This window comes from Musca vetustissima, unplaced genomic scaffold (assembly GCF_032173495.1).
Source record: "Musca vetustissima isolate MV318-11 ecotype Yass unplaced genomic scaffold, APGP_CSIRO_Mvet_v1 utg6539, whole genome shotgun sequence".
NCBI lineage: Eukaryota > Metazoa > Arthropoda > Insecta > Diptera > Muscidae > Musca > Musca vetustissima.
Window position 1 is genome coordinate 46,601 of NW_026880603.1, and position 72,089 is coordinate 118,689.

At 31.8% G+C, this 72,089-nt stretch overlaps 4 protein-coding genes and 2 non-coding genes across 6 annotated transcripts; 4 read left to right on the forward strand and 2 right to left on the reverse strand.

Annotated features, from left to right (window-relative positions):
* Window positions 1-19,993: 19,993 nt before the first annotated feature.
* LOC133326302 (sialin) lies at window positions 19,994-29,036 on the forward strand. The gene is made up of 7 exons (XM_061534975.1): window positions 19,994-20,054; window positions 25,107-25,249; window positions 26,122-26,358; window positions 26,424-26,729; window positions 27,738-28,017; window positions 28,084-28,325; window positions 28,878-29,036. The coding sequence occupies exons 1-7, from the start codon at window positions 20,027-20,029 to the stop codon at window positions 29,034-29,036; spliced, it is 1,395 nt and encodes a 464-aa protein (XP_061390959.1). The 5' UTR covers window positions 19,994-20,026.
* Window positions 29,037-32,595: 3,559 nt separating this feature from the next.
* Window positions 32,596-32,667, forward strand: Trnaa-ugc (transfer RNA alanine (anticodon UGC)). The gene has a single exon. It is a non-coding gene; the product is annotated as a tRNA-Ala (tRNA).
* A 228-nt stretch (window positions 32,668-32,895) lies between these two features.
* Trnam-cau (transfer RNA methionine (anticodon CAU)) lies at window positions 32,896-32,967 on the forward strand. Its single transcript has one exon. It is a non-coding gene; the product is annotated as a tRNA-Met (tRNA).
* A 2,810-nt stretch (window positions 32,968-35,777) lies between these two features.
* Window positions 35,778-45,383, forward strand: LOC133326305 (2-hydroxyacyl-CoA lyase 1). The gene is made up of 6 exons (XM_061534978.1): window positions 35,778-35,945; window positions 38,666-38,767; window positions 38,842-38,935; window positions 41,634-42,265; window positions 42,331-42,938; window positions 45,149-45,383. Exons 1-6 carry the CDS (start codon window positions 35,895-35,897, stop codon window positions 45,366-45,368), a joined length of 1,707 nt encoding a protein of 568 aa, XP_061390962.1. The 5' UTR covers window positions 35,778-35,894; the 3' UTR covers window positions 45,369-45,383.
* Window positions 45,384-45,973: 590 nt separating this feature from the next.
* Window positions 45,974-51,852, reverse strand: LOC133326303 (EF-hand domain-containing family member C2). Its single transcript, XM_061534976.1, has 6 exons — window positions 51,795-51,852; window positions 51,183-51,730; window positions 50,854-51,124; window positions 48,387-48,620; window positions 47,815-48,330; window positions 45,974-46,630 (listed from the first exon to the last, which is right to left on the reverse strand). Exons 1-6 carry the CDS (start codon window positions 51,843-51,845, stop codon window positions 45,977-45,979), a joined length of 2,274 nt encoding a protein of 757 aa, XP_061390960.1. The 5' UTR covers window positions 51,846-51,852; the 3' UTR covers window positions 45,974-45,976.
* Window positions 51,853-54,208: 2,356 nt separating this feature from the next.
* LOC133326306 (alpha-amylase 1-like) lies at window positions 54,209-57,442 on the reverse strand. Its single transcript, XM_061534979.1, has 3 exons — window positions 57,245-57,442; window positions 56,694-57,164; window positions 54,209-55,052 (listed from the first exon to the last, which is right to left on the reverse strand). The coding sequence occupies exons 1-3, from the start codon at window positions 57,434-57,436 to the stop codon at window positions 54,213-54,215; spliced, it is 1,503 nt and encodes a 500-aa protein (XP_061390963.1). The 5' UTR covers window positions 57,437-57,442; the 3' UTR covers window positions 54,209-54,212.
* Window positions 57,443-72,089: the final 14,647 nt, after the last annotated feature.

Genomic DNA, 72,089 nt, shown 5'->3' on the forward strand with positions numbered 1-72,089 from the left:
AATTTCTTATAAATCCTCCTGCAATTTAAATATTTCCATTTCCCTCACATTGACCACAAAATTTTAAGCAATTTATTAAAAAGATAATTTTTAAGAATTCCCAATAGTTATTCATATCCATTTCTCAGTTATTATCATTATCAGCTGTATTTTTTACTTTTTTGTTTAAAGTTGTTAATATCGCCGCACGTCATTTGATGTTTTACCATTACTGATGTGCTTACAGTAATAAAGCAAGGCTATATTTATTAGCAATCGTGGCCGAAACAAATTGATATTGAATGTATTTTCTCATTAGCGTCATCTAACGGTAATTACCTTAATACGAAATAGAAATAAAACTAATGTCATATTCATGATCACTCAGATACTTAGACGTAAGTGAAGATAAATACATTGTAAATACAACACAGATGTTATCTAAGGGCAATTGCAACAACATTTTTGACAGCTCATTTTATTAACAGCTGATCCGATGCGTGTATAGTAAATTAGGTCATCCTGGAGGATCAGCTGATTTTCAAGATTGCTGTCAAAAATTATAATAATTATGAATATCTTACAAATTTTTTATATCAAATTTGAGAAGCCATACCGATCTTTTTCGCTTTCTGGTTTTCTAGATTTTTAATATTTTTGACAAATTGTGTCCCAGGGTTGTCTGTCGCTGGTATTTTAATGTATACTTTTAAATCAAATGATACAAATCGATCCACTTCACAAATGCTTATCACTTTTATCCACCACCAAAATCTGTTAGTTATATTATGCTGTGTAAACAATCAGTTATAACACACTGTTATCAACTACCACATAATTAGTTTAACAAATTCGAAGAACAATATCCCATCATCTGAAAACTTAAGCAGAAAATATAGCCTTATCAAATAGTTACCGAATAATAAACACTTCTAATCCTAAAGTGCTTTCGAGCGTTTAAATTGCGATATAATAAACGGACAATTTAATAATTTGTCAAAACAATCACGCATCAATTGTGACATTTTATTAAGTAATCAAATTAAATGACAGTAGTAAACACAATTATTTTGTGAATTGTCATGCTGGCGTTTTATTGGTGATTTCAAAGATAGACAAATATGCAAGGCGAAATGGTTGGAAAGGGGTGACGTTGGAAGGGTAGTTTTTTAGAGGAAAAATAGTAAAAATTAAAAATAAATGGTTTATAGCTTGCACTTGTCAAAAAGGAGCTGGACAGATGTCAGATTTTGACAGATGACACATTGTTAAAAAATTATTTATTTTGAAAATATAAAAATTTATAATTGTGAATTAATTACTATAGTATAAACACATACGTTTTATTGATCATTTAAATACTAAAATGCAACTCTGTTTTAAACATTTGACATTAACGGTTAACTATGTAAATATTTTGTAAATAGTACTAAAAACTACATCTCTGAATCTACTACATTATTACACAACCAATACTAGACGAGGATCTTGCTTCTCATAAGCAGTACCTAAGCTCAATTTAATTTCAATAAAATCAGCTACACTTCGAGTCCTGGACCATCCGGCTCTAATTCCTTTAGCGAACACTGAAAGCTTAAGATCATTACCCACGCTTGCCCAAGTTGATGGACTAGATCATAAGCTGGAAGTAGTTCCTAAACAAGGAGTAGCCAACATTATTGTAAATCTTTTTGTTTCGAGTTTCTTCACTGGCTCCCAACGTGGGGCAAGCCTCATTGAAACACAAGGAGCATTCTTCAGTTGTAAATATATATTATTCGTGTGTACAAAAATAGGTAAAACTTTTCAAATTTTAGAGGAAGGAAATCGGAAACAATCTCGATTAGTTCAAGATTTCCGGTTAAATATTTAATTTAGAAAACACTGAAATTTTTTTGATTACGAGTTGCATTTTTCTATCTTTTTAAAAATTGTCCCATGTAAACGTGAGGTTAAAATAAAAAATAAATTTAAATCGCATAATAGCGCATTTAAATACACACTTTATATGAAGTGGATTTACGGAATCCTGAAAATAAATCAAAACCGCGTTTATCTACTAAATCCACTCGATTTCAAATGTCAATTCCATAGCGTATACGTCAAATATAATCCATTGGTTTTGTAATTGACGTTTGAAATCGAGTGAATTTAATAGTCTAAACGAGTTCTAAAGTTAAAATAGAGTTACATTTTTGTATTGTTCTAAAATTGCCTCGTGTAAACCTGTGGTTAAAATAATCAAGAATCTACTACTTTTTACTACGATAACGAATTTTCCTTTATGATATCGAGAAAATAGTAACATCGAGTAGATTCTTGCAGTACGGGAACAGACCAATTATTGATTATCGAGTAATGCCGCATTCAAATACATACTTTATATCAATATATAATAATAATGTGAGGTATCAAAACAAAAGCCTTTGTTTTTGTCTCGACCATCTGTCAAATTTTTCCTTATAATATTTTACATGGTTGGCGCCATTGCACATCGAATTTAAGTATAAATTACCCACTAAATGTACTACCCATGATGCAATAATAAGGTGATGTATCAAAACAAAAACCTTTGTTTTTCTCTCGATTATCTGTCAAATTTTTCCATATAATATTTCAAATGGTTGGCAACACTGCACATCGAATTGAAGTAGAAATTACGCACTTTGACAGTTAATCTAGACATCAGCTGAGCTAAATGGACTACCTCTTTATTGTGCCGTGGTTATGACCTTTTGTCAAATTTTTCCTTATAATATTTGACGTGGTTGGTGATGTATCACAGCATAAACCTTTGTTTTTGTCTGGACTATCTGTCAAAATTTTCCTTATAATATTTCACATGGTTGGCAACACAGCACATCGAATTCAAGTAGAAATTGCCCACTTTAACAGTTATGGAAATACCTATTTATTGTACCATTCCTTATATGATGTGGATTTACGAAACATTGAAAATAAATTAATAGTGCGTTTACATTGTACTGGATTTCGTTAACCCAGTGGGTTTAAATTGTCAGTTCCATTGCACATATGTCAAATAAATCCTCATCAAGTAGGTTAACCGGGTAAAAAGTTCGAATTTAAATGCCATTTAAGATTGCTTACCTCTGCTTTGCGACCATTTCAAATGACAGTCAGCTGTTATTTGTTTACATGCATACACTATTATTTACAAATAAAAAAATATTTTTACCAACAATTTTAAATTGAAAAAAGTAAAATTTCAACTCAATTTGTATATTTTCCAGTTGAGAGCAAAAGAAAATATATTTAATTTAGTTTGTTTATTTTCTGTTTGTTTTCATCTCAAGGCATGTGTAAACGGTTAGTGTGTATTTCTGGAGTTTATTAATTGAGACGATTTAAAATCGTACATGTAAATGTACTATTGCTTGAAGTAATTTGAAATTGAATTTCGTATTAAGTGTCATCTCCAAATCTAATTTTAATAGATATTGTCGGATCGATCTACTCTATTATGTAGACAATTCTGTGCGATCATACTCCTTAACAATCAACTACTTAACCACAGAAGAAGAGGAATTAGTTATGAAATTAACCAAGTAATTTTTACAGATACTTTTAACAAAAAAAACTAGCAGATAACCACAAAGTATAAAAATACTCTCAATTATGTCTGCATCTGGCTATTGCAATTGTTGTTGTTGCTGCTATAATGCAACTGATTTTAAAATTTTCGTGTATGTTTTTCGTTTCTACCATCATCGATCTTGACCAATTGATTATAACCGAACATGTTGTAATTTCCTTACATGCAGTTTTTTTTATTACTGCTGGGGTTTTTGCACAAGTTCATACAACAACAATAAGTTGTTGTTGTTGTTATTTTGTGTTTTTTCGAAGACCAGTTGACAACAAATTGAATTTACAAAGCCGGCCCCTAAAAACAACGAACGAAACTGTTTTTGAGTTTTCAGTTTAGAGGCCATTTGGGGGCTGGCACGTAGCCAGCATAAACTTAGATTTGGTAAAATCAGCTAAAAGTGTTACAAATTTGTTGTAATAGTTTTTGTACTGGTAGTAGTAGTTGTTGTTGTCGTATTGTGATCGTAGTAACTCTTCAAAATCACGTGACTAGAATGAATTAATTTAAATGTTAATGATGATGTTGTACAACAGTGGGATGAAATTAAGGAATTACTCAGCATATCTTTGTTGTGGAAAGAGGGGAATTGAACGTATAATGGTTGGGATTCAAACCCTCATACGATTTTAAACCCTCACCAGCCATGTAATATTCATGACTTTTGTGTAGTAATGTGCGACCTAAGGCTTTAAGTCTATATTGTATTAGAGCAGGTCAGTTAGAGCTAATGCTCATTTTTTAGACGCTCAGTATACCACAATTATTCTTTACACGTTCCGTTTATTCAGGCAGGTCAGGAACCATGTGCAGTTGTAGTAAATTTAATTTTCTGGATGACATGTTTGAATTGTATTCGACATTGCACTTATATTCGGGGATTACAAGTCTGGATTATCTTGAATGTATTACAAATATGCCATTTAGTCAAGGGATAATCTAAAGGAGGCATTTTAATGAAAAAAGATTTGATGCAAATTTCGCAAAAATGGCATAATTATACAAGGTAGTTTCATGCGCACATATGTTTCCATTTTTTTTATAAATTTGCTTTTGACAACATTCAGCTTCCAAAATTTAAATGAAAATAACTTTCTTTTAAATCTCATTTTATTTGATACAGTAGATATCGGATATAAGCACATCTCATATAAGAAAAAATCGCATATAAGAAAGACCGATCCTTTTTTACATTGTAGTCCATTTAGCGCAGCTGATGTCTCGATTAACTGTCAAAGTGGGTAATTTTTACTTGAATTCGATGTGCAATGTTGCCAACCATTTGAAATATTATAAAGAAAAATTTGACAGGTCATCGAGACAAAAACAAAGTTATTTGTTTTGATACATCACCTTATTATTGCATCATGGTGCTGTTTATGAAATCAACTGTCAAAAGAGTTGTTTACACAGCATATTATAAATATATGGATTTAGTAGTACAATGCATAGTTTAAACGCGCCTTGACAAAGGTAGTGTTGCACAGGATAAACGAATAGTGTCAAAACTATATTAAATCCAGACTTGCAATAGTAAGGTAATGGATCAAAACAAAAACATCTGTTTTTTACTCGACCTTGCGTCAAATTGTATCTTGCATACTTCTCATAGTTGGAAACATGGCACAATGAATAGGTAGTCCATTTAGAGCAGCTGATGTCTCGATTAACTGTCAACGTGCGTCATTTTTACTTGAATTCAATGTGTTATGTTGCCAACCATTTGAAATATTATAAAGAAAATTTTGACAGATGGTCGAGATACATCACCTTATTATTGCACCATGGTTGGAAATATTGCACGTCGAATTCAAGTAAAAACTATGGAGTTTGACAATTAATAGGGTAGTCAGCTGAGCTAAATGGAGTACTTATTTATTGTAGGCTGATATTTGTTTACGTCCATCAGGTGAGAAATAAATAAAAACATGTGCGGTTATTAAATAAAGAAACTTTTAGAAACTTTTGGAGATCTTATTGCATGATAAGCTATTATAATTTGTCTATCATTTTAAAGACAATTCCAATGACAATTCCATTGCATATATGTCATATATATCCTCATAAAGTAGGTTAACCCGTTAAAAAATTCTAATGTAAAGCCGTTTTAGTTTAAGCTTTCTAAAGTGGGGTACAAAATCCAAACTGTTTATGATTAGTATTAAAATAATATAGATTTCTCAGTCAGCTGTTATGTGTCAATTTGTCAATCAATATTTTCATAATTCAATAAGGTATTGTTCTCATATGTGATCTTAAATTATAGTAATTCACATACATAATAAATTTAAACAAATTTTCAATATTTCAGCTTTTGTCAAATTTTTACTAAGTAACTATTTTTAAATTTGGCGTATTTTGAAGCGTAAAGCATTTTTTTGGGTTCCATTGCAGGGTTGTATTTGAAATGATCTTTTTTGTCGGGTCCAGTTCAGGGTTGTATTTGAAATTATCTTTTTATAAGTACCAATGTCTAAGTAGTTAAATATAAACCAAATTACATTTTTCTGACCCACTGTTCCCCACACTAAAAACCTAGTACCTTATAAAAACTACGAAACTTACAAATTGCAACATAGCAACTATCAGCAATGGTTTGCGTTCGCATTGACCGTTATATTTGAAAAAAAAAATAGTTTTGAACTTAACGTTTTAACTTAATTTTAATGTTATTTACAGCAAACTACAACAACAATCTAATCTAATATGAAATGTCAACATGTCATTTCATCACCATAGTTGTTTTAAAATTTCCTAAAAGGAAATATTAAAATTCTTAGATGTTGTGTTTTTATTTTTCCAATGGCAATTTGTCGTTCCGCTAGACTGATTAAATGTGACATCGAACAAGGTAGCAAATTAATGACAAATTTAGTTAAAAACTAAAAAAGGAAAATAAGTTCAGTGATTCCATACAACAAAAATTAATTAGTAAAATATACTCTACTGGTTTTGTTTGACAAGCGTTAAAATTCTGTCAAAAAATGTATTTGTGAAAGTATTTGTTATTGAAATTTTAAATTCCGCTTATTTGAGTTTGTTTATTTACATATATAATTTTTTGGCTTAAAGTCTATTGACTTAAGTTTTAATGTGATTTTCGCACCTATCTCACAATTATCTTAAACAAAAAACGACATACGCATGTATTTAATTTATATGTAAATATAAATTTCCAAATATTTAACAGGAAATGTGTATACATAAATTATAAATATTTTGCACATTTGCGAAGGTATTATTATAGCAGGTTTATACGTTTCTGAATGAAGTTATAAAATTTGAGAAATTTGGGGATAAATTCACCATTTGAATGATGATATAAATGTCAATCAGCTGTCATTAATTATACATTATACGATCAGCTGATGTTTGTTTACATATTTAAAAAATAGACAACCATGTAAAGGGTTTCTATTAATTGAAAACAACTTTCTACGTGTTTTGAAGTGCGTTTCTTTGAAATTGGATTTGAAATTGTGACAGGTTTTAAGTATAAAAATAAAAAAATTAATATACATTCTACAGTCAGCTGATGTTTGTTTACATGTTTAAAAATAGACAACCTTCCACAAACTTGGTTGTTTTGTGAATAGAACCACATATTTTAATTACTTCTGTTTAACTATTTATAATAATAGGCTTTTCACATTTTCAAAGCATGCGTTTATATTACTGGATTTACAATTTCGAGAGTATTAACATATACAAATAATATAAAATATTTTATTTACATATACTTAAAATAATATATATGACAATCAGCTGATGTTATTTAAATACTCAAAAACATATAATAGTATGTTTACATTGTATCGGATTTCATGTCAAATAGATCCTCATATGGTAGGTTAACCCGGTTTCTAAATAGTAGACTTTTCACATTTAGTTTAGACTGATCTTCGATCTGTATCATTGATCGATAACAGGGAAACAAAATTCCGCATTAATACTGACCGCTGAAGGCACTATTAACTAGTGAGACATTGCCGGGCTAAAATTGTCGCTGGAATTGTCCCCAAATTGAGGAAATTTATCAGCTATTTTAATGATTTTTCCGTCTAATGGAGAGCCATTCCCATTTAAACTATGAAAGTATTGATTGAAAAATTGCGGCAGAATTTTTTTATTTTAAAGTTATCCTCGGAATGTTATCGAGTGTACTCCAAAGGTTATTTGGCCGCTATATCGCTATGAACATTAGAAGGTTTTACAGGCTAAATTCAATTTTCTCCAGAAACTTGATTAAATCATGAGTTTTATCAAAGCCATATTTGTTTATGAAATCCACCGTGGATACTGCATTTTGGATACTCGGATGTACACTTCTCTCCTGTGTATAATTTTGGCAATGAAATAATACATGGTCAACATTTTCATCCAAATGACAGGTTTCACATAATGTTGATGGGGCCGCATTCATTCTCTCCAGTGTAGCTTTACAGAAAGCATGATTTGTCAGGATTCTATTGATTTGTTTGATTTCGCTTGGATTGGCTGTGGATTTATGGAACCATGGCCGCTTTACAGTGTCAGGAAAGATCGCAAAGTAGTGAGAGGAACTGGACATGTGAAATCTGGGCAACTGCATCGGAAATAGTCAGCTTCATTTCTAATTGTACTCCAAGTTCTTCGGCTCTTTTTGCCGCTTGGTCTGTTATTTCATAGTGCAGTTCAACCTCATCATTCAGCTCATTAGACAACCGTAATAAATTATCAAAAAATTACCTTTTACATTATTTTTTATTACTAGAAGTCCGCTTATCTGTTAGTATTGCAATTTTCGAAATATTATTATTAATGGCATATTCTAACGCTTTTGTTATAGCTATCAACTCATCCCACATGGAACTTTTGTTTTTGTCTCGATCTTCTGTCAAACTTTTCCTTATAATATTTCGCATGGTTGGCAACACTGCACATCGAATTCAAGTAGAAATTACCCACTTTGACAGTTAATCGAGACATCAGCTGCGCTAAATGGACTACCTATTCATAGTGCCATGGTTTTGCCATAACTAATTCTACCTTTAGTTCTCCGATTTTTTAAATCTTGTCGATTTAGATGAATAGTCTAAATGCTCCATTGTATAGTTTGGAGTCCTGTTATTCTTTTTTTATTCTGAATACCTTTTCTCTAATCATTTAACAGAAATTGGTCCTTCGATCTTGTTTGAAAAAATTTCGCAAATATAAGTATTCAAGCTAACCATTAAAAAATTATTTTATCTACATAAATAATCAATTAATTTTTATTTTTATTGCCTGTCATCGCATATTTTTTCTAGAAACTCAAATTGATATATTTTGAAATTTCTTAGAAAAAGAGACACACAAAACAAAAACAATATCAAATATCAGTACCATCCTCCATTATAGTGACAAACAGTTAACAACAACCAAAAAAACGAGCCCCCTAGACAAGACAGCTCCAAACCTTCCCCCCAGCAACAAAGCATAACTTCAAAATAATAAATAACAGATGTTTTTTCTTCTGTTAGCAAACACCTGATTTGCCAAGCGATTCTCGAGCAGAAATTGTTTTAAGTTGTTGTTATTGTTTATAACCTCAAGCTAAAAACCGGCAGTTGGCAATAACATCAAATAAAAACCCCCTTCTCATATTGCCAACGTTTAAAGATGTTGCGGTTAAAATGTGTTTATTTATTATTATTATTTTTTTATTGAGTGTTTCTTTTTCTTGTTTGGTTTTTTTTTTTTTGACAATCATCATGCATTTCTTGACAACAATAAACGAGGTGTTTAAATAAAACGATTTGTAGAAATTTCCATTGATATGCCAAATGAGAAAGACATCATGACAGGAGGTAGCACACAAAAAAATTTTGGTTTCAGGCATTTTAGTTTTTTTTTTTAATTTTTTGCATAAATAAATATGCAGAAGTGGCTCGCGATCAATTAATAATTAATGTTATTGCCATTCAATATTTTTCCATGCCAAAAAAAAACTCATTAAAGAAGTGTGGGCTAACAACATGTTACGAATATACAGAGAATTATTAAAAATGCAAAAAAACAACGTCACGCGTTTTTGGGTTACTTTTTTTATTGGAAATTTTGAAAAAAAATATGTTGTATATAAATAGAAAGAATTTGTTTTGCCGAAGGCGTTTTAATGAGATGTAAATAGAGAGTTTTTATTTTACTAGAAATTTCTCGACAGTAATTTATTGTTACGTTAGTTTTTTTTGTACGGGGGAATTACATAATACTTAAGAAAGTGGTTGCTTTGACAGAAATTATCTCAGACGCCTTCTGTACTTCAAAACTTGTAGGCAAAAATGACACATCATTACAAAAGAATATATTTATTATAGCAACTATTGTTGGTAACAAGACATGGCGTAATTATGAAAGGTAGTCTCATTTGAGAAATTAATAATGTCAACTGTGAACTTCAAAATATTAATACATATACATGATTTAGCAATTTTTGACACTGAGCACATGATATGCGTACATTTTCATTTAAATTTTGAAAGCTGAATATTGTCAAAAGTAAAATTATGAAAAATTGGAAACATATGACTGCATGAGACTACCATGTTTAATAATGCCATGGTAACAAGAATTACTACAAAACATTAAGATGTGTACACACTATCGGTCTTTAATGACAGTTTGATCCAAATTTGGCTTGTTTGATAGTGTAGCCTTTCATATCCTTTATTCAACAGACATCTTTGCAAATATTCATAGTTGTTGCATACTCAGAATTCGATTAAGGAAAAAAGTTGCATATTTCAACTAATAGTGTGTACTCTCCTTTAATCTCGTTGGCAGTCATGGTCAGTTCCCATTATGGCACAATAGGTAGTCATCAGCTGCGCAAAATGGCAGCTGATGTCTCGATTAACTGTCAAAGTGAGTAGTTTCTACTTGAATTCGATGTGCAATGTTGCCAACAATGTGAAATATTATAAGGAAAAATTTTACAGATGTTCGAGACAAAAAAAGGTCTTTGTTGTAATATATAACCTTATTATTGTATCATGGTTCCCATACTCAAAAAGTGGTAACCCTTTTCATAATTTATAAAGAAAAAATCGATAACAATTTCGATAAGTAGAAAATTTTGTGGTTTCTGGAACAGAGCAAAGATATTTAAATTACGCAATTACATATTTATAGAAAATTTATCAAAATTTTTCTATAGAAATAATAATCGATAACGATATTTTCTCTACAAAATCTTATCGACACGAAAATTTACTATAGAACATGTTATCGATAATAAGGTTTTCTGTAGAGTAACTTTTTTATAGCAAAATGCAAAGTTAAGAAACTTTTCGACAACACCATTGCAAATGAAAAAAATCGATAACCACAATTTTGTTGAAAATTATGATTTCTTATAAAAATAAATGCTCCTATCGATAATAAGATTTATTTAAAAAATTCTAAACGATATTGAAATCTCCAGTTCAGAAGTTGATATTAACTTTATAAAATATGTTCGATAAGAAGCATAATGTTTTTTTTTACAAATCCTAGTCGATAAAGAGTGTTTATATAGATGTTTTCATCGATATCCAGACTTTTGATAACAATTATAACGACAACCAAAAGTTCTTTAAAAATATTTGTCGACTGCAAGATTTTCTATACAAATGTTCAATATTTTCTTCACAAATTGTTTTCGATAACAAGTTTTTATTTAGAAATACTTGTCAATCTCCATGTTTTATATAGAAATATTTATCGATAATAGAAATTTTAATGATAATCTGCGTCGATAACACAACAATCCTTAGAAATTATTTTTCGATAAAAATGATTTAAAAAAAAAATTCTTTTTTCGACATGTTTCTATAACAAGTATTGTCGATAACAAACTATATTTTTTATCGATAAAAACATTTTCTATAGAAAAATTTAGCGGTAATAATATTTTCTATAAAAAAATTAAATATCTCAAAAATTTGATAACTATAACATGATATTCTATACCAAATTTACCGATAGATGGATTTCCAGCGATATTCCATATCGATAAAAACATTTTCAGTAATTTAGAACATTATCGATTGTAATATGTTATATATAATTCGTAGTTATCGTGATTTATTGAAAATATTGTCGATTAATCAATTTACTTTATGAAAATATTGTTTTCGACAAGAGTTTTTTTTCTATAACAAGATTTTCTATACATATTCTTGTCCATAACAAGATGTTCTAAGGGAATTCTTGTAGATAATAAGTTTTGCTAGTGAAATTCTTACCGATAATATGATTTTCTCTAAAAATCTCTATTGATTAAATTATTTTTCTCAATATATCTTATCGATAACAAGAACTTTTAAATATTTTGGTTTTTTTTACAAATTGTTTCCGATAACTCAATTTTCTATATACTCAATTATCAACAAAACAAGTTTCTATAAAAAAAAACGTTGTCGATAACAAAATTTTCTATATAATTCGTTGTCAATAACATGATTTCCCCTAATCATGTATGTATATCGATACCAATATGTCCTGTAAAAGATCGAAAGGATAATAAGATTTTCTATAGAGAATACTGTCGTTATATATATAATTGATTCAATAAAAATAAATAAATATAAAATTATTCATGTGATCTCTAATAAACGTCATAAAATACGTTTACATTGCAGCTGACATATCAACTTTATATAATTTTAAAACTAGATTTTGTACGTCGATTTAGAACAAAAATTGTCACAGAAATTATGAGCACAGTGAAACGTGTATGTATACGTAAACAAATAACAGCTGACTGTTATATCTTAATACAAGTCTAAACATCGAGGATTTACTTCCTCGATTTAAAGCGGATTTACATATAACATCTAATCATGATTAAAGGCTGAATCAGGGTTTATTTTCTTAATCAGGCAGAATTTACCATGATTTATCATACAAATTTAAATCATCGTGCGGCAGGGTTTATTTTAAGTCATGATCGAAATCATGATACGACTGAGATGCAACGCGGTTTTTTACGAAGAAATACAACTCTCCCACAATGTACCAAAATTTGCAACTGTTTTCACATGTTGTTTGTTTTTAAATTTAACGATTGCCAAATACAAAAATTTTTGTATATTTAGGCATTTTTTTACTTTCGAAACGACCAAAGTATTGCAAAACTGTTTTAATCTTCTTTTCATTTTGAAATTGCAAACAAAAATTTTTGGCGCAAATTAATAATTTTGTATGTATACTAACAAACATCAGCTGATCGGCATTTAGATCATGATTAAAGGTATGTGTAAACAATTGGGGTGTATTTCTGGATTTCGTTAATCGAGTCGATTTAAAATGAACTTTTAGAAAGATTTTTTTATAAAAAAAACTATTTCTTAAATATAATAAAAACTAATTTTATATCCATTCTTACAACTATCAGTCACAAATTGCCTTTTATAAAGAAAATCGAATTGACATTGAAATACCATTGCAGCTAATCATTTTTATGCAGACTTTGTATACAAAATAAAAAATTCTCATAAGAATTATTTTATAAAAGCTGGCTTTAGTGGTTTTTGTTGTTTGTTGAAAAATTACAATTGCTGTTGGCTAAAAATAATTCTCACTTTATTTATTGTTATTATGTTTTCCCCTACTTGTGATGATGATGAGCTGTCACGTCACGATTTTTTTGTTGGTTTTTTTATAAGAAGTTCTTAAACATGAAGTGTTTCGATTTCAATTTTCGTAGCCATAACCACCATGATTAAATGGGAATTATGTAAATGCGTTAAGTGTTATATATCTCTATATGGGTGTAAATGTGATACAAATAAAATAAATAATTATTATTCCGATAACATAGCGTATAGGAACTTCCGATAATTGATTTGTGAGGGTTATGTCTGTTTGTTGGATATAGAATATATAAATATGATGGGGGATTACTTTTTGTGATTCGAAATACTTCCCTTTTAATAGAGAGGGAATTATTATTTTAATGTCATTTATTTTAAAATGAGTAATTTGCCTTGTCACTCATTCGATAAATGTGTTTTATTTATTTGTTTTAATACGCTTAATTGTCATTTAAATAATTAACTGTTTCAAATACATATGATTAATTTAGAGGAACAATTTAATGATATTATTTAAATAATTAAATAATATATAATTAATACAAAAAATATAATGCTATTACTAATTCCGGTAACTAATATTAAACAGGTGTTAGAAGAAATTCCTGTGGCAAATGTAGATTAATTCAGAAGAAGTCATTTGCAAATATAAGCAATTATCGAATTGTATATTTGGTTTTAAATTCCGAAATGTAGTTAATTTCTAAAAATTTCTTAGTATTTACAAGTTGAACCGAATATTGACAGGTTTATCTACAATTCATACAGTTATTTTGTTCTGGTTTTAATAAAACGCAATTGAAATCACTGAAGCATAACATTAAACCAAATAACTTATTTCATATTTTGCATAAATTAAATTTTTTAAATAACATTTCATGTTTGTCTGATTATTATTATAATTATGAGAATATCTTTTTTTAACGAAACAATAATAGTTATAATTAGAATATTATTAATTAATAAAAAATAATATTCGATGGGGAGATTATAAAGAATCTCTTTATAATATATTCTTGTCGATAAGAGAAAATAATTTCAATAATAATATTTTTGAAAGGATTTTTTTTGCGATAGGAAAATCGTGTTTAGGATAAACCATGGCACAGTGAATAGGTAGTCCATTTAGCGCAGCTGATGTCTTGATTAACTGTCAAAGTGGGTAATTTCTACTTGAATTCGATGTGCAGTGTTGCCAACCATTTGAAATATTATATGGAAAAATTTGACAGATAATCGAAACAAAAACAAAGGTTTTTGTTTTGATACATCACCTTATTATTGCATCATAATTTATTTGGTCATTTTTGTGAACACGTAGGAACTAGTTCTACTTCTGGTCAATATTTTTATAATTCTATTAGGAATTTTGATGCTAACCAAATCTTCAAAATAATCTCTTATACAAGATTTTTCTAATAACTGTTTTAAATAAAAATATTTTATTGCTAGGTTTTGCGATAGAAAAAGCTTGTTCAGACTATTCCTTCTAAACCGACTTGATTTGTAAATCAAGGAACAAATTACTAGCTGTTTAGACTAGCTAGACAAAAAAGTTGACAGTCAGCTGATATTTGTTTACGTATACACACACATTTCATTATTTTCATAATTTATGTGGCCATGTTTGCGATCAGATTGAAATTATTTCTACTTCTGGTCAATATTTTTATACTGTAATAGGAATTTGGTTAGGAATGCTAACCAAAACTTCAAAATAATCTCTTATACAAGATTTCTGTAAAAACTGTTGTTAATAAAAATATTTTACTACTAATTTTTTTCGATCGAAAAAATCTTGTTTAGACTATTCCTTCTAAAACAATTCGATTTGTAAATCCTAGCTGTATAGGCTAGCTAGACTATAAAGTTGACAGTCAGCTGATATTAGTTTGCATATGCATACACATGACATTGTTTTCATAATTTATGTGGTCATTTTTGTGAACACATGGTAATTAGTTCTACTTCTGGTCAATTGTTTTATAATACGAATGGGAATTTTAATGCTAACCTAAACTTCAAAATTATCTCCTATACAAGAGATCTGTCAAAACTGTTGTTAATAAAAATATTTGACTGCTAAGTTTTGCGATAGAAAAAGCTTGTAGTCTAGCTATTCCTTCTAAAACAATTTGATTTGTAAATCGAGGAACTAAATCCTGTCAACTTTGTAGACTAGCAAGACTACAAAGTTGACAGTCAGCTGATGTTTGTTTACATATACATGCACATGTCATTGTTTACATAATTTATGCGACCATTTCTACTTCTGGTCAATATTTTTATAATTCTAATAAGAATTTTAATGCTAATAAAACTTCAAAATAATCTCCTATACAAGATTTTTGTTAAAACTGTTGTTAATTAAAATATTTTATCACTAATTTTTGCGATTGAAAAAGCTTGTTAAGACTATGGCTTCTAAAACGACTTGATTTGTAATTCGGGGAACTAAATGCTAGCTGTTTAGACTAGCTAAACCATAAATTTGACAGTCAGCTGATATTTGTTTACATATACATACACATTTGTTCGTTATACGATATTTACCTTTTGCATAGAAAATATTATTTAAAACAGTTCGATAACTTATCGTCTAACCTTAAGTATGGTCCAAAAATTTTAACTAAATTTAAAAATGTGCAGAATAATGCACCCTCATTGGCCTCTCTAAAAATCCTTCATCTAAATACCTTCACCTTCAATATTCGACATCGAATTTATTAATTCATATGAACCATAAGAAAATGATTTATTAGCCCCCATTTTTATTATTTTATAATTTGCCATTGATTATGTTGGGAAAAACACAAGAACACAAGCCTGAAGATATCACTGCGAAATTAATTGCATGTACTTATGTTTTATGGGCTAATTAAAAAATGATTATTTTTTTGTTTATAACTCAGCCATCTTGATAATCTTTAACACGATCTTTTGAAATAGGACTGATTAAAAATTTTTGTTCATGCGGTAATCATGAGGGTGATTTCAATGGTTTATCGGTGGGGGTAAATAAAAATCTCTAATCTTTAATGCTAAATAATAACAATAATTATAGATTTTCTTTACGTAAATATTGTTATAAAACATATGTTTGTGCCAGTTCAAAAAAAAAAGTTGGAACACTCGATTACAGTAAATTCTAATAAACAATCATTTATCAACCATAAATATTAATATTAATTAATCTAGTGCAATTAAAAAAAATACTAGACTAAATGTTTTGCAAATCAGGGTTGTATTTCTTAGCATCTACTCAAAAATGTCTTGTGTGAAGTCAATGTTACAACCATGGCATATAAATAAGGTCACCCAGGGAGACCAGTTGATAATCGATACCTCTCAAGTTTGCTGTCAAAATGCATTATTGTGAATTGACTTCCATTATGAAAACATAAACAAAGTCGAAATTTATGACATTCGACTTGAGAAAAAACATGTGATTTCCGATTTCGATTGCCATCTTCGTGACCTTATTAATAAATCTTGGTTACAACCATGGCATTATTATACAAGGTAGTCTCATGCAGTCATATGTTTCCAATTTTTCAAAAAATTGCCTTTGATAGTATTCAGCTTTCAAAATTTAAATGAAAAATGGCAAAAATTGCTAAATCAATAATATTTATAAATATTTTGAAGTTCCCTGCCTCTAAAACTTATAAATAAAGGATGTAACAAACATAGTTAAATCTTGAGAGCAATGTTCAGCTTTAGAAAATATATTTTGTTTAATTTATATATTTTGTATACATCACATTAATCCTGTTCACAAATCCAGTGGATTATATTTTACATATACGCTATGGAATCGACATTAAAGATCGAGTGGAGTTTTATAATGGCATAATTATGGAAGGTAGTCTCATTTGAGGAATTGATAATGGCGACCCTTTTTAATATGCAAATCATATATCAATTTCAAATAAAATAAAAACATCCATAAATTTTATGTAGTCCATTGACGCATTTTCGATAAATTTTTCAAAAATTGTACTTTGTTCTTAAGATGTAACTATGGGTGTTATAACTTATAATTTTAGGTTTTGGAGGTTGGGATTTTTAATTCAATTTTAATAAATATAAGTAGTTTCTCAAATTTTTGCCACTGAACATATGTTCATAAATATCTAAGATCATAAAAATCTTAAAAGCTGAATGTTGTCAAAAGCAAATTTATGAAAACATTGGAAACATGTGTCTGCATGAGCCTACCTTGTATAATTATGCCTGAATGTTTACATCAAAGCCTATTAATAAGGTCATCCAGGGAGACCAGCTGGATATCAGCTGTCTCTAAGTTTGCTGTCAAATTCCATTATTGTGAATTGACTTCCATTATGAAAAAGTAAACAAAGTTCAAATTTTTTGACATTCGACTTGAGATTCTGATTCCCGCTTGCTATGTGGCCTTATTAATAGATACTGGTTTACATATATAAAAAACCATGACACAATAAATTGGTACTCCATTTAGCGCAGCTGACTATCCGATTAACTGCCAAAGTTCATAGCTTGTACTTGAATTCGATGTGCAATGTTGCCAACCATGAGAAATATTAATATATAACATTTGACAGATGGTTGAATTGAAAACAGATGTTTTTGTTTTGTTATTAAGATTTCTGATTTAATTTTTAGATACAACATGGAGCACGTTTAGACTACTAAATCCACTCAATCTCAAATGTCAATTCCATATTATATTTGACGTATACGATATGTAATTAACATTTGAGATTGAGTGGATTTCGTAAATCTAAACTCACTTTTAATGTGTTTATTAATTAATTATGTTAACCATTCTCCATGTGAATCAAAAAATGGGCTTTTAGACTATTCTTTCTAAATTGAGATAAAAAATGATTTACAGCTGACAGTCAGCTGTTATTTGTTTATGTATACATACACATTTCAAATTATTGGTCTGTTCCCGTACTGCAAGAATCTACTAGATTTTACTATTTTCTTCGATATCATAAAGGAAAATTTGTTATCGTAGTTAAAAGTAACAGATTCTAGCAGTACGGGAACAGACCAAATAGTAACATTTATTATTATTAAATTAAACACATTTTAAAGTTTCCAGCTGTTTCCACATTTTTTTCGGAACTATGTTAAATTTTATCGTATTGTGAAGCATAATCTGATGCATTGTTTTGGTATAAAATCGAGAAATTGAGTGGAATTAAATTTATATGGAAAATTATCACAATAAAAGCTATTGTCTAAACATACCATAAGTGCAGTTATAATAGTTTGATGACTAAGCCACCATATATAATAATATTTTGTTGTGGTTATACAATTATTGAGACAAGTTGACACTTTGGATTTTCAAATTAAATCCATTTCAGCTGTTAACAATTCTAAGAAAAGTGAAATTAACTTGCAGTGGGAAAATATGGGATTGATAAGGGATTTTGGTTTTATTTGCGGGTGCAATTGCATTTAGGTTATAAACAATATCAGAAATGAACTATAAAAGTCATAACTGTGTTTTGAAAATTATTTATAAAATCAAATCAATATTAAATTCCAGGAATAATGCGATAACATTTTTAGAGTCAAGTTTGTTTTATCAAAAAATATTACTATCGGTAGAATTGACTACTGAAAAAATAAATATCACATGGATATAATTTAGGAAATATTATCGAAAACAGTATTAACAGATTTTATAAAAGCGCATTTAGACTTTCCCTTCTAAATCTAATTCGAGGAACTAAATATTAGCTGTATAGACTATTGGTCATTATGCAATAATAACCTGATGTATCAAAACAAAAACCTTTATTTTTGTCTCGACTCTCTGTCAAATTTGTCCTTATAATATTTCACATGGTTGGCAACCTTGCACATCGTATTCAAATAAAATTACCCACTTTGACAATCGATCGTGACATCAGCTGCGCTAAATGGACTACGTATTTATTGTGCCATACTATTGGTATTCAAATGATATTAAGTTGCCAATCAGCTGATATTTGTTTACGCTGGTGCAAAAAACAGTGTTGTATTTGAATATTTCGAGCAAATTGAGATAATGAGTCAATTTAATTTTGTATGGTAAATTCAGGTGAATGTAGATCGAATTAGCTAAAAATCGGGATAATATGCATTATCATGATATAAAATATAATCTAAACGCCCTATAAGTAGATGTGCCAACAACAGTTTACAACAAAACTGTTGTGGAGATTGATTACTTTAAAAGTATTAAAGCAATGAAGCTATTTTAAACAGTAGCTTAATTTAGAACTTATTTTTTATTGTTTTTGCAAAATAGTCAGGCTTAATCCCAGTTTGTTGTTTTTATAAAAAAAAACAACTATTTATTAGTGGGGAATGTATGGTATTGTCCGCCGAGGGGTAAAAAAAACTAAGGGAACTGATGAGGATCAGTGGCGAGTTCCGAAACTATAGTCTTCCCTGCCTTACCCCTCGGCAGACAATGCCATACATTCCCCACTAATAAATAGTTGTTTTTTTTATAAAAACAACAAACTGGGATTAAGCCTGACTATTTTGCAAAAACAAAATACAAATGGTATCCCAAATAACCCGCCAAACACTACTTATTTTTTATTAATATAATAATTTTTACTAATTTACATCCATTTTTTTCTTTTCATTACAGTTTTTTCCCGTGAAGATCACTAAAGAGGAGAATAAACAATAAGCAACGTGACTATGCCTAAACAAATCTGAAAATAACCAACCTCAATACCTCAAAGCAACGATCGCTCTTCCCTTGCGCATATATACCTCAGTATTTAGTTTTAAATAAAATTTTTGCAACATTAAAAAACACACACAAATATTTTAAGATAACAAAATGGTGCACACAAATTTACCATCATGGCGTAAGTATTTTCGAAACATATTTGTCAAAATAATTTTCAAGTGTTGAATTTTTAAACAAAAATATTTAAATATTCTAAACATGAACATTCAACATTTATTTTTCATCAGTAAAAAAGAGCGTCTTTGATAAATTTTTGTATGTATGCCAAACTAGTGACACGTTGAGATTATAATTTTACAAAATAGTTGGTTGGGAATATTTTCGAGGGAGATTTTTTTTTGTTACGCTATTTGAAATTTAAATATTTTATGCTAATGATAAATTTGGGAGTCGGGATATTTAAAAAATGTGTTAGCGATTGTTGATGAGCAGATATTTATAATAATATTTTTTATACAAATTACCAGGAAGATCTTGTTATCGATCTTCCCAATAACAAGATTTATTATAAATAATATAACGATTACAAATATTTGTTAAAGATAAGGTTATCGATAACGAGAGTTTTTATAAAAAATAAAGTCGATAACAAGTAGTGTATACAGAAAATGTTTTTATAACAATATTTGTTGTGAAAAATTTTGTGGATAAACATTTTTTTCTATATAGAAAATGTTTTCATAGAGAAAATATTGTTATCGACAACATTTTCTATAGAAAATATTATTATCGACAGTATTTTATATAGAAAATATTGTTTCTACAGTATTTTATAGAGAAAATATTAACATCATTTTTTATCATATTTTTATCGACAAGATTTGCCATAGAAAATATTGTTATCGGCGTTGTTTTCTATAGCAAATATTCTTCTCAACAGTAATTTCAACATGAAATATTGTTGTCGACAGTATTTTCAAAAGAAAATATTGTTATCGACACTATTCTCTATAGAAAATATTGTTATCGACAGTATTTGCTATAGAAAATATTGTTAACGACACTATTTTCTATAGAAAATGTTGTTATCGACAGTATTTTCTCTAAAAAATATGGCTATCGAAAATATTTACCCTAAAAAATTTTGATATTGACATTATTTGCTCAAACCAGTTATCGACAGTACTTTTTATAGAAAATATTGTTATCGACAGTATTTTCTATAGAAAATATTGTTATCGATGGCATTTTCTATAGAAAATATTGTTATTGACAGTTTTTTATATTAAAAATGTTGTTATCGACAGTATTTTCTAAAGAAAATACTGTTATCGACACTATTTTCAACAGAAACCTATTGTTATCTACAACAAATAGAATTTGCTATAGTATATATAGTTATCGATAGTATTTTTATAGAAAATAATATTATCGGTAGTATTTTCGATAGAAAACATTATTATCGATAGTATTTTCTATAGAAAATATTGTTATCGATAGTATTTTCTATAGAAAATATTGTTATCGATAGTATTTTCTATAGAAAATATTGTTATCGATAGCATTCTCTATAGAAAATATTGTTATCGATAGCATTTTCTATAGAAAATATTGTTATCGACAGTATTTTCAGTAGAGAATATTGTTATTGACATTAATTTCTAGGCAAAATATTGTAATCGACACTATTTTCTAGAAAAAAAACATTTTTATCGAAAAAAATTGAATAGATTTGCTATAGAGATTATTGTTATCGACTGGATGTATTGCAGGAAATCTTTTAAAAATGAGGAAACGCATATTGAAACACCTCAACAAACTACAATTCAAACCAAAACGTCACCATTAGCTTCCTACTAACCCAGTTACTTCAAATTTACGTCACATTAAATTCACCATAAAAATGCTTAGTTTCTAAGCTGTCATTCGGGTGTAAAATAAGCCATTATCTTCTCATAAATAACAAAAAGAAAGAAAAACACAAACTCACTACTAACAAATTGCCCAATGATTTATTTAACACAAATATTAGTTTATTAACATTTTTATTGGAAAAACAACACAAAACGTGTTGACATGACTCGTGTGCCTACCCTCACAAAGAATCCAGACCTTTCATAAATAAATAAAATGCGGTAATAACAACATTGTCATTTAAATATAAAAAAACAACTACAATTTTTTGTTTTTGTTTAAAATTAGTTATGGTCTAACGCAAAACACAAATAAACCCGTCCGACAATTTAAACAAAATGCATTTTTCCAAAAAGCATGAAATTGTTATTTTTATTGCAAATAGAATAATAAAAAAACTAAACAAAAAAGTGTAGAATTTTTTATTAGTAGAATTAACAAAAAGAAATAAATAAAAACAAAAACAAATTTGTTTTATATTGCGTGTGACAAAGCTTATTAAATATTGTAGTTGTAGCGAAAATTACTATATTATTTTCATTCGATTCAAATCTGCATGCTAATAATTATATATATTGAGAGGAAACTTTTTTAAAAGTACAATATCAAGATCAGAATACTCCCTATTAAACATGTGATTCTATTGTTTTGAAAAATAAAATTATATTTTGTCATTGTAAACCTCATTAAATATTGTCAACTTAAATAAAATGTGCGGTTTAATTGTAATAATAATAACAATATATTTATCAACATGATTCTTATGCTTAAATACCTTTGTTTAGAATATTCGATATAAAAAATCATTACATAGGTAAATTTTTTAGAGAATAATACTCAAAAATTATCGAAAATATTTCAGAGAGCAAATGAAAATGATGTCGAAATGCAAATAATGTCGCAATGCTATCGATAACAACATTCTAAGTGGGCATTAGTGTCGTGAATATCTGTTTCTATATTAAAAGCTGTCGATAACAATATTTTGTACAAGAAAGTTGGCGATAATAACATTTTTTATATTAAATATTGTCGATAACTATTTTTTCTATAAAAAATACTATCGGTAACAATATCTTCAACAGAAAATACTATCGATAACAATATGTTCTATTGAAAATACTGCGTATAATAATTTTTCGATAACTATATTTTCTTCATAAAATATTATCGATAAATGTATTTTCTATAGAAAATACTGTCGATAACAATATTTTCTTTGGAAAATATTGTTGGTAACAATATTTTCTATAAAGTATACATTCGATAACAACATTTTCTATAAAATATACATTCGATAACAATATTCTGTATAAAATATACATTCGATGGAAAATACTCTCGATATTTTTGTCGATAACAATATATTCTGTGGAAAATTCTGTCGATAGCTATATTTTCTTTATGAAATGTTTCCGATAATTTTATATAATCTGTGGAAATTGTTGCCGATAAAAAAATTTTCTATAGTAATTTCTTTCTACGATAATTATAGTTTCATTTATGAATGTTATCTATAATTATATTTTCTATGGGAAATTTTGTCGATAACAATATTTTCTATGGATAATATTGGCGAGAATTCTGTCGATAACAATATTTTCTGTATACTGTCGACAACAATATTTTCTATAGGAAATGTTGCAGCTAATAATACTGCCGATAAAAATACTTTGTATAGAAAATGTCGTCGATAACAATATCTTCTACATAAAGTACTATCGCTAACATTATGTTCTATGGAAAATACTGTGTATCACAGTATTTCGTATTAAACATACTGTCGATAACTATATTTTCTTCATAAAATATTATCAATAACTATATTTTCTTCATAAAATTTTGTCAATAACAATATTTTCTATAGAAAATGTTGTCCATTTCGAAATTTTCTATTGAAAATGTTGTCCATTTCGAAATTTTCTATAAAAAATATTGTTATCGACTGTAGTTTATGAAGAACATTTCTTATCGATAACAATTATTTTCTTTTATTTCTATTTATTTATTTAATGTTATCGATAATTACAGGAAATACTGTCGATAACAATGTTTCCCATGAAATACATAGTCAATAGTTTTCACTAGAAAACTTTGCCAATATCAATATTTTCTAAATAAAATATATGGTCTGTTCCCGTCCTGCAAGAATCTATTAGATTTTACAATTTTTTGCGATATCATAAAGGAAAATTCGTTATCGTAGTAAAAAGTAGTAGATTCTAGCAGTACGGGAACAGACCAATAGTCGATCACTATACGTATATAGCTTAATTTTTAGTAGCAAATGCTTTCGATAAATATGTTTTCTGTCGATAAAAATATATATTGTTACGTTCTTGGATTTTACTAATCCCGTGTAGACGTTGTTTTATTTCCCGATACTATTCGTACCAAATAAAACGCAGGTTCTTTCAGATTACGATTATTACAATGATTTTATTCACACAACTTTACTTTGCACTTTACTTTACACGACGGTTTCAATTCGCGATCTGATTCACCACTGACTCACTGCCTTTCCATTCCCTCTATTTATATGAGCCCTGCCTGTCGCTACAGAAGTTTCTAGACGATCTGGTAACACCTAGATCACGAACAATCTACCAATGCAACAAACACATTGAGTAACAATAACAACAAACTTACTGAGTGAACAATAACAACAACAAACTTGAGTAAACAAACTTACAATAACAACAACACATATACAGGCGAGGGAATAACAAAGAAAGAGGAATGACGTTTAACAAGAATTGTACGACAATAACAAAATAGAAAATGAAAGAGGAAATGGAAGGATGTAGAAAAATCTATACAGTGGTTGTTGTTGTGAAGTTATTCAAATAAACTGCGTAGTAGAAATTTACGTTACAATTCAAATTCTTAAATTAACGGAATTCATCTAAATTAACTTAAATCTAAAGTTATATTCGTAACAATATTTAAAAAATGCTGTCGATAACAATAGTATTTATAGAAAATCATACCGATAACGTTCTTTTGATATACAATTTCTTACTAAAATATCGATTTTCTGTAAAAATGTTTAACGATAATTCGATTTTCTATATGAAAAGCTTTCGATAATGTTTTCAGTAGAATTTAGTGCCGATAAAAATATTTTCTGTATTTTTTTTTTTTTTTTGATTTTTAATAAAAATGCTATCGACAACATTATTTCTTAAGAAATGTTTTTTTAGAATATTTATGTTATTTATTATAAATAACATCGATAAAAATAATTTCGATATTTTGTAGTTCATCTCATTTAATCTTCTCTTTCTCTCCCTCTCTCTCTATCTTTTATTTGCAGTAATAATTCCAAAGCGCTTCAACATAGCCGTTATGTTATTTATGGCATGTCTCATGAGTTATATGATGCGTGTCAATTTATCGATAAATATCATTGCTATGGTTAAAAACACAGATGCCAATTCCACAGAAGAGTTGCCAGATGTAAGTATAACAAATGTCAATAACTTTTTTTCTTTATGAATTAGTAAAGCACTTTAGAATTTTTGAAAGAAGAAAGATTTCAATAAATAAAAAACTCTCTCTGGTTCTGAAATATATTAAAAATTGAAAAATTTTACCAGTTTTTGTGCAGGGTGCAGCCACATCTGATCATATTATATCTATCATTTCTTCATAAATTTGATTTTCTTATCAAAATTTAAAAAGAAAAAACATTATTATTCCATATATTTTAATCGAACTACCAACATTCATATTTCGATTATAAATTAATTAGCGATAACTAGATTTCAATATTTATTTATTTATGGTAGCAGTTTGGTGTGTATGTTATTTTATAACTAGAGATAATAAATATTATTTATTAAGTGAAATAAAATTTATGGATTTGGGTTAGACTGCAACAGCTGTATTATTTTCTTACAAAAATTGTGAGTTTGGGTCAGAGCAACAAAATTCTGTAGAAATCCCAAAAAAAATCATGAGTAAATATTGACTCGAGCAAGATGAGAAACATGAAGAGTTAGTTTATTGACCGAAGAATTATAATTGCAGGGGCCACTTCAAAAAAAAAAAAAAAAAAAATACCCACATTTATCCCCTTTTTCCAAATTTACGCGAAAATATTCCGACTACTTGTAGATAAATTAAAATTTGTTTAACTAAATATCATAAATACCCTGTTATTTTGTTTGTAAACATAACCTAATATTTACTTAACAAATAATAATATTTATTTATAGTTTATGTTTTATTCTTTTATTTCCGGTTATTGTTTAGCTATTCACAAACAAATATTTAATAAATTTTTACTAGCAAATATTTATAAATGTTTTATTTCTTATCTTCCCCAGTATGGTCCCCGCTATGATTGGAGTCAAAGTGATCAGGCCATGTTGTTGGGTGCCTTCTTCTATGGTTATATGATAACATCCCTGCCAGCCGGTATGTTGGCGGAAAATTTCGGTGGTAAAATTGTGGCGGGTATAGCTTGTCTTTTGGCTGGTATATTAACGGCATTGACACCCCTCGCCGCAGCCTGGAATATGTGGGCTGTGTGGGCCATACGTTTTGGTATTGGTTTTCTAACGGTATGTGTGATCATATTTTAAAATTAACTTGAGATATTAATTTAATGTTTTATTTTCATTTTCAGGGTGTCGTATATCCATGTTGCCATAATCTAGTCTCCAAATGGGCCCCACCCGATGAGAAAGGTAAATTCGTGGCCTCTCTAATGGGTGGCACCTTTGGTACTGTGATAACCTGGCCGATAAGTGGTGTCATTATTGAAAATATGGGTTGGGATTGGGCCTTCTATATGGTGGGTATATTTGTCCTGATTGTGGTCATTGCTTGGTTTATCGTTGTCGATGACAGTCCTGCCCAGCATTCAACCATCAGTATTAAGGAGAGGGAATATATTGAAAAGAGTTTGGGCAACACGGTATCCAACAAGAAGGTAAGTTCTAAAACAAATAAAATCATAAAAATATCCAATGTTATCGATAACTATATTTTGTATAGACTACAAATCTTTAAAAATAGTTTCGATTACTTTGTTTTCTACAGAATATGTAGGCCACAATATTTGTTTATATATATAAGAATGTTTTCATAATAAATATTATCGATATAATCAATTTTTGCGCAAAAATTATCGATTACAAATTTTATATTGAAAATATTGTGGATAAAAATATATTCCCTACCGATAAAAATATGATCATTATTTAATAAATTCGATAACTATTGTCGATAACAAAGTTTTTTATAAAAATTTCTACCGATAACAAAAACAACTTTTTCGGTAGAAACATTGTCGATAACATTTGTTTTCGGTAGAAACATTGTCGGTAACATTTGTTTTCAATAGAAACAGTTGTCGATAACAACTTTTTCTATAGAAACAGTTGTCGATAACAACTTTTTCTATGGAAACAGTTGTCGATAACAACTTTTTCTATAGAAACAGTTGTCGATAACAACTTTTTCTATAGAAACAGTTGTCGATAACAACTTTTTCTATAGAAACAGTTGTCGATAACAACTTTTTCTATAGAAACAGTTGTCGATAACAACAATTTCTATAGAAACAGTTGTCGATAACAACAATTTCTATAGAAACAGTTGTCGATAACAACAATTTCTATAGAAACAGTTGTCGATAACAACAATTTCTATTGAAACAGTTGTCGATAACAATAATTTTTTTAGAAACCGTTGTCGATAACAATAATTTTTATAGAAAAGTCAACAGATAACAACATTCTTCGCCGAAACTTTTGTCGATCCATATTATCTATAGAAATAATGAACGATAAATAATTTTTTATCGTTTTTCTGTTGAAAATATGTTTGATAACTTAATTTTCTATTAAAAAACATTATAAATATAAACATTAATTTATTAATTAATTTATTTATTTTCGATCGTTTGAAACTATTAATTTATGTTATTATTTTACAGCGCTTCCCACCCTACAAAGCCCTGATTGTGTCGCTGCCCTTCTGGTCACTCTTGTTGTTGCATTACGGCAGCATGTGGGGTCTCTTCTTCTTGATTACGGCCACACCGAAATTCTTAAGTGAAGTATTGGGTTTCAATCTGTCATCAGCTGGTTTCTTGTCATCCCTTCCTCACTTGGCCCGTTTGCTTTGTGCCTTTGGTTTTGGTTCAATTGCCGATTTGATTAGACGTAAAAATTGGCTGTCCGTTACTAAAATGCGTAAAGTTTTCTGCTTACCTTGTAAGTCCATCGAAATTTTTTTTCATCTTAATTTTTTACTAATTCAAATTATGTTTATCTCCTTAGCTCACGTCATTCCTGGTATATTGTTGGTTATCTTGGCCTTCTTCGGCAAGGATCCCTATGTTTGCGTGGCCATTATGACAATTTCATTGGGCTTCAATGGTGCTGCTACTGCTTCCAATTTGCAGAACAGCCAAGATTTGGCGCCCAACTATGCTGGTACCTTGTACGGTATTATTAATTGTGTTGGTACCACACCTGGTATTTTCTCACCGTTGATTGTGGCAGCTTTCACAGAAGAAAATGTAAGTATAAGACGTATAATCAAATGATGAGGTTTATTACGATTGACGTTATTGTAAATTGTTAAAATATGACCTATGTAGCCCTACGTACCATATGACCCTAACTATGTAGCCCTACGTACCATATGACCCTAACTATATGTAGATATCATGATGCAATAGCAAGGTGATATAGAAAAAGAAAAACCTTTGTTTTTGTCTCGTCCATCTGTCAAACTCTTCCTTATAATATTTCACATGGTTGGCAACATTGCACATCGAATTCAAGTATAAATTACACACTTTGACAGTTAATGGAGTCATCAGCTGCGCTAAATGGACTATCTATTTGTTGTGCCATGGTAGATATATTTCATATCTTCATACACAGTACGATAAATATGAATGTAAACAGCTAATCAAAATAAATCACATTTCAAATTACGCTTTTTAATAAAACGTGTTATTTCTATACATAACCTTAGTGTGTAAAATAATTTATTACTATTAAGAATTATCCTTTTTAAACCTAACATAAAACTGATTAAATTTCTTTATGTTCCCAATTTTCAGAACACAATCGAACAATGGCATTATATCTTCTTAATCGGTGCCGCTGTTTACATCATTCCCGCCCTAATTTACTGGGTCTTTGGTTCGGGTAAAATCCAAAAATGGAATGAATTAGATACAACATCTTCGAAAGAAGAAATTGTCAATACAAAATTATAAAAAAAAAATATTGCCAAACACACACAAACAAGATAAAATATTTCTTAAAATACGACTTTAAACTTAAAATAAAATGACAAAATACCTGTGTTGTTATTCGTATTTTTTACGAGTGTATACTATTTTTTCTTCGATAAACATGCATTTGAGTCTTTATTTGTATTGTTTCATTTTTCTTAAGAGCTGTGTATTTCCTCTATTGTTTTTTATTATTATAAAATAAGTTAATTTAATTTTAAAAAAATTTTAGAAATGTTATTAGTTTTAAATGTTATATCTATATAAGTATGTAAATTTTGTAATTAATATAGTAAAAATACAAAACAGAAACAAATATAAATAAATAAATATAAAAAGTATTAATAAAAAATATTTTATAATAAAGCGCTGCATTTTTATGGGTTTCATTTGTCAATTCCTTTGCATATATGTCAAATAAATCCTCATAAAGTAGGTTAACCCAGTAAAAGTTCTAATGTATATGCCGTTTAATAGTTCATTTACATAATATTGGATGTCGTTAACCCAGTGGATTTAAATTTGTCAATTTCATTGCATATATGACAAATAAATCTTCAAAAAGTAGGTTGACCGCTAAAAAGAGTTCTAATGAACGAATAAACGGACGATTTTTTTTCTATGCATCATATGATTTATTTTAGTAGACTTGACTGAAAACAGCCGATCCTTAATATGCTATCTTTAAACGTACTATTAGTGGCCCTATAAATTTATAGTGCGTGTAGACTATGAAATTCACTTACGAAGGCAGTTCGGAAAGTTCTTTGCCTAGCACAAAAAGAAAAAGTTAAGTGTTTTGGAAACTTCCATCTCTGTTATGAACACATGTTAAATTTTGTTTCGATCATGCAACTCATTCATATAGAAAAAGGTTTGAAAAAAGACGCATCCGCAATTTTTTTTACAAAGAAAGCACGCATTTCTAATTTTTTATTGCGGATGCGTCTGTTACCATATGAAGGAGTCGCCAGATCGAAATTCGAATTCATATAGAAAAAGGTTTGAAAACAGACGCATCCGCAATTTTTTTACAAAGAAAGCACGCATTTCTAATTTTATATTGCGGATGCGTCTGTTTCCATATGAAGGAGTCGCCAGATCGAAACAAAATTTTACACGTGTTCATTACAGATATGGAAGTTTCCAAAACACTTAACGTTTTCTGTTTATATCGCGAAGAACTTTCCGAACTGCCCTCGTAATATCTAATGCATTCGTGAAGTAATGCTTTAATTGATAGATAGATGTGTTCTTTTCTGATATTTTCTATAAATATTTAATTTTAATTATTATGAAATATTGCAGAACCATTCCCACATATTCTCCGGAGTCTAAACAAAGAGTAGAAGATAGAATAGTAAGAGAAATCGACCAACGTACTCATAATGCAATAATAAGTTGATGTATCAAAACAAAAACATTTGTTTTTGTCTCGATTATCTGTCAAATTTTTCCTTATATTATTTCAAATGGTTGGCGACACTGCACATCGAATTCAAGTAGAAATTACCCACTTTGACAGTTAATCAGGACATCAGCTGCGCTCAATGGACTACCTATTCATTGTGCCATGAACGTACTGATTTGTGCAATTTTTATTATTGACAAGTCACCCTGTGACGGTATTGCCAGATTAAAATCTCATTATTATTAAACACAGGTTAAATTATTCATAAAATATCAGGTGTTGTAGGGTTAATAGTTATGTTGTAGAACCTACAAGAATCTCATATTAATCGAAATTGTTTGAGTAGTAGAATATAAAACGGCATTTACATTACAACTTTTTGTAGGGTTAACTCACATTATGAGAATTTTTTTGACAAATAGGTAATGGAATTGACAATTGAAACCCACTGGGTTAACTAAATCCGGTACAATGTATTACACTTATATTAAGGGAACCCCCCCATTCTCGATTTTATTTTTTCAAGATTTTCAATGGGCTGGTAAAACAAAACCAATGCTTGTTAAGGTTTGTATCTTTACACATATATACTTGAAGATTTAAAATAGAAGAAAAATAATTTACAAAAATTTTTTGTTATTGTTTTGTTGTTGTTTTTTGTAATTAAAGAAAAGTCCTTATTTTTGATGGCGGGCATGATAACTCCTCACTGGAACATCGGAATTCGAAAATTCCAACGGTGTTAGAAAGAGTACATGTCTGGCTCTCGTATGAACTAGGATTATTGACTTCGCTCTAAAATTAAAAAAATGGTGAACCTTTGAAAAAATATTTTTGGAAAATCGCCGATTTTTTACCATAACCCAAGTTAAAAAATAATGAAGATCTTCACCGGTTGGCTTTATCCTAGTTCATACGATAGCTGTACACTCACAGAGAAACGTGTAAAAATTTGAAGTGATTGGGTTATTAGTTTTTGAGTTATCGTGCCCGCCATTCGCAAAAAAATGTTTAGAGAAAAACGCGTTTAAAGTTTGAGAAGCCCTTCTGCCGCCACTTGATGCTGACACAATAAATCGGCTATATCTTCAAGAGTTCTTGAGATTTTCATTTGAAATTTTGTAGGGACATTCTTGAATTAGTGTAGAATCGAATTATATCAACAAAATTTTTGACCCCGAGAATGGGGGGGGGTCCCCTTAACCCTTTGAACCCCGAATTTTTTTCCGTAATCATAGAACAAATTTCTGTTCACAGATTTAATGCAACTAGCTTAGATAGGATATGGACAAAATTTGACATCGCTACATCCTTGCATTCGGGAGATACAGTACATTCTTTCTGAAAAATAAAAGCTCAATATCATAAAAACCAAATGCAAATCGACACAAAAATCATTTTAAATAATTTTCTATATTCTGTTTTACAAGAATCAAAAATAATTCTGATGGTAGTATTCGTACATTTCGAATACGAAGCGATTTAAATAATTGGGACTGTATACACACATGAGTACTGTACACATGTACATTGGGCAATAAAGTTTAACCTTTATGGCCCAAAAGTTCTGTTCCAGCACTTTTTTAATAGTAAAGCTAGTAAAAGGGAATTATTTCAAAATTGCTCTAAGACTAAAAAATAATTTGGAAAGTTCGGGAACGCAAATCTAGTAAATGTACCAAAATTAGATGGCAATACTTCAAAATCAGAGGTTGGCATTCCTGTTTACCCTTTTTATTCGGACAAATTTTTCGTGTAAAAAGTTTACAAAGAGATCGCCATTTTGTTTTGTGTTCTCTTAAATTTGGTTTAATGCTTTACAGGTTTTGTGGGTTCAGGAAAGGTTTTCGAGTAAAAAGTTCCAAAACTTGTAAAATTAGTAGATTATTTTAGGTTCTGGAATGGAACTACTATTTGATTTTTATTCTATTACCCAAAATTTTGTTCGATTTTCCCCTTATAAATTTGAAGATTTATTTTTTGCGAATATAAAAATGTAGGAACATTTTTAATATTCCTTTTCAAATATAGTTCTATTAATTATCTGTATTACAATTAAGTACCATTCGTAATTTGTATACTCCTTCGTTCCTTTAGGTGCGAAAAAAGTCTTCTTTCAAACCCTTTATAGGGGATGTAGCTCAGTGGTAGAGCGTTCGCTTTGCATGTGAAAGGCCCCGGGTTCAATCCCCGGCATCTCCAATGGTTTATATTTTCCAATTGATTTTAATAACAATAGTATAAACAATTGTTTATTCACTTTATTTTTTGTCAAACTAATTGATATATTTAACTCACACATATACATTCACATGTACGTGATATTTCATGTTAAAATATATTTAACATTATATTGTTTTTGCAAACTTCAGCAAATCGTTATCAGTGGTTCGCATGTTATCAGCAATCGTATACGACGTCATATCACGCAGCAGAGTGGCGCAGTGGAAGCGTGCTGGGCCCATAACCCAGAGGTCCGAGGATCGAAACCTTGCTCTGCTAAATACATGTGAAAGGTTTCAATTTTTTTGTGTATATATTTTTTTAATTATTTATAATATTATTATATTTATAATATTAATAATAAATACAAAGTTTTTGAAAGGAATTAAAAACGCGATTTTTTAAGAATAATTTCAATTTTTTGTTGTTTTATGAACTAGATTTATTTCAGAAACTGTGAAAATTTTGAAACTCGTTGTTGAATATTGCCAGCTCTACGTCCTATTTTTAGAGGACAATCATATATTATAACTGGCTGTCATCTATAAAATGTATGTCCTATATCTGTCACCTATTTCTATAATCTTCCATCATTGTCAACTATATTTTTTACCCTCGATCAATATTTATTTTTGTTAATAAAAACAAATTAAAAACTAATTTTTATGAAATTTCAGTGAAATATTTATAAAAATGGGTCCGAATCTTAGCAGGAAAATCATATAACTGCATCCATTTTCGGTGTTTTAAAAATGATTAGACACATTATCTAACTGAATTATCTGTTATTTTATATTTTGAGTTATAAAGGGATTGAAAATTTCGCTACAAAAATATTAATGATTAAATTTTGGTATTTTCAAGTTTTCTGGACACATTTTGAACCGAATTTTTTGTAATTTGATATTTTTGGTTCTATGTTTTTAGGTGTCCCCAATATAAAAATCCGCCCATTATTTTTTAATTTAAAGTGACTGTAATTTACTATTCCTTGTGGACTACGGGTTGGAAAACATAGTCGACATTGGTATACTTCTTTGGCCCGGTCGTACTTAACGACTTTTTAACTCATTTTATATATTTATAAGTAATAAATCTACGCATACTTGGTATGTTCCCGTACTGAAAGAATCTACTCGATTTTACTATTTTCTTCGATATCATAAAGGAAAATTCGTTATCGTAGTAAAAAGTAGTAAATTCTTGCAGTATGGGAACAGACCAAGTATTATTTTTATTAAAAATATATATTTTTCTTTTTGTCATCTATTTTCATATTCAAAATCAGGTGGACCTATGAAAAGATACATATTAAAATTATATATAGTCGGGCTTATACTATGCTTTGTTTTTGTCACGACCATATGTCACATTTTTCCTTAAAATATTTCACATGGTTGGCAACATTGCACATTGAATCCATGCAGAAATTACGCACTTTGACACTTAATCGAGCCATCAGCTGCGCTAAATGGACTACCTATTCATTGTGCCATGGACTATGCCTTATAAATCGATTTCTAATCGTGGTAAAAAATCATAGCTGTTTAGACTATTATTAATATGATATAAAATTGTCAGTCTACTGTTATTCATTTACTTATAGAACATACATATTTCCCTTGTTTAATCATTTCTATGGCAATTTTTTAATCAATAGTTTCATAATTCTAGTAAGTTTAAGTCCAATATGTATAAAAATATATGTTCTTTTAAATTATTTCATTATAAATTTAAACAGATTAAATTTTAACAGGAACCAGTTTGAGAGTTGTCACACTTTTTGTTCGGTATTTAATATTTGAAAGTCGTGCTCTGTAAATTAGTAAATTTTAAAGTACAAACACTTTTTGGCATTTATAACGCAAACACCGAAAAAAAGTTCCTTTAATATAATATTACTTCAGGTTCTTCTGACTAGTTGCTATAACAATTAGACAAAACTCGAATTATTTAGAAATCAGGTTAAAAAGTTATTTATGCTGGGACAGAATTAAAGTAAAAACTTTTGTATATATTTTTTAAATTCATATTGTTTTTATATATTTCTTATCATTCATACATATTATTAAAATTAAATTATAGTACACTGTTTTATTTGTATTTTTTTAATATTTTTTATCCACAGTAATATCAGTTGTTTAATTAATTTAAATTAATTTACTTTTAATTAAAACTTTTAGGGCTGTTATTGTTTGAATCGCCCTATAATGATATTCATACACGAACGTTAATAGGTTCCTATCTCTCTGATGTACCCTGTTATTGCTGCTATCATTTGTAAAGAACACCGCAAAAACAGGTGTTTCATTTATATATATATTTGTTTTTATTACAATAATATTATATTACACTGGTTTATTTTTGTTTCTAATATATTTTATCCACAGTAATATCAGTTATTTAATTATTTCAGAGTAATTTATTTTAAATAAAACATTTTCGGTTGGTTTTTGTATGAATCACCCTATAATGTCATTTAGACGTGAACGTTAATAGTTTGCTAGCTCTCTGATACCCTGCTATTGTTGCTATCGTTTTGTAAAGAGCACCGCAAAACAAGCTGTTTCATTTATTTATATTTTTTAATGCAATTAAATTATATTACACTGTTTTTGTAATCTTTTTGATTCACAGTTATTTCATTGTTTTATAAAGTTTTATTTAAATTAAACATTTCATGTCTGTTATTGTTGCATCGCCCTATTATGTCATCAAGACGTGAACGTTAATAATTTGCTAGCTGTCTGATGTACCCTGTTATTGTTGCTGTCGTTTGTAATGAGAGCCCCCAAAACAGGTGTTTCATAGTAAAATATATAACAAGTGAGGTTTCTTCCAAAAAGAAAAGTTAGATATTTAATAACAACCTAAATTTTTATTTAAATATTTTACTAAATTATTATCACAATTTTTTCCTTAAGATTTTTATTCAATACCCTTTAAAAAATTACTCTCTGGTAATGCCACAACAAAACGATAACAGCCTAATCAGCGCTCGTTATCGATAGCTTTGGAGCCTCCAAGTTGGCTGATTAGTGTTCAGTGTTGATGATAGGTTCTTGGCCATCATCATTTTCTCTGCTGCTGCAAACAAAGAAGCTGGCTGGCATTTTACTTTGTGTTTCAAGTTTCAAAACAAATTGACAAATTGTTTGGACAATTGAGCGGATCAACAACCCCCGGAGACCACAACGAAAGCGAAAATGTCTGAAATTGAAGTACCGCAAATTATAGCAGAGGCTCTGGTCCAACAGGTGAGTTTGAGCAGTGGATTAAATCCAAAAGGTCACAATGACTGGACAATTTGCAAACAAAAAAATATAATTTTATGGTCAAATTTAATGGCAGTGATTGAGTGAGTGCAACGCGTGAATTTTTTTGAGTAAAAAATACCCGACAGCGACGACAAATTCCAGACATGAAGTGTTGGGTGTTTTTGTCAAAGTTAAATGTTAATTAAGGAAAACGCTTGAATAATTAACAACAAAGTTTATTTTTTTGGTATAAAATTATACTAAATTGTAGTACACGCAATGATGGGAGAAGGACGGAAGCTTGATTTTAATTTACGTTTTGTTCTCCAACCAGTTAAGGTGTTGGCCAAGTAGAAAAAAAGGTATTTTCTTCATGGTGGTACTTCTGTGCTCCCCTTTGCGTCTTGGACCCGATCGAAAGGCAAAGTCCAAAATAATTTGTTTTTTACACAGAGGAGAATTGAAAAAAAAAAGAAAACACACAGCAACTGATAAAAAGGTTTTAAACGTGAGGGGGTACTGCTGCTGCCTGCTTGCTTGCCTGTGTATGTGTGTGTGTTTTTCGTGTTGGTTGGCTGGCTATCCGTATGTTAAAGCTCCACAATTAGTGATTTAAGTTGATAAGGGGTTTTACGTTAATACCGACCATAGATATTATTCTATGGCTATATAGGTATTTGTATTAAAGTATATTAAATGTTAACCTGACTATAGATGTTTTGCAATGTGTCAAAAACATTTAGTGGAATAATACATTGTTTTACTATGACCCTCAAATATGGAAAACTTGGAAAATACTGCAAAGTATTTTATTAATTTATTATCCTGGTTGTTAAAACAAATTGAAATACTGAAGTACCTGCTTTCATGTCCATATCCAGGAATTTTGAATATTGCTTAAAATATACAATTTGCATAGGAATCGAGATCCGGTGTTGATAGCTTAAACCGCTGACCGTTGGTTTATCGCAACTCACGCAAAACGACACAAACTTTCATATTAATACCTCTCCTGAAGTTGCGGAAATGTAGAACAGAAGCTAAGCACCTCATTTTTCAAACATTAGACCGCCCGATATTACACATCCCCCTGAGATTAAAGAAATGGGTTTAGTGACCTTGTTTAATTCCTTCACATATGAGAATGGAAGATATTTCAGAAATTAGGACACTAATTGAGGCTATAATGGAGTCAACATTATATAATACAATTCCTACCACTAGTTACTCTAAAATTCTCGAGGTCACATTTGACAACATGTTCAAATCGGCCGCGCAAACCACAGATATCTGCCTGATAGAGTCCTCGGAGCTCCCCCCGCCCATAGCAGTTGAAGAACGTCAGCTGCCCAGGCAAACCAGAGTGGTTTTGGCCCAATTACGTTCAGGATGGTGCAGTCGTCTCAATTCGTATTGGCCACGGATTGATAACCAGGTGCAGGATGCCTGCCCAGCATGTGGTACGGGCCCTCATGCCACACTGCACATATTCAATTGCCCAGCCAAATCTACTCATCTTACTCCAGAAGATTTGTGGTTGCAGGCAGTGGAAGTAGCTGCAATTCTTAATTTGGAGACAGAACCAGATGGAGTTTAAAAATGAAAAAAGGCACCATTTTCACGAGAAGATAAATATCCTTCCCTTTCGTTGTAATACATGTTGGGTGCTTCAGGAAGGATCTGCATGATCTGATTTAGAGAGCATCTAAATCAAGTTGCCTATCGAGCAGGTCTAAATAGCATTCATACTGAGGCACTTGCCGCAGCGCTGAATGAATAAAGTGTGAATGACGTCCTCGGAAGAAACATTTTCACAATTTGAAATAGAGCTTCTGGATTACCAGGTCTAGAAAGTTAATTTGTTTATGCGCGTCGCCACTTAATGGATGGGCATCCACGCCTCGAATCATTTTCATGATCAGAGAGAGATAGAGAGAGAGAGAGAGAGTATAGGGATCCATTGAAGAAGCAATTGAAGAAGCATTGAGAAGCAATTGACGAATAAAATACTTGGTGCTAGCAGTAGAAGAGAAAATTAAGGTGGTTTGGAGACCAAATAAATCGGCACCATAGTTTATCGCGCAAAGGTACGTAGAGAAGCGTACAAAGAAGGGTCACTGTACTCCACCAATCACTGGCATTACGATGCAGTTGTCCTTCCCATTTTTACCTATGGATGTCTTGTCCGGTGGGAGACAATGAGGAAGAGAACGCTGTTGTCCAAAATATGTAGTGTGGAAAGTTCGGCACTAATCCTTATATCAGGAATATCTAGAAGCACTTCTCTGGCTTCTCTGAACACAATAATAAAACCTCAGCCACACCACTACAATGCGAACTTCACACTATGGGCACGCAAATGTCCTATTATTTGATAGGGTACTATGAAATCTGTCACAAGAGTAATTAAAATGAGTATATTTCCCCATGCCTTAATTTTGAGGAATTTAAAATAATACCAAGCAGACACTCCTGGGGAAATGAGCTTCCTTCTACAGACATTTCAAAGATGGAAGGAGGGACAGGTGCAGGAGTTTTCTGTAAGGAATAGTTCATGATTCTTCCGAATTTTTTTTTAAATATGAAACTTTAAATATGAAAAAAATATGTCGTTTGTTACTGTTCTTTCTTCAACCCCCACTCACTAATCTCTTATTTTTACATGTTATATTTTTTCTTATAATTATAGTCTTAACTAATTTATTTATTATTTATTACAGGGTGTAGAATATGTGTTCGGCATTATTGGCATCCCCGTTGTGGAATTGTCCATGGCCTTCCAGGCAGCTGGTTTGAAGTACATTGGTATGCGCAATGAACAGGTTAGTATAAAAATAACACATTTCTTTAATAATTTATTTAAATTGATATTCCCTCATTCAATTTATTTTTTTAGGCTGCCTGTTATGCTGCTCAAGCCATTGGCTATTTGACTGGTAAACCCGGTGTTTGCTTGGTTGTTTCCGGACCTGGTTTATTACATGTTACCGGTAAGTTTAGACACATGTTTGCATATTTTCAAAAAAATATTTCCATTCCTTCATTAATTCATATGAAAAATCTCTTTCCTGTTACTAATCTAAGTAAAGTTCACTTGTTGCTACTTGTTGTTTGTGTTTTTTAACTTTTAAAAACAATATTTTCTTGTTAACTGATATCAGTTATTGTGTTAAGTGGTTTTTAGGTGAAATGATAAGATATAATAATATATGTACCAACCCACCACCACCATGGTCCGATTGAGTGTTGCATTTAGTTTACTGTCCATAGTAGAAAGGTTAAAATATTAACTTATTTGAATCGGGCCAATGATTATGTTGTAAATTAAGTTTATTGGCACTAAAGAAATGATAATGCGATATAAATAGAGTTAGTTTATTTTATTGCTACTGTTGGATTTGAAAACGTTATAATTTGAGTTCCTTTTTTATATTGGATTAGATCTGGATGAGTTCAATGAGTGTGGCTTGATTATCTATTTAATGACAAATAACATTTGGAAATTCAAAAATTAAAGTTCAATTAAAGATTAGCCGTTGGACACGCCTTAGAAGATATAAAAAGAAAATGTGTCATGGTTCTTCCGAACTTCCTAAAGTGGTTTTAAACACATACGACTTTCTAAAGGCCCTTCATAGATTTAGACCATATTGGGGTATTTAATTGCCACATGATCTTTAAGAGGTTTTTATAGATAGAATATTTTTTTAAATATAAGACCCTTTAAATATTGAAGACCTTCTAAAGTTTTAAAACATTCCAGAAGTCTTTTAAAAACTTAAGACTTTCTTCTTTTTGAAATGTTTCATTCACAGATGACCTTCAAGAGGTTTTTATGGACCCTTTAAATATTGAATATATAATAATAGATCTTTTAAATGCTGAAAACATATCAGATGTCTAATATGAAAAAATCTAAAATTAAACGGACACCTTTTAGAGGGCTTCTGTGAGTTTTCCATACACTGGCGACCTTCTAGACGTCTTTGAAATATGACCGTCAATGTACCGGCGAAATCGGCAGATCTAAGCGATAGTCTTTATTTCGAGCTTTTTGTATACTGGCCTCTTCGGACAACTGAAGACATATTAGAAGTATTATCTTCTAGATATCTCCTATTGACAGAATGCTCTCTATAGGTATTCTATAGATATAAAGCCTTATAACTTGTAGAGGTTTTATAGACAAAAGACTTTATAGATCACTTGTGGACCTGAAGACTATAAGAATATCTTTTGGTATTATACGAGAGAACCTTCAGGTATTCTTTTAGCATAGGCTTATATCATCTATGAGAAGTTTTTGAGTCTTCTAGAGGAAGGCCTTCTGCTCTTCTATGAGAAGTCTTTGTAGTCTTTTAGGAAAAGGCCACCAATCCTTGATCTTCTATAAGAATATTTTATAGATATAAGACCTTATTACTTTCTAAGGGTCTTATAGACAAAATACCTTCTGGATCACTTACGGACTGAAATCCCTCTACGGAAATTATGGGCAGATGATATCTTATATAATTCCTTCTAAAGGACTTATAGACAAAAAATATATTCTGTAGGTTCTATAGATCAAAGAAATTCGAGAGGTCTTCTGGTCATCTAGGCGGACACCTTCTGATCTTCTATAAGAATATCTTCTTGTCTTCTAGGAGGAAACCTTCCATTCTTCTTTGATAAAGCCTTCTGTTCTAGTATTTTATCAGAAGAACTTTTGGTCTTCTATAAGTAGACAATCTGGTCTTTTATGAGAAAACAATCTGGTCTTCTATGAGAAGACAATCGGGTCTTCTATGACAAGAACTTCTGGTCTTTTATCAGAAGAACTTCTGGTCTTCTATGAGTAGACAATCTGGTCTTCTATGAGAAGAACTTCTGATCTATGAGATGACCTTCTGGTCTTCTGTGAGTTGAACTGCTGCTGTTCTATGGGAATACCTTATTCTATGAGTAGACATTCTGGTCTTCTATGAGAAAACCTTCAGGTCTACTATAAGAATCCCTTCCGGCATTCTATGAGGTAGTCAATAAGAAGATCTATTGGCCTTCTCAGATAAAACGTTTGGCCTTTGGTGAGTATAACTTTTTGTCTTCTATGTGAGGACCAAAGGGTCATCAATAAGAATGTCTATCCCTTTTAAATGACTTATGGACAAAAGATATTCATTTTTAAACCTCTTTGAGGAATTTTTGGCAGACGACATTCTTAAGATCGACAAAAGACTTTCTTGTGGGCTTATAAACAATCTTCTAGAGAATACCTTCTAATATTATGGAGATTTTTTACAGGCTTTCCAGATGTCGCATATATAGAAATTCCTCTGCATGTGGTCAGAAAACCTTGCTACGAAGGCCCCTATCGGGGCTTTTACTCACTTCTAAAGAGGCATCTATAGTTAGAAAACCCTCTTGTGTGAGAGGTCATGTCTCTTTTCATGACTTCCCAGAAGTATTCGAAACACAAACGGTCTATTTTTTAATATTTAGCATTTTTATTGACTTCTAAAGGTCTCTCGATTCAGAGGAGATCTCCCCTGTATTGAGTACGTATTTTAATGACTTCTAAAGGTCTTCTAGGAAACTTATAAAAATGATATTGCAGGTTCTCAGCTATTCAGTTTCATCAAACTTTAATTTCCAATAAATTTCTTTAATTAATATTCTTTCTTCTCTCCCTCGCCCTTTCTTTGCCAGGTGGCATGGCCAATGCTCAAGTAAATTGCTGGCCCTTGATTGTTATTGGTGGCTCTACTAGCCAAGATCACGAAGGCATTGGCGGCTTCCAAGAATGCAATCAAGTGGAATTATCACGTCCCTATTGCAAATATGCTGCTCGCCCACCAACTGCAGCTCTCATCCCATTGCATGTGGAAAAAGCTGTTCGTTATACCACCTACGGACGTCCTGGTGTAGCCTATTTAGATTTCCCTGGCAATTTGCTGCAATCACGCTGTGAAGAATCGAAAATCTATAAGACACTGGCCCATCCAGCAGCACCCCTCGTCTATCCATCACATGAAGATGTTATTCGTGCTGTAAATTTGCTGCGTAACGCCAAGCGTCCCTTGGTAATTGTGGGCAAGGGTGCCGCCTATTCGCACTCGGAACACATTTTGAGACATTTCATTGAGAACACCAATTTGCCATTTTTGCCCACACCCATGGGTAAGGGTGTTGTACCCGATACTGCCTCACAATGTGTTTCATCGGCCCGTACCTTGGCCCTACAAAAAGCTGATGTTGTTTTGTTGTTGGGTGCCCGTTTGAATTGGATTTTGCATTTCGGTCGTCCACCACGTTACGATAAGGATGTTAAGTTTATTCAGGTAAGTTTAAAAAGAAAAAAATTATTTTGACTCAATACAAAATAAAATATTTTTTTATTTTCTAGGTCGACATTTGCCCTGAAGAATTACACAATTCCATTACCGCTTCCGTTGCCATTCAATCGGACATTAAACCATTTGCCGAACAAATGTTCGAACAAATGAACGCCATCAATTATCGTTTCTCCAACGACAACGAATGGTGGCAGGTGTTGTCATCGAAATGCCGTCAAAATCGTGAAACTGTCCAACAAATGGCCATGAACACCTCGACTCCCTTGAACTACTATGCAGTATTCCATCATTTGTATGAGTTGATACCACGTGATGCGGTGATTGTTAGCGAAGGTGCCAATACCATGGATATTGGTCGTTCAATGTTGCTGAACACCTTGCCCCGTCATCGTTTGGATGCCGGTACTTTTGGTACAATGGGTGTTGGTCCTGGTTTTGCTATTGCTGCCGCTCTATTCTGCCGTGATCGTTTCCCTGGCAAGCGGGTGGTTTGTGTTGAGGGTGATAGTGCTTTCGGTTTTTCGGGTATGGAAATTGAAACAATGGTCCGTTACAATTTGCCCGTGACCATTGTTATTGTCAACAATAATGGTATTTATGGCGGTTTCGATCAGGAGACATTTGATGCCATTCGCAGTTCCGGTGATTTGTCACAAGTGTAAGTATTGGAGGGGAAATTTATAAGAAATATATATTTTTGAGGCGTCAATTTTAGGTTCTCTACGAGGAAAAGAAGGCTGTAAGGTTCTATCAGAAGACCTTTTGAAGGCCAAAGTGTCTTCTATTAAAAATAGTATTGAAAAACGCCTTTTGTCTGCTATCGGTCTTCTTTTATGGCCATCTACCGGGAGACTTTCTGATACCCTATATGATTATATTCTTCTCTTCTAAGATAAAACCTTCCATTCTTCTCTGATGGAGCCTTCTAGACTTCTATAAGAAGAACTTCTGGTCTTCTATGGTAAGACCTTCTGATCATCTACAGGAAGACCTTTGATCACCTATAAAAATACCCCTTTCTCTTCTAGGAGAAACCCTTCAATTGTTCTTTGAGAAAGCCTTCTGGTCTTCTATGAGAAGGCCTTCTGATCATCTACAAGAAGACTTTGATCGCCTATAAAAATACCATTCTTCTCTTCTAGGAGAAAACCTTCAATTCTTCTTTGAGGAAGCCTTCTGGTCTTTCATGAGAACACCTTCTGGTCAGGAAGAAATTCTGATCTCTTATAAAAATACCTACCTCCCAAACTGCTGGTCTTCTATGGTAATACATCTGGTCTTCTAAGATATTCTAGTATTCTATGATAAGACTTTCTGGCCTTCTATGAGGTAGTCAATAAGAAAACCTTTGGGGCTTCTCAGAGAAAATACCTAATGGTTCATCTATAAGAATCCCTGGTTGTCTTCTATATATTTGTCTCCTATTATAAGATGGAAAATAAATTGGTCTCCTTTAAGAAGAGCAAATTGGTGGCATATAGGAAGACCAATTAGTCTCCTATAAGAATATTAAGAAGGCCTATTTGTCTCTTCCTCAAGAAGTCCAATTAGTTTCCAATAAGAAAACACATGTCTCCTGCGAGATGGCCAATTGGTGTCCAATAAGAAAACAAACATGTCACCTGTAACAAGACCGTATTGGTGTCCTATAGGAATATTAATTGGTCTCAAAACAGAAGAAAATTGTGTCTCCTATAAGAACATGAATTGGTCTCCAATTAGGAAGCAAACTCGTCCTCCGTTAGATGACCAATTATATTAAATAAGAAACCATACATGTCTCATGTAAATGGACTAATTGGTCTCCAATAAGAAAACAAGCATGTCTCCAATAAGAAGATCAATTGGTCTCATAAAGGCCAATTTGTCTTCTATAATAATACTATGTAGGTTTCCTATAAGAATATAAATTGGCCTCCAACAAGGAAATAAACTCGACCTCAGTAAGAAGTCTAATTAGTTTGCAACAAGAAGAAGACCAATTTGTCTCCAATAAGAAAACATACATGGTCTAAAAAAAGGAGACACATTTCCCCCGTTAGTAACTCGTCCTCCGCAAGGAGTCCAATTATTATCCAATAAGAAACCATACATGTCACCTGTAAGAAGACTAATTGGTCTCCAATAAGAAAAGAAAAATGTGTCCTATAAGAAGATCAATTGGTCTCATAAAGGCCAATTTGTCTCCTATAAGAATACTGTGTAGGTTTCCTATAAGAATTTAAATTGGCCTCGAACAAGGAAACAAACTCGACCTCAGTAAGAAGTCCAATTAGTCTGCAATATGAAAACATATGTCTCCTGTAAGAAGACCAATTGGTCTCCAATAAGAAAAAATACATGTCTCGTGTAAGAAGACCAATTGGTGTCCCACAGGAAGGTCAGTTGGTCTTATAAAAGAAGACCAATTTGTTTCCTATTAGAAGGCCGTATTGGTGTCCTATAACAATATTAATTGGTCTCCATCAAGGAAAACAACTCGTCCTCCGTAAAAAGTCCAGTTAGTCTCTAATAAGAAATAATATATGTAAGAAGACAAATTGGTCTCTAATAAGAAAACAATCAAGTCTCCAATAAGAAAACATATATGTCTCATGTAAGAAGATAAATTGGTCTGTGAGAAGACCAATAAGAATTTCAATTCCTATAAGAAAGCCAATTGGTCTTCTATAAGAATTCTAATTGGTCTCCTATAATAAGTTCAATTGGCCTCAAGTAAGAAGTCCAATTGGTCTCTAAAAAAAGTCAATTGGTTCCATTAAGAATATCCTTTAAGAAAACCAATAAGTGTCATGAAGAAAATCCAATTGGTTTTCTTTCCTCCTTTTGAAAATTCATTTATTTATTATTTTTTCTTTCCATTTGCAGGACTCCACCCTCTGCCTTGGGCGTTCAAGTACGCTACGAAGAAATGATGAAAATGTTCGGCATGAAGGGTTACTTCTGTCAAACCATCCCTGAATTGCAGACCGCCGTTAAGGAAGCACAAAAATTATCGGATAAACCAACCATCATTAATGTGGCCATTAGCCCTCAATCGGACAGAAAACCACAATCCTTTAATTGGCTCACTGAATCCAAATTATAAATTACTTAGAGATTTATAGATATGTATGTAAGAGAGCAGATGTTGCGTCAAGAGTTGTGTATGTATTTTAGTAAATTTATATAGAAGAGAAGAAGAATAAGGAGTTAAAGATTTTCTTTTTCTGCATTTTTGTATTGCATTGCACAAAACAACAACAAATAATATAATGTAAACTTGAGGTTTCTTTTCGTTTTTTCTTTAATTGTTTTTTTTTTTACAAAGTATTGATTCTATTTGTGAAGAGAAAAGACGTGTTTAATTGTGTGATTGATTTATGTTTTTTATTAGTTTTTACACATATATATTTTAATTGTAATTTTTTTTGTTTTTCAAGGAAATTGTGCATAGTGAAAAAATAAACATTCCCAATTTTTTTATTTTTAAAATATAGTTCAATTAAACAATTGTTTTTTAAATAACCTAACCCCAGCCCACAAAAAAATTGTAAATTGTTTATAGAGATTTTTTACAAAAAAAAACTACAATAAACGAATTTATTAAAACAAAAAAAGGTTATGACAAAAAATATAAAAAAACTAAGCCAGGGAGTTTCAAAACAAAGTTTTAAAAAATATAAATTGGTTTTAAAAAAAATCTCCATTAATTTTCTAATCACAGGCCTTTTTCAAATCTTCATCCAGGCCCAAATGTTGCAGGAAACATTGGAAGTTGATCAAACGCCCTTTGTGTAAAAATGGTATTTTGGGACATAGCTCAAACGCAATATTAACAGGCGTTATATCCGGCACCTTGCCACAATTCATATCCAAGAAATTCAAAAAATCACATACTTCAATTTCACCACAATCATTTTGATTTAAAACCTTTATCATATCATCGATTAATTCCTGCGGGAATGGTAAACGACAACCCTTCAAAGCTGAACGTATCTTCGCCTCCGATAGATAAGGTTTATGTAATGGATTTAAATGAAAGAGATATTCTTTCATTTCATCGATGGCATTCCAAAGATTGCGTTTCAATTCCAAATGGACTGCTGCACGTACCGTCTCACGATTACAGGTAATGGGAGGTGCCTGCTCGGCGGAGAAGTAGCGACAAAGGGTAATTATTTCATGATTGGTTATGTTATCTCCGAGTGCGGAAATTAGAGCCTGCTTCAGGGTCTCATAGCCAATAGTAGAAATTTCCTTGGCATCGGCTTGATTATCCGGCAGACATTTGCAAACGAAATCTTTGTAATTGTTGCGCAAAACTTCACGTACTTTGTCCATGATACGTTGGATGTCGGCAAGGGGGAACTGTTGCAGGTAAACATAAGGAGAAAGAAGAAAAAAGTAATCAAATTACAATTTTATTGGCCTTATATAAGAAGTCCTATAGATTTTCTATCAGAGGATCCAAATTGCCTTCAATAAGTGTCCTCTATGAGAAAATGAATTGCTCCCCAAAAAAGTGAAATGAGTCTCCTTTATGAAGTCCAATTGGTCTAATATGAGAAGTTGAATTGCTCTCCTATAAGAAATTGAATAAATTTCCTATAAGAAGTCAAATTCGTGTTCTATAAGAAGTTCCTATAAGAAGTCCAATTAGTCAGAGGGCCCAAATCGCCTTCAATAAAAAATCCAATTGGACTTCTATGAGAAAATCAATTGATCTCCAAAAAAGTCCAATGGTCCAATGGTATCATATAGAAGTCCAAGTAGTAGCCAATAAGAAGTTTAATTGGTCTCTTATACGAAGTTAAATTGGTCTCCTATAAGAAGTTCAATTGGTCTCCTTTACGAAGTCAAATTGATTTCCTACAAGAAGTCCAATTGGTCATATAGGATGTGGAATTGGTCTCCTATATGAAGTCCAATTGGTCTCCTATAAGAAGACTGATTGGTCTCTATAAGAATTCCGATTGGTCTCCTTTGAGAAGTTCAATTGGTCTACTATAAGTAGTTGAATTGTTCTCCTATAAGAAGTTTTGGTCTCCTATAAGAAGTTTTGGTCTCCTATATTGGTCTTCTATCAGAATTTCAACTTGTCTCCTATAATAATTAATTCTGGTGTTCCCCTTATATGAATTCCAATTGGTCTTCTATAAGAAGTTCAATTGGACTCTAGTAAGAAGTCCAATTGATCTCTATAAGAAGTTCAGTTGGTCTTGGGTAAGAATTCCAGTTTGTCTCCTATAAGAAGATTGGTCTCTAGTAAGAACTCTAAATATTTTCATATAAGAAGTCCAATTAGAAGAAGATCAATTTATTTCCTATAATAAAAAGTTTTATTGCTATTTTATAAGAATTCCTATTAGAAATATATAACTAGACCTATTAATCTTCCTTGAGATGTACTATTGGTCTATTATAACAAAGCTGTTGCTGTCTATAAGAGGATCGATTAATCTTCTAAAGAAAGATCTCTTGTCCTTCAATAAGTAGAAGAAGTCATTCTTTCCATTCCGTCAAAAAGTCTCCAAAAACCGCACTTTACTCACCTCATCCGGATGATGTTCCATATAAATAAGGGTATACTCATCCGCTGAAACCACATGAAAGATATGATCCTTCAAACTAACCGTAGCGCCAATATAAAAATTGTATGGTCTATAATATTGAGGCCTACGTGATGTAAATTTCGCTTGCCCTGGCAGTGGAATGCGTGTACGTTTCATAAATTCACCACCAAGGAAGCCAGAATTCCTAGAAGCCACCTCAAATATCTGAATTGTATCATCAGATAAATAGTAGGAAATAATAAACATTCGTTCACAATTTTCTTTGATGGTTGAGAGAAGTTTTGCACCGAAGCGCAGAACATAACGATCAAGTTGTATGAATTTCTTAAAATCTGCCTGCGGAGGTTTAGGTTCGACGGATATGCAATTGCCCTCGGAATCTTCATAGGAACCCCAACCGTTATAGGGTGGGAGAATGCGTTCACGGCGTCTGGCTGGTAAGGAATCGTCGGCTCGAGAGGGTACCGGCGTGGGTGTGAAATCTTCAATGCCATACTGTAAAGAAAATTATTAGTTTATGGGTGTAATTTTTGTATAGCTAGTTATCTTACCTTTTTCCTATAGTAGCCTTTAGTGAACTCATCACAATCGGTCAGCACCACTGCCCTTCCATAGACATTTAAAACCGTGCCAATTTGTAAATCTTTATCGGTGTAGTACAGTATCTCTTTACGTCCCACATCCAGCGGATCCATAACATAGCGCACATTACGCATATTTGTACCCAGCACGTTTAGAAGACTTTGAGGTGTTTGCTCGCCGGGTAAGGGGAGGCCGGAGAATTCCTAAGGTAGTTAGAAGAGGAAGGAAACATAAAAATTAAAAACTTGTTTATAGATTGGAGTGTTCGAATCCGATGATCCGGTTATACATAGCATCAGTTTACTTCACATAAATATAAACGGACCCCCTCCTTTTTTGAAAGGATACAAATAATATCTCAAAAGATTCCGAAAAAAAATTATGAAAAGAAAAAAAGGGTTTCGTATTAGAATGACATTTAATTTCCTAAAATGACCAATTGTTCTCCTATAAGAACACCAATTTGTTTCCCTAAAGATGACCAATTGGCCTCCTAATAAGAAGTTAAATTGGATTTAAATAAAAAACAAATTGGTCTCATCATATATCCAAAAAGGAGAGAAATTGGACTCCCAAAATCTGACTATAAGAATACCAATTGGTCTCCCACAAGAAGATCAATTGGTCTCCTATAAGAAAACAAATTGGACTCCTAAAAAGAAAATAATTGTTCATATCAGAACACTAATTGATCTCCTATAAGAACCCAATCGGTATCCCATAGGAATATAAATAGGTCTCATACAACAAGTCCAATTGGACTTCCTGAAGAAGACTAATTGGTATCCCACAAGAAGACTAATTGGACTCCCAGACCATAAAAATAAGAAACCCACTTGTACTCCTAAAAAGAAAATTAATTGGTTTCATATCAGAACACTAGTTGGTCTGCTATAAGAACCAAATTGGCCTCCTATAAGAAACCAACTGTACTCCTAAAAAGATTGGTTTCGTATTAGAACACTAATTGATCTCCTATAAGAAAACCAATTGGACTCCTAAAAAGAAAATTAATTGGTTTCATATCATTGGTCTCCTAATAAGAACCCAATTGGCCTCCTATAAGAAAACCTATTGGACTCCTAGAAAGAAAATTTATTGGTTTTATATCAGAACACTAATTGGACTCCTATAAGGAGACCAATTGGACTTCAAACTAGTAGACCAGTGGGCTCCTAAAAGAAGGTATATTGGTGTCTCACAAGAAAACCAATAAGGCTTACACGAGGGAATCCCTAGACCAAAGACATCCGAGTGAATGAATGCATATATATTCTGGTAGTCGAACATGCGTTAACCCAAACTTCTTAATAATAAACTACACTATATCTTACAGCCTTAAAGTATGCAGCATGTGAGGACAAAATATGTTTCTTCTGAAAATATTCCTCAGGTCGTTACTAGTCATCTATAAACAGAGAACCTTCTATAGGCCTTCTATAAACAGAAGCCTTCTATAGACGTTCTTCTTCCTCTTATCCCTTCATTAGGACTTCTATAAATTGTAGGTCTTCCAAAGACCTTTATCTTAACCATTGAACAGAACTTCAGAAAATCTACCTCAGGTCTTCTTATATACATTAGACCTTAGGTCCTATTAACATAAGACCTTCTGCAGGACTTCAATAAATTGTAGATCTTCTAAAGACCCATTACAGAGCCTTTGAAGACTCTTCTACTTCAGATCTCCAAAAGATATCTCTCATGTCTTCTATAAATAGAATACCTTTTTAAGGTCTTCTATAAACATAAGACCTTCTACAGGACTTCAGAATATCTTTACTAGGTACTCTATAAACGGAAAATCTGTAAGCAGAAGGTCTTCTATAAACAGAGAATCTTCTTGAGGTCTTCTATAAACAAAAGAAGAAACAAAGAAGTTCTTCTACGGTCTTCCAGATACAGAAGACTTCAAGAAGTTTCCCTTTTTATAAGGCTTCTAGAATTAAAGAGCTATAGAGTCTTCCAAATATATTTTCGATATGTGGACCTCCAATAGATATTTTACATGTAAAAATCTTCAGAAGATCTTTCTCAGTACAGAAGTCCTGACCTTCTTTAGACCTCCAAAGAAGTCAATCTTCTGTCTGGCTACCTTTTTATAGACAATAAACCTTCTTCAGAGTCTTTAAAATACCTTCTTTAAACCCTCTATTGAAAGAAATCCTTCTTCGGGTGTTCGATAGATGAACCATCAGGCTTTCATAATGTCTTCCTCAGGCCTATGCGATAATATACCTCTGCAGAAGTTCTTAAAAATGATCTGCTCCTACTAATTTCTACAGCTCTTCTACAGGCAGAAACACATATTCAGACCCTCTGAAGAAAAAGGTCTTCTATACAAATAATATTATTCTAATGATCTTCTAATTATTCCAGATTTTTTTGAGTATATGTTCTATAACATAAAATTTTAAAATTTATCTTTAAACTTACTCTCGGCAATTTACATCTCTTCAAAAATGTCGTCGGACCTTCTCTACCCGAATTCCTAGGGAAATGTTCCTTAATATCAATTGTATCATCGGATAAATAATAACAAATTTCCAATTTGCGGACATCACCAAATTCAGAACGGTCATCCCAATAACCTTGGAATTTCAAAACCATGCGATCATATTCCAAGAATTGGGCAAATGAATGTTTCTTCGGAACGGGATTGGTGACCTTTATGGCAGATCTCTTACGTATCTCCGTGGTGGGATCACTGAAAAACAACAGAAAATAAATTACTTCAAACAAGTAAGTATGTGTGACCTACTTACACCGGTTCATCAACGGGATCGGGCACTGGAATACCCGATTTATTCAAAAAATGCCTGGTAAATTTATCACAACTTGTTATATGATATACCCTATCGAATATCTGCACTGTAGTATTAACATTCAAATCTAATATCGATATAAATTCCGTTTGACAGGGTGGTGGCTTGGGTATGCGCTGACGATGTACCATACAACCTTGTGGTATACCGGAATTGAGCACCTTCGGTTCAACAATTTGCATTGTACCATCTTCTAGATAATAGAATATTTTAACTTTCCGCACTTGATAGGGTGCATGATAGACCTCCTGAAGGGTCTCTTTAAAATAGGCATTGAAACAGAGGACCTGTTTATCATATGCCAACCAGGGTGGTAATTTGGGACCAACTTTTGGTGGATAAACGGAGGGTATTTGTGCCGGGGGGCAATTGGGGTCAACTATCATGCCACTGGGGTCTACCAAGCCAGGGGGTTTGCGATCATTTAGCATACTAATGCCCTTGTAGTTCATCAACGATTGCGGTTTGGGATATTTTGTTTTGGTGATCTGAGGTAAGTTGAAAATTTTATGCAATTTGAATTTCAGAAAATAAAATGTATCCATAACTTACATCCCGAAAAGTGGTCCCTGGTAGCAGCGGCATTCCTGGTATGCGTATCATTTTGCTGTAAGTTTTTTAGGAGTTTGTCGAATTTGAAAAAATTAAGTTTTATAAAAAATATATCTGTTTCCTCAAGGCAAATACTTTGGAATATGTCATAGAAAACAATTCTATAGGGAAAAGTATTGCCAAGAGTTTGTTTGTTGGCGGGTTGCTAAGTTGCCCTTAAACATTCCGCTGAATACCGTTGAAGGTAGATTAATGTTTTTTAAAACAACTGGAATTGTTGTCAGGGTAATGTGTGAGGAAATAAACAACGAATTATTGAAGAATATCGGAACATTTAAAACAAATAGTGGTACTCAGCAGAATTTTATATATTTTAACTTTTGCAATATGTTTCAATAAATATCTTAAAGTTTATATTCAGCTAGCTGAATAGAATAATTGACTCAATATTTCATTAATTTTTGGATTTTTATAAGTTTGTGTATAAAAAGAACTTATTCAGCTAGCTAAATATATTTTTTATGGATAATTTTATAGTTTTAAATGTATCATTACAAAGAAAAGTGTTATTCAGCTAGCTGAATTACTAAATACTACTTCCATGTTATAACATAGTGTCTCAAATATTGTATTCAGCTAGCTGAATTGTATATTTGAATTAATATTTCATTATTTATTGCATGTTTATAAGTTTGTGTATATAACGGACTTTTTCAGCTAGCTGAATTACTAAATACTACTTCAATTGCATCACATAGTGCCTCAAATTGTATATTCAGCTAGATGAATAGAATAATTGACTCAAAATTTCATTAATTTTTGGATTTTTATAAGTTTGTATATATGAAGGACCTATTCAGCTAGCTGAATATAATTTTTTATGGATATTTTTCCATTTTTAAATGTATAATTGCAAAGAAAATTGTTATTCAGCTAGCTGAATTAATAAATACTACTTCAATGATAACCCATAGTGTCTTAAATTTTATATTCAGCTGAATAGAATAATTGACTCAACATTTCATTATTTATTGGATTTTTATAAGTTTGCATATATAAAGAACATATTCAGCTACCTATAATGTTATTATATTCAGCTCATTATCTATATATTCAGCTCATCATCTATATACAAAAAGTCTTATTCAGCTAGCTGAATACAATTTATAAATGTCATTTTTCCATTTTTATATGTATAATTACAAAGAAATTTGTTATTCAGCTAGCTGAATTGCATTTGAAGCATACATGTTGGGCAGGTTTTTATTAAATATTACATATAATGTCATGAAGCTCATATTTAGCGAGCTGAATAGAATATTTGAGTCTCACTTATTCAGCTAGCTGAAGTTCACTTTGGAGCCTTTTTAATGCATATAATTATACTTACTTTAAATTGTAGGTTATAATTTCACAATTTTATACCAAATGCCACTATTCAGCTTGTTGAATTCGATTAGTATATAAATATTTCCACTTTTCAGCTAACTGAATTTAACTTTGATGCAATGTTTTTACAAATATTTGTAAGTAATTTTATCAGCAGATTATAATTTCACTATTCAGCTTGCTGAATTACATTTTGGAGAGATATTTTTACAAATATTTATACTTATTTTAATTTCTAGATTATAATTTCACTATTCAGCTGACTAAAATTGTAATTTTATACCAAATACTACTTATTCAGCGAGCTGAATTAGAATTTTAAAATTTATTCAATTACAAAAAGTAAATATTTCCACATTTCAGCTAGCTGAATTTAACTTTGAAGCAATATTTTTATAAATATTTGTATGCAAATTTTATCAGTTGATTATAATTCCACTATTCAGCTAGCTGAATTACACTTTGGAGTCATATTTTTACAAATATTTATACTTATTTTAATGGGCAGACTACAATTTCACAATTCAGCTGATAATTTATACCCTATATTCCTAATTCAGCTAGCTGAATTCAATTTTTAGAATTTTATAAAAGAAGATTATACTACTCAGCTAGCTGAATTTAAGTTTGGAGCAATATTTGTACAAATATTTATACATATTTTAATTTGCAGATTATAATTTCACTATTCAGCTAGCTGAATTATTAGTTTATACAAAATTCTACATATTCAATTAATTTAATTATTAGTTTATACAAATTTTACTTATGCAGCTAAGTTTTTTTTTGTTAATACAACATTCTACATATTCAGCTAGCTGAATTATTAGTTCATACCAAATATTACATATTCAGCTAGCTGAATTATAAGTTTATACCAAATATTACTTATTCAGCTAGCTGAATTATTACTTTATACCAAATACTACTTATTCAGCTAGCTGAATTCGATATATAGAATTTATGAAAACACCAAAAATAAATATTTCGAATATATCAAATTTATTTCAAATCAAATTTACAAATTCTTTACAATTTCGAGTTAACATGTATAGCCAAGACACCATCCTCTTCAGACTTGCGAATAGTAATAGTGGCACGACCATCCGAACCAACCACCACCGATTTACCAGTACAACTGGAACCAGATTTCAAACCCGAAATAATGTCACAATAAGTACCAGCTGGCAAGCATGTTTGCAATGTAGTATTCATATCATACGAATCACCATTCAAAGCAATGAAAGCCTTATTACCGCGACAGAATGCGATCTGATTGCTACCATTATCATACCAATTTTGAACGGCTGTATTACCGGCAACATTACGGAATCCAACCATGTTGTAAATTTGACGCCAACGATGTTCACAAACCCAACCGCCACTGCAAGAGTTATCAGCATTGAATGTCGGAGAACGAATGGTATTACCATCGGTGGTGGGTGGTCCCTGATCGGTATTGTCGAAGGCGAAGGAGGACATAACACGTGTAATACCGAAGGGATGGGCCAACATAAAGGCATTGGCCATTTTATATTGTTTCGAGGTTTTATAGTTGAGGATATCAGCACCGCCAGCACCATGACCACGTTGATTATCGTGATTATCGACGAAGACCAAAGAACGATCGGAGGGCATGAAACCCCATGCGGTACCCCAGTTGACCAACCAACGCATTTGATCTTTACCACGGAATACCTTACCAATGGAATCGGAATGTCTGAATTCGGTGACGGCACCCAAATCGGTGTATTCATATTTGGAGATGGCCTCGCCGCCCATATCGATAACTTCTTGAACGATGAAGGGGCGGGTGTTGGCTGCGAAACCATGGGCTGTGTTCAAGTTGTTCAGGCGGGAGTAGATAACCTATGGGGGAAAAATAAATGGGAGGGATTAAAAATTGAGTTTGTTTTCAAAAGTTTAATATAGGTCATGTTTTAATATAGCGCCCATATAAAGACCCGTCCAAATTTCAATTTTTTAAGGATCCTTTGGCTATTTGAAAACTGAAGTGACTATAATTGGGTCTTACGTTCTCTAGGTGTTTGAAAAACTAGTTCGCAGATGATGTTTGGTATAGGTCTATATAGTGATCCCGCCCCATTTTACAATTTCTGATGGTCTTAGACACATTTTCTTAAAAAAATCTTCACAGAAATTTTTTAAGAAGGTTCCGTTTGTTTTTGGATATTTTGTTTAGGTTCTTGTTTAGGGTTCTTGAAGGATGAAAAATTATTTTTACATACAATATAATATAATTTTGGGATTCCAGGTTCTTGCGAGATGAAAAAATATCCTTATATAAAATTTTCAAAAAAAGGTCCGTGTAACGGCATAGCCCATATGAAGGGTTCCGCCCATGTTTAGGTATTTTGAAGGATTTAGCCGCATTTTTTCACCAAATTAGCTGCAATTTCGTATTTTGGGTTCTCTTTAAGTAGCAAATCTCTCTACCAAAAATTATGAATGTTGGTCCATTTTTAGAGTAGCCTCGATATAACGGTACCCTCAATATTCGGTATTTTGGAGATTTTGGGCAAGTTTCTTAATCGAATTGGCTGTAATTTGATATTCTGGGTTCTCAATAGTTGTAAAACCTGCATACCAAATATTATTAATATTGGACCACGTTTTGTTATAGCCCCCATGTAACGCCATCCCCAATTTTCGATATTTTGGTCATTTTAGGCACGCTTTTCAACCAATTTTCCTGTAGTTTAGTATTTTGGGTTCTCATTGGGTAGGAAATCTATCTACTAAAAATCATTAATATTGGTCCACTTTTAATAGTAGCCCCCATATAACGGCATCCTCAAAATATCGATATTTTGGGTAGCTTGGGCACATTTTTCAAACATATTGGCTGTAATTTGGTATTTTGGTGTCTCATAGGGTGGAATATCTCCGTACCCAAAATTATCAATATTGGTATACTTTTGAGGGTAGCCCCCATATAACTGCACCCCTGAAATTTCGATATTTTAGGGAGCTTGGGCACGTTTTTCAAACAAATTGGCTGTAATCGGGTAATTTGGGTTCTCTTTAGGTACCAAATCTTCCTACCAAAAATCATTAACATTGGTCCACTTTTTAGGGTAGCCACCATACAACGGTACACTCATTATTCGGTATTTTAGGGAGCTTGAACACGTTTTTCAACCTAATTGGCTGTAATTTGGTATTTTGAGTTCTCATTGGGTAGACAACCTCCGTACCGAAAATCATTACCATTGATCCACTTTTTAGGGTAGCCCTCATATAACGGTAGCCCGAAAATTTCGATATTTTGGGAGCTTGGACACGATTTTCAACCGAATAAGCTGTAATTTGATATTTTGGGTTCTCAAAGAGTATGCAACCTCTCTGCCCAAAATCATCAATATTGGTCCATGTTTCAGGATAGCCCCCATACAACGATACCCCCAATTATTCGATATTTTGGGGATTTTGGGCACATTTTTCAATCGAATTGGCCTTAATGTGTTATTTTGGTTTCTTCCAACTTACCTTCAAATCAGCTGGCCACATATGTTTAGCAGCATCGACGCGGAAACCAGCAACACCCAACGAAATCAATTTATTCATAAATTCCACGATGCGATCGCGTACCCATTCCTTACTTTGATCCAAATCCTTCAAACCAACCAATTCACAATTACGGACTTGATTGACATCATTATAGTTGCTAATGCCACAAGTGGCATGGAAATCAGTTGAGGAATAAGGTACGGCAGGGTAACTCTTTGAATTGGGATCAGCCTTAGAACCACCAGTACCCACAACCGAGGCGTGACTGGCAGCCATATGATTGAAAACAATATCGACATAGATGCGTACACCAACATTGTTGCAACGTTTAACCATACTGGCGAATTGGGCTTCATTACCGGAACGGGTGGTCATCAAGTAGGAGACGGGTTGATAACGTTCCCACCAGGGACGATTGGCAACAACTACATTTTCGGTGACGGGGGAGACCTGTTATGAGAAAAAACCGTTAGGTTTTTGTTATAGGCTTAGCATAACCTCAAAATTTAATGTCGTTTCTTTTAACTCACCTGAACACCAGCATAGCCCTTGGGCGCCAAGAAATTTTCACATTCCGCCGCAATGTCATCCCATTTCCATTCGAACAAATGGACCATGGTATCGCGACCCGATACATAATTTGGATTGAATTGACCCCAGGCCAATTGGCTAGAAATGGCCAAGAGCAGAACAGCGCTCACTTGGATTTTAGTGAAAAACATTTTAACGTTTCACCAGTAAAACTTTCACTAAAGCAACCTTCCGAAGGCCAACCGCTTTTATACTCTCTCTCCCTCGATATTAGGGGGCCTGTTGTGAAAGTTCACACTCCCCAAAGCTCTCCCTTCAAAAATTGGCAAGGTAAGATTGTGTCCGATTGATTTGTGACTATTGAGTTATCACCGCAAAAAAAATCACACTCCCAGTTCTTTGTCGGGACAGATACACAACAGCGGCACGACTTTTCTTATCGGGATACCAGCTTCTGAGGTTAACAATTGATGTATTTCTGAGATTAGATAAAAATACATTTCATATTACATTTAGTTTAGAAATAGTTTCGATTCACAAAAGTTCGGTTAGATAGGCAAATGACTTGTTGTTGTAATTTTGCAAAAATAAATTTTGTTATCGCCTATTATTTATGGGACCCGGATTTATTATGAAAAGGGACCATAATTTATTATAGAAATATATTGGAGAGAGTCATTTTGATGATTGGTCGATTTTTATACCGGTCAAGGGCGGTATATGAATTAGTGGGGGAATGTAATAAATTTTCGTAATAACAGATATTCGCATAGATGGACTTTATTCGAACCTTTAAATTAACTATAGATTTACAATTCAGTCTAAATATTTTTTTGAACAAATACAAACTGGTAAAGTCCGCAAAAGATGAATTCAGCTATTCGAATGTAATTATACACAATATTATATTTTTAACCGGATAATAATCAACTCAGCTAGAAAATGCAGAATTGCAAAGACTGAATTATATATATATATATATATATATAGACTAAATTTGCAATCTATCTATTGTGGTTAAAACATATGTGTGTATATATATATATATATATAAATATATGTATATAATTAGCTGAATATTATCAATTGTGTACATATTGTATTGTAATTACAATGTAAACGTGTATTTACTATTCAGCTAGCTGAATAGCATTCTTACGTTGCTTGTCTTTATTCAATATTGAAACAGATGGCTTTTTTATGAAAAATATTTGTTTATGGACCAAATATTTTCCATAGCATTAGCTGAATTTAATACAGAATCTTAATTTTAACAAATATAATATATTCAGCTGCTCAATTGAATTATTAAATACGGAACTGTCACAAGTGTATAGATCATGATGAATCCTTCGCACAATAAACAAGTTAAGTTCGGCCGAGCCGAACTTTGGATAACCTCCACCATAGGATTCTTGAAATTAAAATATGAGGAACATTCCAAATAGAGGACCTATATCGATAATTCTACCAAACGATTGTTGTAAACCAAATACAAATTTCAATGTGACTTTCCCTAAAAATCTCAAAACCCCAAAACTTTGACCTATATTATAAACGCATGGTAGGGTGAAACATGTGTATAGAATCCTCAAAATACTGCAATTTAGAGGCAAATTTATATGATGTATACTACAGCGTGACCAATATTGAAAACATTGTATAGAAATTAGCGAATATTTGGTGTTTTCATTATATGAGGGGTTATACCTAATTAGGGACCGATATAACACAAGTTCCAAGCTAATATTTTAGTTTTGTATTCCAATACCTTCCTTCACGTTAAATATTAAATCGGTAGGAGATTCATTCTCGAACCGAACGTTCTAGTTTTTTTATTTCCATATCCTCTGAATGAAGAATGATTACAATATTTGGCTAAATCGACAAAACGCGATCAAAGCCCTCGAAATCTTGAAAATTTACCGAAAAGAGTGGAGCTATATTTATAATTTTTAGTGGAGATATTTGGTACCCTATAAGAATTCAAAGTGCCAAATTAGAGCGAATTTGGTTGAAAAATCCCCTTAAAAACCCTAAAATACCGTTATAAGGGGGCTACCAGAAAAAGAGGACCTATATTTATAATTTTTTTTTTTGTGGAAAATATTGGTAGCCTATAAGAACCCATTGTAGCAATTTTCAGCGAATTTGGATGAAATTCGCGCTCAAGAATCCCAAAATATCCCATATTTCAGGCTACCATTATAGTGGGGGCTACCAGAAAAAGGGGACCTATATTTATAATTTTTAGTGGAGAAATTTGGGGACCTATATTTATAATTTTTAGTGGAGAAATTTGGGGACCTATATTTATAATTTTTAGTGGAGAATTTTGGTACCTAATTTCAGCGAATTCGGTTGAAAAACGCTCTTAAAACCCCCAAAATACCGAAAATTATGGGAGTTATACTTAAACGGGAGCTATACCTAAACGTGGACCGATATGACCCATATTCAAACTTGGTGATCTATCTAAATTAGGGCCCCAAATGATTATTGCGATGAGTTACACACCGAAAAACTAAATTAAGGGGACCCCCCCATTCTCGGGGTCAAAATTTTTGTTGACTTAATTCGAATCTACACTAATTCAAGAATGTCCCTGCAAAATTTCAAGTAAAAATCTCAAGAACTCTTGAAGATATAGCCGATTTATTGTGTCAGCATTAAGTGACGACTAAAGGGCTTCTCAAACTTTAAACTCGTTTTTCTCTAAACATTTTTTTGCGAATGGCGGGCACGATAACTCAAAAACTAATAACCCAATCGATTTCAATTTTTACACGTTTCTCTGTGAGTGTGTAGCTATCGTATGAACTAGGATAAAGCCAATCGGTGAAGATCTTCCTTATTTTTTAACTTGGTTTTTGGTAAAAAATCGGCGATTTTCCAAAAATATTTTTTCAAAGGTCCGCCATTTTGTTAATTTTAGAGCGAAGTCAATAATCCTAGTTCATACGAGAGCCAGACATGTACTCTTTCTCTTCGGATTCCGATGTTCCAGGGAGGAGTTATCATGCCCGCCATCAAAAATAAGGACTTTTCTTTGATCATAAAAAACAACAACAAAACAACAACAAATTTTTTTGTAAATTATTTTTCTTCCTTTTTAAATCTTCAAATATATATGTGCAAAGTTAGAAACCTTAACAAGCATTGGTATTCATTTACCAGCCCATTTAAAATCTAGAGTGTGGGGGGGGGTTCCCTTAATATACCCTCCATGGAGGGAGGGTACAAAAAAATATAGTCTTTATTAGATCCTGTTAATGTATAGATGACTATTGTAGCCTGAAATACCCTTACCCCTCAAAACCTGATTCATAAAAGACACCGGTCTGGTATCACATCGATGCTATAGGAAAAATCAGAAGTTAATAATGTGTCGCCATATTCTACCCTTATTATATAGGATATCTTAGGGGCTAAATTACTATCGAATGTAGCCAGAAACCTAACTTGACGTCAAACTGGGCTATTTATACAGGTACAATCATAAACATTTGTGTTATCAGAAAACTATTACACTGTGCAATAAATTTCATTTTTTTAAATTATCGGTAAATTCAAAAAAAAAAAATATATATATATATATATATATATGATTGGAGTGCTAAAAATAGAACACACGTGTATCGGCCTTTTGAAAGTTTACGTCGGGAGGTAACCTAAAAAAGTGGCAATATTTCCCAATTCCAAGACATTTAAACAATATTCCAATTAAGATTTCTCGAAATCCTAATTGAAGATTTTGACACATTTCTGTTCTTTGTTTTGAATTTGACATAGAATATTTCATTCTTTGACACTATGCACGAAAAATGAAGTTTCATGTTTATATAATATAATTTGTTGAGGTCGGTTCGGAAACTTCTTAACCTATCAATGAAAAAGAATAGTTAGTTTTTCAAAAATATTTCTATGTTTTCGATATAATCTCCTGAAACTTCAATACAATTAGTCCATCGCTTTTCTAGCTATTCTATCCCTTGATTAAAATAGTTTTCCTCAAGGTCTTCAAAATAGTGGTTTACAACTATAATTACATCTTCATTTGAGGTAAAACGCTTGCCAGCAAAGAATTTTTTTAGAATACGGTGGGTGGACAAGCATCTCGTACTTTAATTCGTTGATTTTAGCCATTGTTTAAACAATTTTGTGCGCTGGTGTGTTTTATTGAAATATTTTTTTGTGTTGTTAGCCAGGACGATTTTGTTGAATTTTTATTTTTTTTACTAACTCCCATAACTGTTCTTTATTTGATGGGTTTTTTCCTCGTAGAGATGCTTTAACAATTTTCCATAAGTTTTCAATAGGATTTAAGTCCTCTCTACGTCATTATTTTTAAACCAATCTTTAGCTCGCTTCGATGTATGCTTCGGTTCGTTATCTTGTTGGAATACCCATCTAAGCGGCATTTCCCATTCAGCATAGGGCAGCATGACGTTGTTCAATATGTTGGTGTAATAAATTGCATCCATTGTTCCTTCAATTCTAAATAGAGGCCCTGTACCATGGTAGGAAAAACATCCCCATACCATTATATTTCCTCCACCATGTTTAATGGTTTTTCTTGTGTATTGTGGAAGGTGTTCGGAGGTCTTCTTACGGTCAAACTACTCCTATCAGAGTTAAACAAATTAACTTTAGTTTCGTCTGACCATAAAATATTTCTCCACTTATGCATGGGCCAATTTATATAGGGGAGAGGGGGGCACCTTTGAACACTTTTTGCTTTCAAGCCTTATAAAATTTTGTATTTTATAATTTTTGGTTTCTTATAAATTTTAACTAATAGGTACATATGTAACCTTTAAAATGAATATACATATGACATACTATAAGCTTGATAAATATATTTTATTACTCTTTTAATGGACGAACTCAAAGTGTTCAAAACTGCCCCCCCACCCCCCCAGGGGGAAGCTTTGAACAGGTGTTGGCATTTTTTAACGACTTGGTTTTTTACAGTGTTTATGTTCAAATATGTATGTATTTTATTCATACATATCAGAAATGCATTAATTCATTAAAATATATATAAAAAATGTTCAAGATTTAAAAAAATTAGATCAAAATTTTTTAAAACATAAAATGACTTAAAAACAAAAATTAATATGTTGAAAAATACAGTTAATTTCTTAATCTTATTAGCACATTTGAAATTTTGAGAAATCGAAGTCAAAAGTTAAAAACTCCTTTTTTACTCGATTTTAATGGGCATGTTCAAAGGTGCCCCACCCTTGGCATTTTACGGAAATTTAAAATAACTTTTTTTGTAATAAATATATATGAAAGAAATTAGATTAGTTATGTTTGAAATGATTGTTGGAATGCAAAAAATTTGTTTGACGAAAGAAAACTATCACAGAATTCTTCCTGCGCCCTTACAACCAAATGAATAAAAGTTTACAATGACACTGAGAAAACATGGTCACCCATGCACAATTTTTCGACAACTGAAAAAGCAAGCCAAAGTGGTTTACGCATATAGAGAACAAGATTGTCATATACAAAAATGTGGTTGCGGGTCGGAAAAATATTAAACCAAGATTTTATGAGCGCTGTTCAAAGGTGCCCCACGTTCAAAGGTGCCCCCCTCTCCCCTACTGCTTTGCAAATTCTAATCTTTTTTTATGTGTTGTTTGGATAAAAATGGAACTTTTCTGCTAGTTTTGGATTTCAAATTATTTCTGAGTAAAATCCTTCTGATTGTTGGAGTAGAAACTTCAAGGTTATATTCTTTTTTAATTGCAGAAGAGGTTGCAAATGGATGTTTTTTTACATGTCGAACTATTTGTTTAAATTTTTTAAAGTGAATCTATTTTATGGAGCACGTGTTCTCACAACAAAATCTGTATTTGCAATAAATTTAAGAAGACTGTCGCTTGAAACTTTGGAAATGTAACGGGATTATATTCAGAGGAGATGAGTAAACAAAGTGCAGTTACTTTTCTACATATATTTCTAGCTATATGAGATTTAGAAGTGAAGAACTTTTTCGAGAGCAGGTGAATCTATTTTTTTGAACAGCACTGTATATCGGACCGGTCAGATCCGACCATATGATCCGGTCAGATCCGACCATATGATGCTGGACTAATGGAAACCGATCCTACTCAGAATCCCGCTACAATTGCCTCATGTTTGAGCCTCAAACATAGTTTGGTCATTCCAAATGTAATATTTTGTGGAGTAACATTTTTGGTTCATTTATTCAATTAGTCCAGATATCACAAAGTGTTGGTTTAAGTGCTGATACAAAATCTTAGGACCTCATAAATTTCGTATATACCCTCAGAACAAAGTTATGTACGGTACAAATATGAAAGTATGCATCTGTTGTAAAATGAAAGATTTTACGGCAATGCAACTTTTTATAAGTGTACCGAGGGATGAAAATATCGGAGTCAGAGAACTTCAACAAGCCACAGACAAACATAAGCCACTTAGATGAGTACAAGTGTTTTGGGTGTCAAGCCTTTTGAGTGCAAGTATTTTTTTATATTCGAGTATTTGTTCACACCCTAACAACAGCAATTGTTTGATTTTACGATCACCGCTAGAGTATGCGAGAGTAAAAGGCATACAAACTCACAAGTGGTCGTGTAAGATTTGTCAATCGGCAAATTATACTCAGTTCTTGTTGTTCTTGTTGGAAACTAGTATACTCATTGAGCATGAGGGTTGGGTGTGCTATTGTTTGTAGTATTGCAAATGATTCTGTACAAGGTTAGGAAAAGAGTATACCTATATTTTAAGAAAAAGAAAATGCATGTTTTAAAAGTTTTATAGTGTAAAATTTTTATAGTTCAAAATTTATTAATTTTATTTCACCAAAAAAAAAAAAAAAATCATTATTTTTTTTGTTACAAACAACTGTACTGCTAAAACTCTTTTGATGAATCACATTAATTATTCAAAACTAATTTTGCAGGTAGTCAATCAAACCGTTGACTTGTTTTTGCCTTCTGTGGGGCACTTCGTCCAGCTTCAGTCCAATGTTTTGATTGTTCTTCAGTTATAAAACGATGCTTAAAATCGATTTTAAACGATCCAAACAAGCTTAAGAAATATTCATTATTATACGTTTTTGATCGACTGTTAATAAATGTTATTGACAGCACGCATTTCTAATTTATCCATTGTAAAAAATTGCGGATGCGTCTTTTTTGAACACCTGTTTCTATATGAAGGATTTGACAGATCTAAACAAAATTTTACATGTGTTTATAACAGAGATGGAAGTTTCCAAAACACTTAATTTTTTCTGTTTATATTGCGCTTTTTGTGCTAGGCTAAGATGTTTCAGAACTGCTCTGGTATATACATATTCTAAAATACCACCTAGTGGAAAAAATTCGTATAAACTGGGAATAAGATCGGTTTTAAAATGAAGTTTCATATTTTGATTTTTGCCTCTCTATCATATTTTTTTTTTTGGAATTTTCCTATAATTATTTTTCCCTACAATTATATCAATTTAAAATCAAGTCTGGCTTGCTTTTTTATTATTTAAGAAATAAAATGTAAAGTCTAGAGGATGCAGAGGAATCATTTTATATTGTCCTTTGAATTAAAAACACTCGTGAAACATCGCCATACAGTACGTGAACGACTAACTAATGAAAATATCTCCCGAGCGGTCTTGTTTGACATTGTTTGTATGGATTTAAAATGATTTTTCTTTTTTCAATTGTAGTTTCTTTCCTTTTTGGATTAATTTTTAATGCAATAATAAAGTTATGAATCACGACAAAAACATTTTTTAATCTCTATAAAAACTTTAGGCAGTTCCTCCTACAGCTAGTCCACTTTCTATTAGAATAGAAGGTATTATACCATAGACCATATGTAAGAGATAAACGAGATTTTCTTATATTTTTCTTTTTGTTCGATAATAAAACACGTGACAAGTTAAGCGAAAGCTTAACACATCGCCATTTGGTACTTTATTTAAGCCCGTAGGCGTGATTAACTCTTTACATGCGTCTTTCTTGTGAGCCATCCGAAGACGAACTGAACAAAAACCTTTGTTTTTGTCTCGACCATCTGTCAATTTTTTTTCCTTATAATATTTCAAATGGTTGGCAACATTGCACATTGAATCGATGTAGAAATTACGCACTTTGGCAGTTAATCGAGCCATCAGCTGTGCTAAATGGACTACCTATTTATTGTGCCATGGTCTCAACCATGATGCAACAATAAGATCATGGCACAATGAATAGGCAGTCCATTTAGAGCAGCTGATGTCGTGATTAACTGTCAAAGTGGGTAATTTCTACTTGAATTCGATGTGCAGTGTTGACAACCATTTGAAATATTATATGAAAAAATTTGACAGATAATCGAGACAAAAACAAATGTTTTTGTTTTGATACATCACCTTATTATTGCATCATGAATAAGGTGATGTGTATCACAAAAAAACCTTTGTTTTTGTCTCGATAATTTTTTCTATATAATATTTCACATGGTGGGCAACATTGTACATCGAATTTAAGTGGAAATTACGCACTTTGACAGTTAATCGAGACATCAGCTGCGCTAAATGGACTACCTATTTGTCCATCTGAGTATAGAGAATTGAAAATTTAAAACCACTTTATAATAGTCCAGTACAATGTAAATGTACTATAATTTAAGTTTATGACGGTATTTACACTGCATTCATGATACAACAAATAAGGCAACCTCATGATCACAGCTGACTATTTTTTTTATTTTGACAATTAAACCAAAACATAAGAATATAGTTCGGTTTATCTTTCTTAAGTTAGATATTCCGGCCGTAACATGCAACATAACAATCTATTTACTGTAAAACTCCTCACCTATCTAATAAAAAATTTGTTTATAATCAAAAAATTACTAGAATAATTAAATTGCATTGTTATTATTTTTTTAATTGAATGACATTTGGGGTTTAACATCTGTTAGAGGATTTTCTTGTGAATAGACCCCATATGAGTATCTTATCGACAAGAGTGTTGAAGTGGGTATTTATTTAATTTATTATTGGTATTAAATTATTCAAAAGAATGTTTAAATATAGAAGTGTGGCCTGTTGTGCACTTAAATTGTTGATAAACAAACAAAATAATGTTAAAATAATGGAATGAATATTAAGAGTTTTGAGGTGATAAATCCGCAGGTCAAATGAAAGTGAAAATGTTAACAATATTAAAAATAATTGAAAATAAAAATACAATTCAGATACTATTAAAATATGACTAATGTTTTTCTTCATTAAACAAAAACATTTCGAGAATTTTCAGAATGGTACAATTATTATTTTAGGTAGGCTATTTTAACTTAAACGGCATTTACATTAGAACTTTTTACCGGGTTAACGTACTTTATGAGGATTTATTTGACATTTATGCAATGAAATTAACAATTCCATCCCACTGCCATGGCCCAATGAATAGGTAGTCCATTTAGAATAGCTGATGTCTTGATTAACTGTCAAAGTGCTTAATTTCTACTTCAACTCGATGTGCAATGTTGCCAACCATTTGAAAAATTATAAGGAAAAATTTGACAGTGGTCGAGACAAAAAGAAAGGTTTTTGTTTTGATACATCACCTTATTATTTATTGCATCATGCCCACTGGGTTAACGAAATCGGCACAATGTAAACGTGCTATTATAAATTTCAAAATTTTCATATTGTGGCTTGTTATGCCCATGGTACAATAAATAGGTAGTCCATTTAGCGCAGCTGATGTCTCGATTAACTGTGAATTTCTACTTGAATTCAATGAACAATATTGCCAACTATGTGAAATATTATACGGACAAATTTGACAGACAAAACTTTTTGTTTTGATACATCACCTTATTATAGGATCATGGTTATGCCAAAGTCGTATACAGAATGTGTGACTGTGTGTGTAATGTTTTGACAAATATAAAAAAAACATGGCACAAGGAATAGGTAGTCCATTTAGCGCAGCTGATGCCTTGATTAACTGTCAAAGAGCATAATTTCTACTTGAACTCGATGTGCAATGTTGCCAACCATGTGAAAAGTTATAAGGAAAAATTTGTCAGTGGTCGAGACAAAAGCAAAGGTTTTTGTTTTGATACATCACTTTTTTTATTGCATATTAAAAAAAAAAAATAATAAATATATATATATATATTCTGAAATCCATTTGGTTACAGATGAATTTTACAACAGTGGTAAGAGGGAAGGAATTTATGAATCAATATCTAAATAATATTTCCAACTCTATTTTAAAAAGGAGCCCTGTCATTCCCTCAATTTATCGCTTTCTTAATAAAATATTAAAAAAAATATGTCGAATGAACAGAACGACTTGTTGCATTTGTTTTTATTTATTCTGACATTGAACCGGATTTCGTTAACCCAGTGGGTTTAAATTGTCAATTCTATTGTATATATGTCAAATAAATCCGCATAAAGTAGGTTAACCCGGTAAAAACTTCTAATGTAAATGTCGTTTTTGGCTATGATCCGTCAATGCGTTTGGCTATGATTTCAACAAATTAGCACCTTCTCTCATTCTGAACGTTGTAACATTACATTGATTTGAAAGAAAATAGAAGCCGGCATTTGTTTATTTGTTTTAATAATTATTTCAAAACCACTTTTACCATAACTTTAATTAATGGGTAAGTGCTACAATAGCTGGACAAGGTCAACAAACTATTGTTATGGTTTGGGTGCACATGTGCCACATAAAAATGACGATGCACTTTATCCCATGTATTCTCTTCTTCCAAAAGCTATTGTGTGGATGAATTAAATCTGATAAGAAACTGACATTCAAAACTTCAACTGTCCTTAACAGTTTTTTTTTCATTTTTACGGCAAACTGCAATTGTCAGAAAAACCAATTTACACATTAATATCGACAATAAATTAAATTTGAGTAGCATTTGGTACCAAATTTCATGATTCGTGCTCTAAAGGTTCACCCAAATCCAAGTTTTCCATTTAGCACACATTATTTCCATAAGTACCCTGTTCAACCATCTAACAAAACTTCATGCATATCCCGATCCTACACCCCCACAATGATTCCAAATTCAAATTTCAACACCCCCACAGTGATCCAAAATCCAAGTTTCAGGATTCCAACACTATCAGTTCATCCTCAATTCAAATTCTACAAAATGTAGTACACAATAGTAACATTTTCTAAAACTTCCTATATACCCCAATCCTCACTTCCACAGTGATCCTAAATCTAAATTTCATGATTTCAACTCTATAGCTTCACTCACAATTTAAATTGTACCAAATTTAGTTCACATTAGTTCAAATTTCTAAAACTTCCTACATATTTCAATCTTACACCTTAACAGTGATCCTGACTCCAAATTTCATGATTCTAGCTCTATTGGTTCACTTAAAATAAAATTGTACCAAATTTAGTACCCATAAGTATAAATTTGGTAAACTGAATCCTGACCCTAATCCTGCATTCCTACAATGATCCTTACTCCAAACGTCATTGTTCCAGCTCTATCGGTTCACTCAAATCCAAATTGTACCAATTATAGTATTTTTCGCACACATAAGTAAAAAATGTCCAAAACTACATACAAATCCCAATCCTACACTCCGACGGTAATGTTACTTTCAATTTTTAGGATTCCAGCTCGATTTGTACCTCCAAATCAAATTTGTACCAAATATAGTACCATATAGTACTTTTCGTACACATGAGTACACGCTTTCCAAACTCTCCTCATATCAACCCTACTTTTCAACCTTAATTTGCATTTCAAATATGAAGTTTTTAGCTCTATCCATTCACATGCTACGAATTTGTACCAAATTAAGTACAATTTAGTACTTTTCGGATAGTTAATGTTCGAATTTCCAAAAACCCTTTGCTACACCTATCCTGCATTCCATCAGCGACCACCAATCCAAATTTCGGACTTCTAGCTCTACCGTTTCGCCAAATACAAATGGTTTCACATTTAGTACTTTTCGTACCGTTTTAGTACGAACTTCCAAAAACCCAGCCTTATCTGTCACATTTGGACCAAGACCCTCACCCAAAATTTCAAGATTCTAGCTTCAGCCGTTTCGTCTGGGCGTTGATGAATCGTTAAATCAGTCAGTCAGTCAATCGCATTACTCTTTTATTAGTATAGATATATTCGCATCATTAAAATCCCATTTGTAAATGGGATTTTCGACCAAAGTGGTCTCACATTCTTCTGATATTATTGATGACTTCGAATCTATGTTCCGCCTCCCAAAAATCCTATACTCCCCTCGTAATATTTTCTTTTTTTTTTTTGTTATGTGAAATAAAAAAATAAAACCATTTTATGATTTATTTTCATTCATATTGCCAGGTGGATGGCTCCTCCTCATCCACGAGCAAAAACGTATTTTGTTTCTGTTATTTGTTTATATTGTGTTAATCACGAGTTTTATTATAGCCAGTCATATTAGAGAAAGACAATTTAATTTGCACATTTTTATAATTTGCCAACAAAACAATCGAAAACACCCGAAGAAGGATAGTCAATAAAATATACAACCTCGTTTTATTTGATGTTGTTTTTTATTGGTTTGTTAATTTTTTAATTATTATATGGCACAAGAAAGTTTTTTGTTTTTGTTTTTATTTGCACTGACGTTGTAAATAGATCAGATCGAGATCAAAGTACACAATGTACGTGCATCCGTTGTTTATCCGATGCGATGGCTTTTCGTAGAATACTAAATGTTTATCTTACAATTGCGAGAGATTACGATGTGTCGCATCACCATAGTCATGAAATTGAATCAATGAAAATTGAAAAGACGGAGAGAAGACATTGTTATCGGATAAATAAAACGATTAAGAGAACGTACAGTAATCCACATGCAAGTAAGAAAATTGTTTTGTATAATTCGTCCATAGTAAATTAAATCGGACGAATCGGCTTAAGTATAGGAATTCTCTTATATCATTAATATTCAGGCCACGTGACAATGCTATTTTTAATTGTGGTATTTTTATAACTACCACAAATAGGAAAATTCGAATATATCGATTGACTTCCTCTTACTCAGCTGGCTCAAGACCGAACATTTGTTTCATAAGATTTTTAGGCGCGTCGATCTTGTACGCAATTTTTCCAATTTGAAAGATAATGATTTGATATATCATCATCCACTTGATATTTCCATCGAATTCATGTCATCCCCTTCTGCGCGAACCATCATTAGGCTAGCTTTTATTGTCTTGTCAGCTGGGGCATTCTCATCCATTCGCACTACATGACCTACACACCGTAGTCGCCGCAGCTTGATACGTAAAGCTCGTGGTTCATTCGACGCCAATCGGCCCTTAGGACTTTTCTCTTAAACACTCCAAGAGCTGCCTCATCTGCTTGCGCAAGTACAAAAGCTTCTGATCCGTACACCAGCACGGGTAGTACCAGCGCCTTGTGAAGTGTGATGTTGGCTAGAGGTGACCTCGTCTCTAAATTGCTCACTAGATAATTGTAGCATCGCTTCACTATCCTTCTCCGAATTTCAAAACTGATGTCATTAGTTTTATTTATGGCGCTACCGAGGTATATAAAATCTTTGAGTACCTCGAAGTTGTACTTTTTAAGTTCCAGAGTTGGTTCGAGTCTACCGAGTTTACACCAACAGCTGGTTCTTCTCGCCATTCACTTCCAGTCTCACTTCGACCCATTATGACGATGGCATTTGCGTAGGCGAGTTGTTTGGAGTACTAGTTCAATTCCTGTTCACCTTTTCATCTCGTATGACCTTTTCCAGCAGGTTGCTAAAAATGTTACACGACAAACTGTCACCTTTTCCGAATCCTCGTTCGGTGTTGAAAGGCTGCGAGAGGTCCTTTCCGACTTTAACTGCTGACCTTGTGACACTTATAGTTATCCTGCATAGCCGTATTAGTTTTGCAGGAATGCCGAACGTTGACATGTCTTTAAACACCTCTGAACGGATAGGGTTGTTGAATGCGGCTTCATAGTCGACGAATAGATTGAATGTGTCGATGTGCTTTTCGTGGGTCTTTTTCAGGATTTGGCGTAGAGTGAAAATCTGGTCTATGGTGGATTTGCCAGGTCTGAAGCCTCATTGGTATGTTCTAATTATGTCATTGGCCATCGGTCGTTCGCTCAGCACGCTGGATAGTACTTTATATGCGATGTGAAGGACTAATTCTCTAAAGTTTGTACATATCGCCTTATTTTTTTTGTACGCGGGACACATGACGTTGAGGTCCCAATCATTGGATGCTGATCAATCATGATCAGTTGGTGCATGCTTCTGACAAGCATCTGACCACCGGTCTTGAATAGTTCGGCTGGTAATCCATCGGCACCTGCTGTTTTATTATTATTCAGCCGATTAATTGTTATTAATTGATTAATTGCTATTTGAATTATTATATCTGAGACTTTATATTTGAGTACATTATATCTGAGACTTCTCCTCCAGTTAGTAAATTATTCATATTGATTTCTTCGATGATTCATGCTCTAAATACCCTATCACTAGCCGACAGTATTTTCTCAAATCAGTGTTCGTACCATTTTCTTTTAAGAATTCTTAGGTGGGCAATATTTTTAATCGTTTTGCACTGCCTCAAGCTTAGGCAGGATTCGATTCATTTCAGATCTTTTTTGAAGTATTTTTAGCTTAAGTCAGAGATGCTAGCTTGCAGTCTTACCCTACGGTGCTGTAAAGACCAGTTAATGCAAAACGTCAACCAAAGCCTCCACACCAAAAAGCAAGTACCATTCTTGCCTTTCTATGGGTCAGGCACCCGATTGTAATGCAACTCCACATCGAGCCGGAGCTCTACCGGCGATTTTGGTATAAAC

Bases quoted from the DNA above. Each gene is read 5' to 3' on its own strand.
- LOC133326302 (XM_061534975.1), top strand. From the start codon at position 20,027: ATGGTGCACACAAATTTACCATCATGGC. The intron at 25,250-26,121 runs GTAAGTATAACA...TATCTTCCCCAG, and splicing joins CCACAGAAGAGTTGCCAGAT to TATGGTCCCCGCTATGATTG. The intron at 28,018-28,083 runs GTAAGTCCATCG...TTATCTCCTTAG, and splicing joins TAAAGTTTTCTGCTTACCTT to CTCACGTCATTCCTGGTATA.
- LOC133326305 (XM_061534978.1), top strand. From the start codon at position 35,895: ATGTCTGAAATTGAAGTACCGCAAATTATAGCAGAGGCTCTGGTCCAA. The intron at 38,936-41,633 runs GTAAGTTTAGAC...TTTCTTTGCCAG, and splicing joins TGGTTTATTACATGTTACCG to GTGGCATGGCCAATGCTCAA. The intron at 42,266-42,330 runs GTAAGTTTAAAA...TTTATTTTCTAG, and splicing joins AGGATGTTAAGTTTATTCAG to GTCGACATTTGCCCTGAAGA.
- LOC133326303 (XM_061534976.1), bottom strand. From the start codon at position 51,845: ATGATACGCATACCAGGAATGCCGCTGCTACCAGGGACCACTTTTCGG. The intron at 51,125-51,182 runs GTAAGTAGGTCA...GTTGTTTTTCAG, and splicing joins GATCCCGTTGATGAACCGGT to TGATCCCACCACGGAGATAC. The intron at 46,631-47,814 runs GTGAGTAAAGTG...TACCTGCAACAG, and splicing joins TGGAACATCATCCGGATGAG to TTCCCCCTTGCCGACATCCA.
- LOC133326306 (XM_061534979.1), bottom strand. From the start codon at position 57,436: ATGTTTTTCACTAAAATCCAAGTGAGCGCTGTTCTGCTCTTGGCCATT. The intron at 57,165-57,244 runs GTGAGTTAAAAG...TTCTCATAACAG, and splicing joins AGGGCTATGCTGGTGTTCAG to GTCTCCCCCGTCACCGAAAA. The intron at 55,053-56,693 runs GTAAGTTGGAAG...TTTCCCCCATAG, and splicing joins TGTGGCCAGCTGATTTGAAG to GTTATCTACTCCCGCCTGAA.